At 36.9% G+C, this 72,089-nt stretch overlaps 1 protein-coding gene and 1 pseudogene across 1 annotated transcript; one reads left to right on the forward strand and one right to left on the reverse strand.

Moving 5' to 3' along the window:
• The first annotated feature begins 4,323 nt into the window (after window positions 1–4,323).
• Window positions 4,324–41,895, forward strand: MMP20 (matrix metallopeptidase 20). The gene is made up of 10 exons (XM_039881933.1): window positions 4,324–4,449; window positions 10,983–11,230; window positions 15,243–15,391; window positions 17,137–17,262; window positions 18,061–18,222; window positions 20,419–20,560; window positions 28,310–28,446; window positions 29,040–29,196; window positions 40,283–40,386; window positions 41,430–41,895. Exons 1-10 carry the CDS (start codon window positions 4,324–4,326, stop codon window positions 41,528–41,530), a joined length of 1,452 nt encoding a protein of 483 aa, XP_039737867.1. The 3' UTR covers window positions 41,531–41,895.
• Window positions 41,896–52,995: 11,100 nt separating this feature from the next.
• Window positions 52,996–53,114, reverse strand: LOC120618139 (uncharacterized; annotated as a pseudogene).
• Window positions 53,115–72,089: the final 18,975 nt, after the last annotated feature.

A 72,089-nucleotide genomic window follows, 5' to 3' on the forward strand; every position in this document is an offset into this window, starting at 1 on the left:
GACAGCAAACACAAAAACAATATATAGTATGTCAATGTGTACATTTAATGATGTTAATTTTTTTTCTCACAACTGTTATTTTAATACATAGTCAATTCAATAAGCAATGATATCTTAGAAGTAAGAAAATGTCACATATTCATTTTTTATTAATCCATCACAATATCTCTGGAAAAATTTTGCAAATCATTTTTGCAAAAGCAATTATGCAATCTCTCATTTATGAACTGGACTGAGCACTAAGCAACCATTAGCTATTTTAATGGTTAATTAAAACAGCTTTCTGACATAAGTTATCTCACAGAATATCATGATATTATATCCTATGTAACAAAGCAGCAGATAATTTAAGAGGTTTCACAGATTGCAGTCCACATTTTCTGGGTTTGGTTTTGATTTATTCTTTGGTTGCCCAGCATCAATTTCCTCTCTGAGAGACGTTCCGGTTATAAATATTATTGGTGCTCTCTATGGAATGTGTCTTGCTTTCTAGTATGGAGGCCAAGTTGGGGAGGTCCTCCTGCTTCTTGCCTCTGGACTTCAGGGTCAAGGCACATGACCCAGGCCCAACCAAGAGACTCTCCCAGAAGTTAAATGCTGAAGGAGTGAGACAAAGATAGAAATAAGAGCCTAATAGTGGCCTGGATGATCCAGCTGCAATATTATCCAGTGGTAAGAGACAAAGACCCCTGCAATAGATCATTGGCTTTGGTTTCTACTGCCCTTCATCCTGCTGCTTTTCCTGGCCTGGTGCTCCAGCATTTCTGGCAATTCTCTGAGCTAACTGATATTGTTAAACAAACCGAATAAATATAAAAACGTGTGTTCTCTTAAATTAGCCAGAACTGGATTTTATAGCCTGAAACTTAAGAACACTGACTGGTAACACATCTAGAAAGTGGTCAGTGTTTGATTCTAGGTCTGTATAGATATAAAGCCCATGCCCTTTGTAAGTAAGACAGCTAGACTGTCATTTATTTATTCAACAATTATTCATCCATCCATCACATGCACAGCAGGTACCATCTCAGAAACTAAATGTTGAAGATTTACTAAAACTCTGATGGAGTTTTAATTCTTAAATTCGGCTAGGATCTAGCAAGAAGTTCTCTGCAGTGAACTTGATTCTATCATTTAAAACACTTAACCCTGTATTAGTGGTACATGGAAACTTGGGTTCTGTTTAAAGTTTCTAAAAAGTCTTCAGGATCCTCAAAATATCACCCCTGCTAAGAGGCTACCAATTTTCTGTTTCATGTATATTATTTTTATCATCTAGTTTTTCTACAGATACTGTGCTTTCTACAGTTCTCTGCAGTAGTCTTTCATTTCATTTCCTTTTAGTCATTTACCTGCTTTGATAGGATCTTTTTAGGTTGAAATGATTTGGATTTAAAATTATATTTGATACAAGAATGATAGAAAGAAAGTAAACTTTGCTCCCCTGTGAAGAGGGAAAAAATCAGGAAAAGGAAACATCTAGTAAGAAGTTACCGGTTTCAGTTTGTCATTCTTTTTGGAAAGGTCAAGGATGTCACCTAGCACTGGCCTCGAGGTAAAATTTATTTAACCTAAGTGACTTATGAGAACATAAATTGCTATTCCTCTTCAGTTTTTGCATTTTATTGAAGTGTCATGTTTAGGAATATTGGGATCGATTGCATTCATGTATTAGAAAAATGAATACTGGAACCTTCTAGAAATATCTATATCATATCATACAGGCAGTTATTTACCTCAATTTGCTTCCAAAAAAATGGAATTAAACATACTCTTTAGAGTTCTAGAGGTGAGAATATCTTCTCTCTATTGATCCCAGGGTTTCTTCGTGCCATTTTTCAATTGGAACAATCGTTTGAGAAGAAAACAAGGGAACAAGATGATGAAGTGGAGAAGAGTTTCAAGGACTTGGTCTTTGTTCTCCAATTTTGGCAGCTGCTGTGAAGGAATAGTATTAGCGCGGCAAAGAACAGGAAAGCGTATAAATGCAAATTTTGAAAGATTATTATAATATTCTTTTCCTTTACTCAGACCAACAAGTGACCATGAGTATGTGTTTATATATTCATTCATTCATTTATAAAACAAATTTGAGGGTGGCTCCATAGTATAGTGGTTAGCACATCTGCTTTACACGCAGAAGATCCTGGGTTTGCGCCCCAGGTGGAGCCACAGACCATATCCCGGGTGCGCCAGGCCCCGGAGGGCACCAGGCCCTGGGTGCACACCGTGAGTGCATGGGAGGAGACAACCCATCTTCAGAGATCCAGTTCTTTAGGGGAAATTCACCCCTCTCTTCCATCCATAGGTCAGGGGTAGAAGAGGGGGGTGAATTAAAGGGGGGGGAAATTTGACCATGACTTTTGTATCACAGTCTTCAAGGAGCATACAATTTAGTGAGTCAGAGGAGTCTGCTAGAGCTCTGGTTTTCTTTCTTCTTTCTCCTGAGAACCATGTGTTGTGTGTCTCAGAGTACATGACAGAGATGATGTTTACATGGGTGACAAACTTGAGTACCTGGGATTGTTCACTAGACCCCACACATCAGCTCTAACTCCATCATTTTCTCTTCCATTCAGGAAAGTATGTCAGAATGCAACAGTGAGAGAAAAGAGTGGGAGTGAGAGATCACTAGGAAATAACCTTGAATTGAGTCTAAATGCGAAGGTAAGTCATTCACATACTTTCATGGCTTAACAAGTATTAGTAATAAATTATTTGTAACAGACTTCACAAATGACTTTCAAATACCAGGTATGTCACCACTAAAACACACTGCTCTGGAAGGCAAGGCCAGTATTTAATACTTTCTGTGACTAGGATGTTCTCGTCACTTTTTTATACATGTTTTTATTTCATACCAGACCCTTAAGTCTTATTTACTCTACTAATCCAGTGGTTTTTTAATTTGGGCATGCATCAGAATTACCTGGAGGGCTTGTTAAAACAGAGACGGCTGGGCCCCATTCCCAGAGTTTCTGATTTAGTGAGTCTTAGCAGGGACTGAGAATTTGCATTTCCAGTGTTTCCAGGTAATAGTGATGCAGCAGGTCCAGTAATCACACTTGGAAAGTCATTAATGGAGTCATCCATTCATCCATTCAAAAAATGTTTATTAAAAGCCTACCAGGTGCCTGACACCAAAGTAAAAAGATAAATTGGAACATTATTTTATAAGAGCTAATGTCTACTGAGTACTCCTCTAAGGGCTCTGTTATGACCTGATTTACTCCTTTATGACAATCCTACAAAGTAGGTATTTTTTCCGCTAGTTTAGAGATGAGAACACCAAAACTGAGATTAACCTACTCAAAGTCATAAGGACAGGTGTCTGAACTAGGATTTGAACCTGTGTCTATTGAATGCCAAGTGGTACCAGCAGACACCAAGCTATATGCTATGCTATCCCTGTAATACTGAAGAGCTTACATAGCATGTTGTTATCAGTCTTCTGCAGATTAAAAAAAATTGATGTTCAGAGAAGTTAAATAACTTGCCCAAAGTCACACAGCTGGGAAATATCTTAAAAAAAAATAAAATAAAATAAAAAATGTAATCTTGGTCTGATGCCAAAGTGCTTTTCCCACCATAAACACCATTTCTCCATGCTATCTCTAGATCACGATCAATCTTAATCACAGCCAGGGAAACGAATATAATCCCAGTTAACTAGAGTGAGCAGAGAATGGGTAGTGCCTTCTAATGTCTTGGTTAACTAAAATATATCTCTTGTGCTAATTTTCTAACAGTTATCAGTTCATTTTCCACCCTAAGTCAGCACAATATAATGTAATGTTTTCTCAATGATACAGTATCTTACATACCTCAGAACCATCATTATAAACAGCATTCGTTACTGGGAAACATCAAGGTGGATACAGAAGACACAGATGATTGGATTGAATGTGTAGGGATCCCAGAATTACTGAGGACAAATTAAATTATATTCTAATCATTTACCTTTTCTGTAATCAGAATGGGAAAAGGCCTCCAAAATGTTTCAGTTGAGTTGGGTTCATATTAATCAAGTTTACCCCAGTTTGTGTAAGTAGCTGACAAACTTCATTAAAAGTGACTGTTTTTCTCTTTTTGTGACTTGGTAAATCACAAAGAATGAAGCTTTCCCTGATTCCTGTGTACCACTGTGTTACCCCATCATCAGGGAGAAAAATGAGCTGTATAATTACCATTTGAGACATGAATCATCCTTGCTCTGAGGGTCCAGACCTGTTTGACTCTATAAAAGCAACTGAAGGTCGAAGTGCCAACGTGCATTGTCTGCTGTCCCCCAAGCTAATATAATTACCAAGCTACCGTGAGGAGATGAAGGTGCTCCCCGCATCTGGCCTCGCTCTCCTCCTCGTCACGGCTTTGAACTTTTCCACTGCAGCCCCCTCCCTATTTGCAGCCACCCCCAGGACCTCAAGGAACAACTACCACCTCTTACAGGTTTGTGACTCTTTGCAAGATTCCCTCTTCCTCCTCCTGCCCTGGAAAAACCAAAAGGGTATAATGAGAAAATAAGGAAAAATCTATTATTGTTTTAAAATCACCTTATACGTCCTTTGAAGTCTAATAGATACTGTCTTCTGTGCAGCTAAGACTGATGTCTAACGCACATTAGGTGTACGTGTCTCATGACTGAATAAATAAGTGAACAACTATTTATCTAGGTATCTTGCTTTTTACGGAAGTTGAGGTGGCTTGCAAAAAAATATATGCAATACAAAAAGATCAAAGCAGTATCTGAGGACTAATATAGGAGAAAGATAAGGGTAGAAAAATAAAAAATGAGGTGTAAGATTCACACACTAGAGATGGGTTGTAAATATAGTGCTAAACTTCCTAGCAGACCTCTTGTACTCACGAAAAACTTGTTCAAAATCTAAAATGAACCAAGTTTTTCCAGGGTGCCTAACTGCTTTTCATCTGAGAGTCTTTCCTCTCTAAAGTATATTCCCCACGTACTTTATTTATTTAAACTTTCTGTCTTTTCGCTTTTTAAAATCTCTCCCAACTGAGTGTTGGAAAGGATCTGATACAAATAATTCATACTAGAATTTTTGCAAAGAATATGTGTGACTCTAAGTGATTCAATGTATATTTGCTTCTAAGCATTTTTTGCATTTACTAGGTAAGTGTCAATCTTTAACCTAAAGAAATGAGTCTCTAATGATTGAACCTCCAACGTTAGTGAAAGGTATGTGGATGAAATGTTTTTCCACGAGGGCTTCTATTTCAAGAATGACAGCATATCTGCGACTATTAGCCCTGCCTCTGAGGTGCTTTCCTACCTGCCAGGCTACACCTGTGTACTGCTTCCTCAGGTGCACTTCAGAGCTGTTTTTCTCTCCTACATACCCGCACCAGCGTGTCCCTACAGTTGTTTACACTGTTCATCCATTCTAATTGGTCAGTCCCGCTGCCATACCAATAAATATTTTCAGTATCAGCCCTGCATATAAATAGTACACTGGATGCCAAATACAGGCCTGTTGAATTGAACTTCCTTTGACTTGAGCCCACTTTTAGATGAATTAAATTCAAAATAACATATCTCAGAACATTGAGGTCTCTTTTCAAATTATATTTCACTGCTGCCACCTAGCTTTGGGTTTCTTCTCCCCAGATGTAATTTTCTGTCCCAGCTTCATGTCATTCTGATTCAAAAACTATGGAGTTCTGTGACCTTCTGAGCCAGAACTGATCTGAGGTGGCTGAAGACTGACCTTCTAATCCAGGTTCAGACAAACCACGGCCATCGGCAATACCAGCCATGCCTGTTCGGTTGCATACCATCTATTACTGCTTTTGTATTGCAATGGAGTATGGCAAAACCGAAAATATTGACTATTTGCTCTTTACAGAAAAAAATTAACTGACACTTGAGCAGTATATGCAGGAATAAGGCCAGAAAGATGTGAGAAAAGCCATCCTTGCTATGAGTATTTAGAAAGAATTAGGTAGCCTTGGAATGTTGGGGATCCTTACTAATCCCTTAAGTCAGCTCTTCTCAGTCTCCCTTATGACATATTCTCAGAAAGACCTTTGACAAAGGACCAAGGAAACTTGTCAACACCTTGCCACCTGGCAAACTGCACCTTCTCCTGCCTGCCACAGCCCAGTTATCAGCCCTGGGCAGGAATATGTATCGCTCTTTAGCAGGCAGGAATGATCTGGGCAGACCTCTAAAGTGGGTCCCAGTGACTAGAAAAAAATTAATGTTTTTTCTAGTCACTGGGACCCACCTTATAATTTATAGAAGCACATAACAACTTTGGCAGCCTTAGAATACAACGAATGAAACGACATGAAAATAGGTAGTTTGAGTTCAGTCATTCAACAATTATTTATCTACTGCTTACTGCGTGCTATGTGCCAGGGTCTGTTCTAAGTACTGGATAAACATCAGTGAACAAAACAAGTCAAGTCTCTGTTCTTATGGCACTTACCTGGGGATGACAGAGGAGGTGGGAAGGTCCTGGGAAGAGATAAACAAGCGGTCAGTCAACAAGTGTCCAAGATTATTTCAAAAAGTGCTGTGAGATTGGAAAAATAACTAGGATAATAGAAAATGACTGGGACAGTAGGGTGGGGGAGCATTTTCACCTCAGTAATCCAGAAAGCCTTCTCCGAAGAAATGACATTCGAGGTGAACCTGAACTACATGAAAGAGCCAGTCATGTAAAGATCCAGAGACAGAACAGTCTGGGCAGAAAAACAGCAAACACAGCAGCTTGTGGATGAAGGCGTTTGAATGTGAGCATCAGGCTAATGTGGCAAGAGCTGAGAGACCACAGGAAGAGGGTACTGGCTGAGGCCCAGAGACACGCAAGGCCGGCAGATCATCTGCGGCCTGGAAGCCCATGCCAGTACAAGCGGCTTCCACACTGCTCTCTTCTTTCTAGATCACTCGCTGAGAGAGAACAAATGGCTTCTTGTGCCTGGAAACACCAGACAGGCAATGTTTCCATGTACCATATGCTTCTTCCCAAGCCAATGAACACAATAATTTACACTCTAAAAGACGAACAGTTTTTTTTAGTTGATCTATTTAATACCCACTTATATCCTTTAAATTCTAATTTGCTGATGAACATAAAAGCTTCAAAATAATGGAATGATAAAATGTTTACTTAGTCTCCTAATCTAGAGTTCTATTCTATGAGTTTCTTTGTTTTTTAAAAATTAATAATAACAATACAGCATTTAAAACAAGTTATTAAATTGCCCTTAAAAATAATATAAATTTTCTTATTATTAACTTATGAAGAAAATAAATAATAAAACTCTTTCAAATACGATCTGTTAAATTCAGGTGTTTTTACTACCATTTTACTTTCTGTGCATAAAGATATTTTTAAGTCGTTATTATATTTGGTTCCTACCTTTTGTACTGATTATCATGTCATAGAAAATTTTGATTTTTATACTATTTTCATAAACATCATTTTAAAAAGTTACAAATATTCCAGAATATGAGTGAGTTGTAATTTATTTAATGATTTCTTTTGTTAGACACATGATCTTCATTTGAACATTACTGTGAATGTCTTCATACATCAGCCTAATCTAAAGGGTTATTTTTTCAGGATAGATTTCCAGAAGTGGAATTAATGAGTAAAAGGATATACATTTTAAAGTATTTTAATACATTTAAAAGCATTTTCACAGTGAAGACCTCATTGGATTCTCACACTGCCGTGGTCAGTAAGACAGATACTAACCCCATTTTATAAATGAGAAAACTGAAACCAAAAGAAATGAAAGAAATTGCCCTAAACTTGTTAGAACCTAGGATTACCACACAGTTCTCACAACTCCTTTTCTGTGACTTAGCCAAAATAGAAAGAAATGTTCTCTATCAAACTTTGGAAGAGAAGTAAAGGGAAGACCACCTGACATCCAACCCTAAAATCCTGTTATTTTAACAGTCGGGGAGAGAGAAGAGTGAGGGGCAAATGGAAAAATTCTGGCGAGTCCTGGAATCTTTGACCCAGTGCCACAATCAGGTTTGAGCCAACAGCAGGCAAATGTTAGTATTAACACAAACACAATAATTGAACATTTTGTCTCTGAAAAGCATGCTAAAACTTTGTCAATAATTTTGGCAAGAAAGTTCCAGAATGATTTGGGCTCTCAGTACCGCAGAACATCTGATAATTCCTCATAGAAGCATACTTTCATATTTGGTCTAAAGAAAAAGAGCTCAAATATTAATTGAACATCTATTCTGCACCTGGAACATGTCAGGCACAAGGCCCATATCCAGGAAGGAGTCATGGTCCCCAACGGGAAGGAGATTGCAGCCAAGCAAGCCAGAGTTATGAGAAAGTGATGGACATCAGGGCAATGTGACAGGCATTTGCTGGTATAAGAACCACATCCTGTGGGAGCACCGCAGTGACCAATATTTGTTCTCTTTTTTAAGCAGGGATAGTTTCTAATTTTTTTTATCTTATTAAAAGGCACTGTTTTCATCCTATCTCTTATTACTGGCCTTAAACCTTGTGAGCTATAGATCTAGCACCTTGTGCAGATTTTAAAGGAAAAATGTTTTATTGTAAAAATTGTATATATTCAGAGTAGAAAAATTATAAAACATATATAACTAAAAAAGAGATATTCTCAGTTCCATCACTAAGACATAAACACTGGAACTCCTCAGTCTGTATCCTTCAAAACACTTTTCTATGACTGAAGCCAGAACTAGGGTGAGGGAGAGGTGAACACTGTCTTTATTTAAAATTTTGATATTTTGTGCATCGTGAATTTTTTGCATTAATTTTAATCCTTTAAATATTGCATTAAAATGTTATATTTCTTGATTACTGAGTTTTTGGTGACTCCCCCACTTCCTCACCCTAGTCCCAGATTATGACTATCCGTGTGTGTATATCCACAGGCACACACTTTTGTTGACAAACATGGCTTATTCTATAATAGTAGTTGTAAACCTGCTTTCCACTTAATATACCATGAGCATCCTCCCTCATATGACTATATTGTGTGAAACCAAAATCAGAATATAGAGTGCAACATACGACCTAACAAGGGAACAAAATATTTGAAATCAAAACTGTCTCAGAAAATAAGGAGTATCTGGTCTTCTGTGCAGAGCTTACCTCTGAAGAGCAGAATTCAGATTTACTGCAAGCATCACATTATCGCAACATCAACCTGAGCAAACAGGAATGGCTCAGACGTCATCTTGCAAAAAAGATCACAAACATAAAATGCTTATTTAAGATGGCCTAACCAGAGATAGACAGGGAACTAAACAGCCACACTTTTGTTTCAGAGTGCCTCATCCAGGCTTCGGGACCTGGCCCTCCATGCTGCCTCCCTTTTTCCCTCCTTTAGGTTCTCATCTCATTAAGATTTGTACAAAAAATTATTGTCAGGGAAATGAGATTCTCTCACAAGCAGGGTAGGGAGCAAGGATTGGTTGACACCACAAAAAGGAAGCAGAGCACCTTGTCCAAATGAGTGAGCAAGTCTTACACCTTTTTATTTTTTTCCTTAACAATTACAGTCCATGTTCATAGCAGAAAATTTTGGAAAAGATATAAAATAAATAAAATATAGGTAAAGATCAAAAATAAATTGTTGCCCATAACCCAGAGGTAAACAAGATTAATATGCAGACATATTTCCTTCCATTGTTACTCATGTTTACTATATATGACATATATTATCCATATATCAATTAGTATCTTAATTTTAATATTAATATACAAATTAACATTATTAGATTAATACAGATATATGATGAATGTAATATAAATACACATGTATTTGGTTTATTTTATTTATGAAATGATTCTAATCTGTATAAAGTTTTCTCTGCTTTTCTCAGTATATTGCCATTATATTGAGTGCATTATTCCATGACATTAAATATTTTTTAAAAATGTGATCTTAGTAGAGGCTTAGTATTAATTCACATGAATATATAATAATATATCTAACAAATTCTCTATTAGATATTAAGATTGCTGCCAATATATTTATATAGAAAAATATTTATATATAACATAAATTTAAAATAGACAATTTATACAGTATATAAATAAATATATCATTTTAATATGATATATAAATTATTTTATATACAATAAATATACCCTATATAAATATAAGTTTATATATATGTGTATATATATATAAATCTTTAGCTGCTCTTTGTTTATTTTCCTGAAACAAATTGGGTGAGTGAAATTTCTGGACCCGCAGCAGGCTCTGACTCTGCATTTGCAACACCCTGCCTCACTCACTTCATTTAAGCCGTCACAGAAAAGTGCTTCGAATGATATATTAGAGGTTTTAAGCTTTAATGTGCAAATGAAATTTTATAATGTGTGATTCATTTTACTTGACTCAAGGGACAAAGAGCTTGTCCCAGGAAACCAGCCCCATGAAAACAAGTTTAACCCCACATACTGAACACACCTGAACTGATTAAAAGCCTCAGTTGGGAAACAGATTGACCCTCTGCCTTTGTATAAGATGAGAGGCTGGAATATAAAGCCTCTGAGAGTTAAAAACACTGATTTTGCACAATGTTATAATGAAAATATGATACCAACAACTGCTTACCAGAGAAATAGAATCATTTGTTTTGCAAATTGGATACAACTATCAAAGACGAAAAATTATCCACGGGGAAAATGTTCATTTTCCATCAATTTTCTCTCTTAAAATATCCTTTTATTGTAGGAAAACTATAAAATGCCCGTGAGCAAAATAAATAAATAAAGGAATCTAAGCTCTCCACTACTAAAAGCTAATTATTGTTAATAATTTGGCATACCGTTTATCTTTTTAAGCTTTATCTATGCAAATATATTTTCCAAAAATGGGGATATGCTCTACACACTATTTTCTTTATACATCAGGAAAGTATTGTCCCTGTTTAACCTGAGCTTGAGTATTTCCCAGAGACTATGCTATAGATGTGTCAGCCTGCCTCTCCGTTGCAGGCGTACCTTGACAAGTATTACACAAAGAAAGGAGGGCATCAGATTGGCGAGGTGGTTGCACGAGGAAGCAATTCCATGGTAAAGAAGATTAAGGAGCTGCAAGCGTTCTTTGGCCTCCGGGTCACCGGAAAGTTAGACCAGACCACAATGGATGTGATCAAAAGACCTCGCTGTGGAGTTCCTGATGTGGCGAACTACCGCCTCTTCCCAGGTGAACCCAAATGGAAAAAAAATACTTTGACATACAGGTAATGAGATCGGAGTCTTTCCAAATTCAGAGAGAAATACTCTCTCTTTCTTTCCTTTTTTTCTTTTAAAAATACCTTCTTTCTGATCTGTATAAATAACGTGATTCATCACAACCATTAAAAAAAAAAGAACTTTTAGGTCCAATCTTTAAACAATGACAATGAAGAATTCACTAGAAAATATGACCTCAGGATTACTGTAATGGCCGACCATCTTAGGCGTTACAATTTTACCAGACAACACACTTATCTTTAAAGAAAAATAATCTAGTCTAGGGTTAATAATCTGATAGAACCAACCAGTTCTCTTAAAACAACCCCGTTCAATCAGAAGGGTATGCTAAAACTCACCTATCAATAAAATGTTTTCACAGATTTAGAAAATCATTTACTGATGACTTCTAGTGTCTACTATAGCCATACAATATTGGAGGTAAATTGGAGGCGTTCAGTTTGGGAGATAAATTGTCCTTTCTCGGTAGGCCCTTAGCCCCAGGCTTCCCCATTCTCCACATTATGCTCCCCTCCACCTCTACCTCCAAGCTTTAGCACGCCCTCCCTGGTCATCTTCTGGCTCCTCCTGCCCTAAACAAGGATTCTGTGTAACGCACGGGGACACCCCCAACCAGATCCTATATCCTCTGTGGGCTCTAGGTCCTCGCACGGGAATGCCTGCCCAGCAGCCTGGAGCAAGGTCGGCTGGACAGTGCATGGTGCCCGCCCCTCCTCCCAAAGGTGGGGTTGGAGGCAAGCACGCGGCGCGTGGACGTGTGGGCCTCGCTCATGTAGTACGGAGAGGAGGCATCGGAGAAGAAAGGCAGCCTCCATTTGTAGTTTTGCCCCAGGCCTCGCAAACGTAGGGGTTTTCCAAGTCGAAAAACAGACCAAGCAAATAGCGACAAGGAGTGGAACGGTGTGCAGGCTGCCGTGCCGAGGGCAGTGCCTGCGGTGGAGTAGAAGGTGCAGGAAGGGGAATGGCGGGAAGCAAGGCTGGAGAGGCTGCCGGGAAGGCAGCTAGGATGTGAGGCTAAGCAGTTTAGTCTTTATTCCTAGGGCAATGGCGAGCCAGGCCAGGGTAAGCAACAGATTTGGTTTTTTGGATGAGCACATCTGGTCGATATCTGTGAATGCAAAAAGGATGGACTGTTAAATAGTCCCAGAAGCGATGTGCTGGTCCTGGCTACTAACAGCTCACAAGAGCCAATCCTTAAATGTCTTCAATTTTGCAGACGGTTGTTAAGTTTCCAAGAATTTTGTGAGCTGGTTGCTAAACAAAGCCATTATTAAAAATTAAATTATATAAACTTACAATTAATTATATTAAAAAACGAAGGTAATCAAGACCACTTTTCTATTATTTTACTATATTTAATCTATGTTCACAAAGACATTTACATCTATTTTATTTGTATGGTGAAATTGTGCTGTTGCTCAATTCTTCCCAATTTCGTGCTCAGTAGTGGCAAGTTGGTAGCTTGGGAGTGTTTACAATATGGAAATCGGCAAACCCTACAAATCAAGAATTTTCGTCATAGATCCGGTTGTTAAACTGTGCCAGTACGCCGGTTAGTCCCTGTGATCCAATGAGACCCAAACCAGGCTACTTGTTAGTTGCTATGAGCTTTTGAGCCCATAAGGTGGCGCAGGGAACATAATTATTAAGCTTCAGCAAAAGAATTCCACAAAAATCAAAGCATTTGTTCCTTTTATGGAAAAACAATCTATAAGGAGCTGAACACACAATGATTATGAGATGATTCAGGGTAAAACTGGAAATTTTTATATAAACCCACGGAGTCTTTTCCATAATTTTCTTAAAATAAACTGTGTCACAAAAGTTTGGTCTGAGTATGCACTGCAAAGACAAGTTGTATAGATCAGGAAATTTGGGACTGGAAGACATAATATTCTTGTAAGAAGTTGGGCGGCCGCAAAACTGCCTCAACACACTCACACTGCCCATCCATTTTTGCTCCTGAACAACTTCCCTACCCACTCAGGAGAGTCTAGATCCCAGAATAACTTCTTAAAACAGAGGATTTAAAAAGACATAATATATCATGGTGCTTATGTACATCATAGATAGAACTGGGCTCAAATCCTAATCATAAAATGTTGATCATTATTATTAACTCTTAAAGTGTCGTGAGGATTAGGTGGTATATAACATTAAAAAGTGCTTAGAGCAGAGTCTAGGCCTTAGTATGTGTTCAAAGAATCGTAGCTATTATGACTATTATCATTCTCTAGACTCTGGGTCATGACTTTTCTCCATGTTCTTTTCTGCTGCTCTTCTTTTCTCTGTCTCTGTCTTCTTCCACCCAACACAGCATCAGCTCGAAGATATGGCTGATTTGTTTAGAATGTGAGGGAATTTCAAGGTACTTGCTACACAGAATCATGATAAATCACAGATTCATGTTATGCAGTGGGCTTGGCATATTTTGAAAGTATTAACTGGTCCCTTTAAGGGTCCTTCTGGTTTCCCGCTTCAACACTGAGGCTCCTTCCTCTCAGTCCCAACCCCTGGAGTTAATAATCTTCCTTCCCAACCCAGCACTGAGTTGAGCTATTTACCATCCTCTCTGTGGGACATGGTCCCTTCCTTTTGGGCCCCTAGGATTACCTCTGTTGGTTTCTGGTTTAGACCGTACCACCTGCATCAGAATAACCCCAGGGTATCTGTTAAAATGCAGATTTCTAGATCACACCTGTGTATTTTTAAATCTCTCTAGGTAGCTAACCACAGGTCCTAAAATTTGAGAACCACAGAGTATAAAATCACTAGCTTTTATTCATTAATTCATCCATTTATCAAGTATATTTGTTAAGTACCTACTATGTACAAGACACTGGACTAGGAGCTAGAGAAAGAAAATAGGCTCCGTCCTGTCTCAGGGTTGGCTCTCACAGACCTAGCTTTTCACTCTGTATCCATTATCCATCCCATCACAGCCCAAGGTCCCAGGTGGAAGAAAGTTCCTCTCTCCAGCCCTTCCTTCACATGCTGCCAGAAACGCCCCAGCCCTAGACTCCAGAGAAGCATGTCTTAGAGAACCACCAACAGTCTCTCTTTACCTGCTCTTTGTCCGAAAAAGAAACAAAACAAAACAAAAAAATGAAACAAACCAACAGAAAAACCTTTATATTTTCTGCCTGCAGATGTCGTTGTCACTCCAGGACTTGATGACTCAAGCCTTTTTCAGACCAAATGAGCCTCATTGTTTAGAGCTAACAGTTCCTCTTTAAGAATGTACTATTTTAAGGAAAACATTCCCCCAAGGCCCTGGAGAAATCCCGATGGTCTTTGCATAAGAATTTGCAAAACCACAAAACTCCGCATTTTTATTTTTTACAATTGAAAATTTTCAGTCCCTTATGAAGAAAAAGTGATCCCTTCTCAAAACCACATTCGGGAAAATGAACTTCTTGGAACTTGTAATATTACTCAAGGTATTATTCTTTAAAATTAGCAATAACCTGATAACAATGAAAGCTCAACTGTTTCAGCACCAGATTATCTCAGCTCTTTCATTTCTCTACTTTATTTTTTTTATTGTTTAACATGTTTCAGTAATTTAACAAATATGAAAGCAAAATGAGAATTATTATTTGGGAAAAAATATGAATTATAAATTCACATCAATATTTTCATTTTTTATTTATTTTATTTTTTATTAAATTTATTGGAGCAATGTCAGTTAATAAAATCATACAGGTTTCAAGTATAAAATCCATTTGCATTTTGTGTTCACTACCCAAAGTCAAATCTCCTCTATCACCATGTATTTGACCCATTTACCCTTACTACCTACCTCTCCCCTCCCCTTTCTCTCTGGTAACCACTAAATTATTGTCTGTGTCTACGAGTTTTGTTTGTTTGTCTTGTTTGTTTGTTGCTTTCAGTTTTATGTCTCAATATTTTCATTTTTCAATACAAACGAAATAATTCTTGGCTTTTTCACCTAGGAGCATTTACTGAAAGAAAAACATGTCCCTTCTATTTTCACAGAATATCCAAATACACATCTTCCATGACTTCTGCTGATGTGGACAAAGCGATAGAGATGGCCTTGCGGGCCTGGAGTAGCGCCGTCCCTCTGAACTTTGTGAGAATAAATTCAGGAGAAGCAGATATTATGATATCTTTTGAAACAGGAGGTACTGTAGTGCTTCTTGGATTTTGTCTTCTGATCCAGAGGAGAAATGTCCTAATACTTTTTCTACTACAATATTTAATCTAAGTGATCAGCACAATACTTCTTCACACAGTGGTGTGATAGGAGGCAGAGTCCAAGTTCATGGCGAAGTCATGATCTTCATCTGGCCAGAAAATAGAACCAGAGGAATTCTCAGCATTTCTTGTCATCATTAGACTGAGCTGTACGTTGGACTCAGCTTTTATCATGGTTTTGCCACATTAGCGACAAATTCTGTCAGATTTAGCTTTCCCACTGGTTGGGAGGCCAGAGGACCTAGCCATTTCCATGATGATATTCATTGTTATATACCTCCTTCAGTATTAGCCAAGAATCTCCCACCTTGAAATAAATTCCACGGCAGCCTTGACAGCTTTCCTCCTGCCCCAATGGGTGGGAGAGTGGTGTTGCTGTCTCACCTCCACTTGCAGACTACTTTGGGAATGACCAGGCCTGCCTCCAACTTGCTCACTTCTCCATTCCTCACCCACCCTGGTAAGGAGGAGAGGCATAACTTTGCATAGGGATTGATGGAGCGCTCTGAGCCCTTTTCAGAGAAGCATATCTAGTTAGAAGACAAAGGAAAGGTCATGAAATTACTTTCTTTTCTTAGCTTCTGAATAGTCAAGGTAAGTGAGTTCTACTGCCTCTTCCTCTCCAAGGATAACATTTCCAGGTGTTTCTATTGTTTCAAGTCTTGACTTAATTTTAATCTGAAGCTAGGAGGGAGAAAATCAAGCAAGTCCTGAGTGTGAACCCTTTAGAGATGGCCCATAGTGGATCCTGCTTCTCCCAGAGAATCAGGTCACCTGCAGTAAAATGGCAAGACTGTGTGGCTCATAGCAGCTTTGCGGGCCATGGAGTTAACATCTGGCTCTCTCTTGATCTTTCACACTTGTACCCTATCCTATAAAACACAAGCTAACCAGGGATGTGATGCTGTTTAACCAGGTGCCACACTGCAACTAAACCTAGAAAATGACACACCAGAACTTGTTTTTTTGGTTCGTAATAAAACAGTGTATCCTCACTAATATCCCTCATTTTACTCTTCTTCCTTTTCTATTAAATTTGTAACAAACTGTTAATTAAATGTCAATAATAAAACAAAAATATATAAAGTTTTAAAAGTTAAGATTTTATAAACACCTTTATTACTTTCATGAGTTTTACACATGAAAGTATATCAGAATTACAAAGAACTTTGTTTGACACTCCTTAAATTGTATTATATTGTACTGTGCTGTAGAAACACAAAGCACACACTTATTCAGTTTACTATTACTGCCTTAGCTGAATCAAATGTTGAGAGCTTCACTCTGCCAACATGTTCACATTCAAGTCAGTGGACGAGGTTGCTATTGAATGACCATCTGTGTTTTCTTCTTTTGTAATCTACAGCATGGGCACAATTCGCAGTATGCCACATGTCAGTTAACAGATATCACAAGAAAAACAATACCAGAACAGTTTTTTAATTTTTAATGCTTACAATCTTTAAAATACAAAATAGCCCTTTTAATTTTCCAATGGACAGATTAGTCATTAACATTGAACTTCTTATTATAAAAAAATGAATATTGAAAATCTCTCTGTATGAGAAGTGTCAGTGCTATTCAAAAAGTTTTCCATTCCCTGTAATGTTATGCACCCATCCAAACTGTTAGAGAGACTAAATACTATTGGCATCTCTCCCCACTTATTTAGATCACGGGGATTCCTACCCATTCGATGGGCCTCGAGGGACTTTAGCTCATGCATTTGCACCTGGAGAAGGCCTGGGAGGAGACACACATTTCGACAATGCTGAGAAGTGGACTATGGGAAAGAATGGTATATATGCACAATTCACCATAACCTGGAAAATATTGTACCTTCTTCTGGGCCTCCATCATGAAACCTTGAGGTTCAACGTCCCAAGCCACCCTTTAACTAGGGGGGCTGGCTAGGAAAAACAAGTAAGCCAAAAATCCAAAAGGGAACACCATAAGGGAAAAGACCCACCCTTGGTCTCATGCTGTAGACTTGTCTGATCTCTGGTTCATAATCTCAAAAAGCAGCTATCCCCTCCTCGACACACCGCTCATTTTTTTTCAATGACATAGTATTTATTGTTTCTTACTTATACATTCAAAATGACCTGAAGGAATTGCTTCTCTCCCAAGAAGTGTGATGGGGGTGGGTATAAAAGTTCCAGAATATCATGCCTGTCATCTGAAAATCTTCAGTGTGAAATGTGTGTGAATAAAAAGGAGTAGGCTGTAATAGCAGAGAACTAGTAAAGTACTTGTGGCCTAAATCTATATATTGTTGCCACTATTATCATTTTGCCACTATTAGCTCTAGTTAGATCCCTTTTTCATCAATCTGCCAAGCATCAGTGACAAGGAACAAAATGAGCTGATTTCCATTTCCTTTCTTCCAAACCTCAAACCTCCTAGCTAAAGGGGAAAGAACTAGACTAAAGTTAGCAAACTAAGTGACAGAATAACCTACCAACCTTTGAATAGTCCAGTTATGAAAAGAAAATTAGTTAACTGTGATTTGGGCATAAATTCTCCTGTAAATATGGAAGATATTGAAAATAAAACCCTGTGTTGATGCTGCCTTTTTCTCTCTCATATTGTCTAGGCTTCAATTTATTCACTGTCGCTGCTCATGAATTTGGCCACGCACTGGGCCTGGCCCATTCCACAGACTCCTCGGCACTGATGTACCCAACTTATAAGTACCAGAATCCCTATGGATTCCGCCTCCCCAAGGATGATGTGAAAGGGATCCAGGCATTATACGGTACAATCGCTACACTTCTTTGATGACTAACTCTGAAATTAACAGGCATTCAGTCTCCAACTTAGAGAAAGTATACTTTGCCAGGAGTTAACCTGCGGAGGTAAAGATGAAGCTAGAGACAGCAGCCCCAACTGTGTCCTCTTGTGAAGAGCTTATTTACCAGATATGAATATTGCTTTTTTCTAAGATGTGCAATTAAATTTTACGTCCTTATTCTAGAGTATATTGGTCCCTTGACAGCGATAGAAAATATAATCATTTGTCTGTTTTTTAAGTGTATAGGTCAGGATTTAGACATTGAGAGAGAATGAATATATTTTATTGTTCATATATATGGTGCTTACCCATTTGTAGATAAGTGACCTTATTTTCCTAAAAACAGCAATTATGATAATAACTACACCACTCAGTTGTATAGACAATCTGCAATTTACAACAATGTCATGAGTCATCCCACACCATCCTCATGACCAGCCTGTGGGATGTGAAATGTTTTCCTCATTTGACAGCTGAGAAAGCTGAGACTCAAAGACAGTAAGTATCCCAAAATATTCAAAATTATCTCATGTTAACATTCTTTCACAGGTGGTAAAGGATTATTAGAAACTCTATATCAAATCTTCCTTAACAGAAAGACAAATACGTTAATTCATGAGAAGCAATCTTGATACATTCTTAGACTTGACACTTTTTTTTAATGGATAAAAGGCAGAAAAATCTAGAAACTGATTTTCCCTTCAGACTCAGAGGCTGGTATTCAGCCTTTACTTTTGGAGCCTCTCCTCATTTTCTCAGCCTAGAAAAGGGCCTAGGGGCCCAGACCCCCCACGCCTTTCTACACGTCGGCCAGCCCATCTGGCTGTTTAGAAATGAGCACACACATGTGTAAACAGTCGTATTTCATCTGAGACATAAAAGACAAATTTTTTTCAAAGAAGTGTTTGGCCAGCTCTATCCACTTCAGAGAGGAGGTAGGTGATAGTTCTGCTCCTCCTTTGAGAAACAGTAAAAAGTACTGTCAATGTCTCCATTTTGGAAACTTGGCTCCAGAGTACCCAGTGGCAGGGCTCCAATGGAAAGCAATTCTCTTGGGTCACCAAGAAGGACTGAGCCCAAATACTTGCCTGCTGTTTATAGATCCTTCTGTATTGGAAACTCACCACCATTCTCATGGCTGCAGTCACTCAGTCAGGAGCTGAAGCATATCTTTTGACATGGCCATTTTTGCACAGGTGAACAAAATGTAAATACTTAGTTTTATATTGCCGGGGAGCATGCCCATCACCCACCATTGACCACCTTGACACTTCTGACCCTTAGCAGAGTGCTTGGCACCTAGTAAGTGTTGAAAAAAAGGTAGCACATTTCTGATCTGACCATTTTCCAGTTTCTGATCTTTTCCCAAAGCCTCACTCCACCTCACTCCGCCTCACAAGACTTAACCAAGAGCGGGGCCCTGCCAGGGGCAATGGCTCAGGCAGCTGCAGATCATTTTTCTGTAGCTGGCAGATGGTCCTCAGGAGTGCAGAATGGGAGACGAAAACTCACCAGCCACTCTCCCAAGAAGCAGGCCCCTGTTTTACGAGAGGATTCACCAGAAGATATCTTTAAATAGTAAACACCTTCAGTGTACTTCAATACCACAAGAATTCTCTGACTTTCCTGAGTTCCTAATAAAAGGTTTATGCACAGTGCAGGATGCCCAAAAGTGGATGAAAATAATGCAAAAACACATAAGAAAGTTATAATCTTATTGAGAACATAGAACTTAGTTACAAAGAAACCATAAGTGGCAACTTTTAAAATACATTTCTAATTTGGAATGCCTATCACTACCAAAGAAGTTATGTGTAATAAAAAACAAATAGCTACCATTCTTTGAACATTTACTATATGCCAAACACTCTACGAAGTGCTTTTAGTAGAGTGAATTCTCACAAAAACCTGAGGTAGGTACTATTATTGCCCCTCCTATTTTGCTAATGAGGAAACCGAGGCTTCAAGAGGTTAAATTATTTGCCTGTTTATCACACAACTCAGCAACTAGTGAAGCTGGAATTCAAACCAAGGTCTGCCAGCCATCGACAACCATGCTCTTTATCGCCTTGTCAAATGAGGCGAAAGTGGGTTTCTGGAGCAGAAGTGTGCACACTCGCGATTCCTGGCAACATTTGACCACGTCACTTTGAATCCTAGGACCTCGGAAAACATTCCCGGGAAAACCCACTGTGCCCCACACCCCACCTCATAGTCCTTCCATCCCCGACCTCTGTGACTCCAGCTCGTCCTTTGATGCAGTGACAATGCTGGGGAAGGAGCTCTTATTCTTCAAGGACCGGTAAGCCCAAGCCGAGCTTTAGACAACAAAGTTGTCCTAGAAGTGTGACGAAATGATTTATAAACCTTTTTCATTCAACAGTGTCTCATCTTTCCATGTCAAAGAATTTTAATTTTCGTCTTCATTTTATATAAGTATATATATTCCAATGAATAGATATATCATTACCCAATTAGCCAAACCCATCCTATGAACATCTAGATTATTTCTCACTTTTAAAAATTAGGAACAGCTTAAACTGAATCTTTAACAATGGATGGGCATCCACTTTTCAAAAGCAAATTAGAACAGAGCCCAGAAACCCAGGTTTTAGCATCAGACTAAGATGATTTAAATTCTGACTATGCTTCTTACTAATCAGGTGACCTTGGGCAAGCAATGTGCCAAAAACATAGCGAATGATCAATAAATATTTAGGAGTAGGAATCATAAAATACGTACAATGGATTGAGGCTTAGAAACTTGGTATATTCATTATTATTTACTTTTGTTGATTCTTTTATTAACACTTATTATTGATTCTTTTTTATTAACACCTATTATTGATTATTACCAAAAGTAAACTGAAATGGAATTAATGAACATTGGCCCGGGAGCAATTGGCAAGGCACAGAGCAAGAGAAGCCTGGAACACCATGCTACGTAATGCTGGTTTCATCTAAAGGATAAGGCTGTCAGATTTTACATTGCCCACATATGTGCATACAGCTCTGGTTGAATGATAAAGAAATGAGATGCTAACCACGGTGGTTGTGATAGGGGCAAAGGAGACAATGCAGTCAAAGATATTACTCCCTTCCATGCAATTATAATTGTTTTCTTTGAAAAACAAAAAGGAAAAAGATGTTTAAAAACCCTCTACCTATCAAACTATGAACATTTAGTAATTACTTACTGTTAAGTAAATATATCTTTTGACAAAGTCTTGACTGCTGAGGGTAGCAACAAACTAGAAAAGGAGGCATAGATGCAAGAGACATTTAGAAATGAGTGGTTAAGAAGAGATACAGAAAAACAGATGGCTGACTAACATGTATCTGCTTAGTCATCACCTTCTCATTTTCTCTTCTGTCAGATTTGATGACCTACTGTGGTAGGGCAGGTAATCCCAAAGAACTAGAAAGAGCTAGAAGGAGGACAGGGGGTCAGGAGTGGTCCCCTTCCAGCACTGGATTTGCCACTAACTCTCCATAGGAACTTGAATCTCTCTTTCTCCATTTTAAGATGAGGTGTTGTATGATATTAATAGTGACTTCAGTGTGCTCAGTTCTTACCACCTGCACACTTTGTTATCAAATCCTTACAACTACACTGTGAGGTATGAATTATTATTCTCTCTTTATAAGATCCAGAAAGGATAAGCAACTTGTTCAAGAGCACATTGCTAGTGAGGGGTGGAACTGGGACCCTCACCTACATTATCACATGGCAGGACCTGTGCTCCTAACTCCCTGCTCCTGTGCCTCCAGAGCTAGAATCCCATGACCCTATAGCTCTGATCCCCTCCCAGCTGTCACCAAAAGTCCCAAAGTGCTTGCTAAGCCTGGACAAAGAACAAAGAATTCTTTCAAGTCACAGCTACAATGGCAACCTGGGGGCCATTATGAAAGAGCTCCCAGTCTGTTCTCTCCCACCCACAAGACTGGAATTCCCCATCACCAACAACAGTCTGTTGAGACATTTCAAACTGTGGATGTAATAACCACATGGTTTGTTTCCAAAGCAAAATGGAATGCAGTACCTTTTACAGTCACCATGAGATTGTTACATATTCTCCATATTGTACAAAGGCACATCAGTACATTAAAATGTTCTCTTTGAAGAGAAATAAACTTCAGCTACAATAAATTGAAAGTCACATATATATATTTAATTCACATATATTTATTCTTTATAATAGATGACAAAATATTGAGACTATCTCAGATTTCCTCAGGCATTTAGGGAAGAGAATAGGGAAATGACCGAATTACAGTCATACCAAAATTATATCTGCATCTCTCAGATTACTCTGGGTTTTACACAGTATCATTTAAAGGTAAAATCAAGAATATCAAAATCAGCTATAGGCCTTAGAAGAAAAATAACATTTTACAAATGGCGTAGTAAAAAGTTTGATCACGTCTAACTTCTTCATTTTAGAGACAAGAAATCTAGGTCTCTCAGCCCAGCAAACCCTCCACTGCAACCCGGGTCTTCTGACTCCCAGTCCTGAGTCGATTCTGTCACTCACATAGAAAACTTTCTGACTATGCCCCAAGAGGAGCACTAAATTTTCACTTGAGTGAACTTATGCCTTTCGACTGGTATGCATCTGAGTTAGTTAAAAAAAAAAAAAAGCACTCAGGCTGCCCTTGGCCTGCAGGTCCTATTAATAGCCACAAGGAGGAGGATGTTCTTAGACTATTGAAGTTTCCCGTAAATGTTTGATAGGCAACTCCAAATTCTGTTTTATTTTCAAAATAGGATTCTCTTTTTTTAGATAAAGCTGTCAATCACTACTTTCACACTTTGAAAGATGTTATGTATCTTAGAGAGCAAACAAAGACATTTTTGAGGGTATGCAAGCAGGAACTGAAGAGAAAGGTGAATGGAAAAGGCATTCTGAAGGAGTCACCAGCAGGACTTGGACACTAATTTGGTGAGGAGAACAATGGAAAAGAAAGAGTCAAAAGTAGTAGCAGCATCCACGTAGATAGGAAAATCAGGATTTGTGGGGCACATGAAGCAAAACTCAATGTTAGGTGTGTCAAATTTCAGGTGGTGAAGATTCTTGTGAGGTTTTACAGGAATAAGCTAGTACTCAGAGGAGAGGTCATAGTTAAAGGCTTCATAGGGTATGGGATCTCCCACATGGAGGAGACAGGTAAAGATGTGAAAATAAACTCTAATAATAATGATAACTGACAGTTCGTGATCATTTATAGTGCTAAGCATTTAATAGACACTTATTCATTTAATTCACACTTATTATCATGGCTGGAATTGTAACCTAAGTCTACTTGACTCAGAGACAGGTAGAGCCCCAAATAAATTAGAGAAAAGAGGCTTTTTTTTTTTTTAGGTGAATTACAGTGGAAATGCTGCTAGAAGTCAACAGAAAACTGAAGAAAAGGGACTGACTGGCCAGGATAATTAAGGAATGTAGTTTCAGTGGAGTAGTGAGGAAGGAAGCCAGTACATATGGAATGAAAGAACAATTTGTGGGGAGCACATGGAGATGGTAGATCCAAATCATTCTGTTGAGAATCTTGTTGATAACGAAGGAGGGTAAGTCAAGATAATAGCTGGAAGAGGCATCAGGGTCAACTGTGGGAAGGAAGGACAGTAAACTCAGTAACCACTACTATGAGACAGTATGTTTGGAATCTAGCATTTCCCATAGTTCCATGGGCTTGAGGGAAGCCAGCACAACTGAAGCAGAAGTCTTCCTCCTTCACAGTCTGGAGATATGTCTTTTCTATAAGGCTGCATCATTGAAAGTCAACAAATGGCATTATATTTACTTAGGCAGATTCTATTATGTATTAAGAATTTAGACAAAGAGGCAGAGAAGGTGCACTAAAAACTCTGACTCATTTCTTCTGAACTTCCCCCTGGCTGAGGATGAGGACCTTCACGTCTTCACAGGTTATGGCTTATTATCTCCTCAGAGGGTTACAAATGCTGAATTTAAGGGTACTATGCTTTGACTATTTTTGACTGTCTCACCATGAGTTTTTAATTTTATAAGCTATATTTTGCTTGGACTCAGTGAGTTGGTTGATTTCTTGGCCTCTAAAGTATTCTGATATAAGCAATTCTGGTTAGTGAACCCCTCAAAATGAATGGCTTCTCAGCTAATGATGTAACAGTTTATACTTCAAAGTTTCTAGTGACAGAAATATTTTATGTCAGGGAGACAAATTTAGAAGAAAACTTAGCTATTTGATAATACTCTAAGTTTAAGTTTTACATATCATCAATTAATAAATTTGTAGAGCGAAACATGTCTTTTTCAAGTATCTAAAAAAATTGTAAAATTAGTCAAGAGTTTATAAAATGCTTTCATATGTAATATCTCAATTGATCCTTTGAAGTATTAGCGGAAACATTATTAATGTTCTCCGTCTTATTTGACAGAAGGAAATTGAGTCTCAGAAAAAGTAAGCGACTCACATGAGGTCACATATCCAATGATAAACAAGGTTTCAAGCACCCTTTGCTTCTCTTACTGCACCACATTGACCAATCTCAGGGGAGAGGAGCAGCAGTTCAATTGTGAGCATCAATAAGATAGGAAGAAGAAAAATACCTCTTTCCCATCAAAGTAGGAAGACAGAGAAGAACAAAGTCAAGGAGAGGAAAGGGTTGAAAAGGATGGAAAATCGTGCTGAATTATCTTGATAGTCCAGCAAACAGGAGGTGAAGGCATCTCCTGAAAATGAACGACTGATGGGATCAGCTTAGGAAAGTGGAGAGTCACGATAGTTGGGTATTAGAAAAAAAGAAAAAAAAAGTTTAACATAGATCAAGTCCCAGGATGTACCAGGCACTATGCTAAAAGATGAGTAAAACATGACCCTGCCCCCAAGAAGTTCACAGGACCGACAAAGAGCTGCAAGAAACCAGGCGAAGGTTACCAGTGACCTAATCTCAAACTTAATGAATCAGTCACTGTTCTTTAGTAAAAGGGAATGAAAATTCCAGAGAATATGAAAATCAATGATCAAATAAGTTCCACTCAACCCTCTGGCACCCATTTATTTTGCCAACAAATATTTACTGAGCCCTGACTATGTACCAGGCACAGTGCTGGCTCCTGGGTACACAAAGATAACAGTGCAGCTACATATCTAATCAGCAGGTCTATAATATCAATAAAGTCCATTGTTTTGCCTTCTTTATCAAAGATCAGATTACAGACCATTGATATGATCTGTTTGTCTGTTTCTATTACTGGTTACAATACATCCTGCAGCTATTCTTTTCTAACAAGCTCATAGATATTTTTTTTTTTTTGGCTTATGTTTTAAATCCATTTACAGATGTATTATAAGGTTACTTACTGTATTCTTTTTTATTAATTTTAATTCATTTATTATTGTAATCTATAGCTCTAAGATTGTAAATCCTCTAAGTATGTGTTCTGTTGCTTTATTACCCACCAGACATAGTTTTTCTTCATTAGTTACTGAAAATTTTCATGATTATAGATTCCTTTTAGAATTTGTGATACTTTATATAAATGATGGGTAGAGTTTATTTCTACCTTATGCGTTCAGTGTATACATTATATTATATTCTAACAACAGTATTTAAACCAGGGTTTCTCAACTTTGGCACCACTGACATTTTGCCTAGATAATTCTTCGTTGTGCAGGCTGTCCTGTGCATTGTAGGATGTTTAGCAACAGCCATAGCCTCTACGCATTAGACTCAGTCCTAGTTGTGACATCAAAATTGTCACTAGCGTTGCCTAATGTCCTCTAGGCACAAAATCATTTTTGATTTAGAATGACTAGTCTACCTCTATTTAATCCTCACAATACCCACGGCATCCTAAATTTGGGTTTATTTAGTAAGGAATTTAAGATTCTACTACCAGTAAAAAGTTCCAAATGTATCTTTTCAGTTTGCCTGCACCCTTAATCACTATGCTTTACTACCTTCCATATTGAATCATTCGAGACATCAATGTCTTGTAATTTCAAATAAAAAATAGGGTTCAGTTTTGCCTAGAGTCACTTGTTGATTTTTAATGAGAAATGAAAGGAAACACATCCCAGCTTCAGGTGCCTGGGAGAAAGTCAGCTGTACCTCATCAGAGACATAATTCAGACAGAGCCCAGTTAAGTGAGGATGTATCTGCTCCCCCTCCAGCCTGCTTTCCCTACTTCCTCATCCCCACCATTATAATCTCCAGAAATGCACACTTCATGTCTTAGTAGGTATCTAGCACAGTGACTTGAACGGAATCAGCATTTCAGAACTACATATTGAATTAAATTAATTGGAAAACACTTACTTTTCACAATCCTATTCAAGTTCCCAATTAGTCCATTGTTTTTGCCTCCCTTATCAAAGATCAAATTATGGACTATTGACATGATCTGTTTATCTATTTTTATTATTGGATTCTTCTGGATACCCAAACCTGTGCTCATTTTGTGGTGGAGAAAAAGGAGCAGAGGAAAGCTGTCCCTCTTGCCTTCAGAAAAAGCTAGGTTTGACTAGACAAGTTATAAACAAAGAAAAACCAAAGATCACAAGGCTGAGAATGAGCAAGTAGTAAGATAGGGTATGTAATGAAAATCAAGACAACTGAAGTCTAATTCAGGTCTATCTCCTCTTAACAACCAGATGAAATATGGGCCCATAATCCTTTCTTGTTCTCAGTTTTTCATCTGGTAATACATGTGTTCTAGGTAAGGCTGTGATGTGTAGGGCCTGGGGCCAGGCAGTATACCCTAAATTGACTCTTGCCAATTGTGTGTGGTGTATGGTGGGTGTCCAATGAATGGGTAGTTAAGGCCAAGGCAAATAATAATTTTTATAATTATAAAATATAATATTTATAATGCACTTTCATATATATTGTCTCCGTTGATCTTCATAATGGTCTCATGAGATAGGCCAGGTATTATTATTTGCATTTAAGAGATGATAAAAATGAGGCTTAGAGATGCTGGTCAGTTGGAACTCTAGCCTACCTCTAAGTGAAATGGGGTACCACTGTGTGTTCCCAGAACATCATGAATTTAACTCTTTTAGAACTGATGATCACTCTGAATTAAAATTGCCTCATTACTTATCTGTCTCTACTACTAGATTGTAAGCTTCTTGATGGCAAGGCCTGGATCTTGTTCAATGTTTCATTCTTGATGTTCCATAAATATTTATTAAAATAACTGAATAGGAAAACTCAACATAAGATTTGAGGAATTCCTACACTAACTACATGGAAAGTTAAATGTCAAAACTTTATTACATTTTCTCTGTCCACGAATAATTTTCTGTATTGATTCTACCTTCCATGGAGTCAAGTAAACTATTCATATTTTATAAAATTATTTTTAGCTGCAAAAATCAAAATGGACCATATTTACATTGAAAGTTTCAGCCCACAACCATCGCGTATACTGCCATAATTTTATGGAAATAATGTTGGAAAAGTAGATGCATGAGTTGCTGAACCTTAAGTTAATTTGTGTGTTACCAGATTTTCTGTTAATTAGCTATCAAGTTAAAAAATACAAACACTTTCAATAGATAAGTATATATGCAACATGATAATTTATAATTGTCAACGTTTTTACTGTTTTTACTGGGAATAATCAGCATCTCCCAACCACAAAGTTTGTATAATATTCATAATGTTTACCTGGATCATATTTATCTTTGTGAGATTTTAATTTTTTAAAAATCAGACTAGAGAAGGGAAAGCTGTGCACCTTCAAATGATATTTCAAATAGGAAGGTGCACAGCTTGAATGTGTAAATCACTGATGTCATTTCCTTGCTCTATCCATCAATATTTTCACCATCCTTAAATAAATGAAGCAAAAGGGATTGTAAAGATGCTTAAAAAATAAAAAAGGAGAAGAAACTGTTTACTAAGCTCAAAAATCTGCGTTGTTAAAAACAAGACAAGTGCAAGAGGCGTTTAGAAATGGCCTCTAAAGTGTGGCTTGCAGTACATTTCAGTCCAAGTTCAATTTAAGATCTAAATCAACCCTTGATCTTGATTTGTTTTGGATTGCCCAATAGGATTTTCTGGCGTCGGCAGGTTCACTTGATGGCAGGGATCCGGCCCAGCACCATTACAAGCTCCTTCCCCCAGCTTATGTCCAATGTGGATGCAGCTTACGAAGTGGCTGAGAGGGGCACCGCTTACTTCTTTAAAGGTACCCTAGAGATCCACAGAAAAGAAAATGGCAGGGTGCAGAGCCCAGGGTACTTGAAACATCTGGCACTGTCAGTGTCTCTTCAGTGATCGTGGAGTGTGCTTTGGTCACCTCCTCCTCAGGTTAGATATGAAATGCCACCCCACTATATTGTAACAATGACAGAATTGATAATGACTATCTCAATCATGGCTTTCTCAGATCCAAACCTTTACCCTCGAGAGGCTCCACACTGAGACAGTGCCCAGGGAGCTAGAAACAAGGACCTCTATCAGAGTGACATGGCATATATCCTGAGAGCCTCTAATTAACGAAAGCCCACATGGAACCCAGTGTGAGGAAAACAATATCCTTGCTTCTATGCCAGAGTGTTTTATTTTGTTTTGTTTTATTTGTGGTGGAGAGATGCCTTTGGGGCAAATTTTAAGTCTTTTGCTGAATTGAATAGCTAGAGGCTTATATCTCTTGTTGGGTTATAGCCATGGCAAATATCCCAGAAACTAGCCCCATTTATGATCCTTCACAGAAATGCACACGAGTGAAGTGCATTGCCAAGTGGTACAGTTTTTGTAAACTTTAACTTCTGTTTTCAGGCCCCCACTACTGGATAACAAGAGGATTCCAAATTCAAGGTCCTCCGCGGACTATTTATGACTTTGGGTTCCCAAGGTATGTGCAGCGAATAGATGCTGCCGTCTATCTCAGGGATGCGCAGAAGACCCTTTTCTTTGTGGGAGATGAATATTACAGGTATGGATTTTCTTCTTTTGATTGTCCAGATGTATTCAATGAGAAAGAAAAAAACCTTTTGCAGAAATGAATGCAAGGCAAGTTTGCAATAGGCCTAGTGACTCTTCTTGGCCACTGGGGTGCCATTTACTGATGGTCGACACTATCTTCAAAGATATGGAACCATCCAAATGATAAGCGAAACATTAATTCAATGATCCTATTCTTTGGTCTCTAGGACACCAAACATCCTGATCTTTCAATGCACTCATTAATTGGACCCCCAGTGACCTAAAAGAGTGGATGCAGCATCCCCAAATACACTGGGAATGCCTGAGGGGAGAACTGGTTCCCTGTTATGTGAGTACCAATGCATTCCAGAATACGCTGTGATTTTGTGCAAAATGAACGTGTCATGACTGTGGGGATCTTTAGAGGAAAGTTCTGCTAAAAGGAAAAGGCCTTGTTGCTAAGTTTTTCTATCCTACCTAGAACATGAAGATTCTTCTTATCCAAAGTACTTCATGGATAATTTACATGCCTGTCTTGCAGAAGGTTATCATAAGCAGATCTGAATAAGGTGTCATATGTCATTCAATCACAGCACACAAGGTCACACCTCATTGCACCTATTGGGTTTCTATCTTTAATTGATTCATGTTGAAGGATGACTGCAGCTCTTTTCCAAGCTCTGCCTCTGCACGCCTCCTCTTGATTCTCGATCCTCACTTTGGCATTGCTTGTTTTTCTGAACTTCAAAAGAGAGAAGCAAAAGCAGATTCTAAGCAGGCGACTATGCTAAATAACAGGCTTACAATAGGGTTTAGTTGGAAGCAGGAGAGCACCTAACTTTGGTCTAAGGGTTTTTATTTTCTTTTATATCACCTACTTTTAATAACCATTTCTGCAGCATAAAAGAAATTTATAAATAAATATTTGTCATCATCTTCTGCCTGACTGATATTATCTTCCCCAATTTGGAGCTGAGAAAGTAATGAAAGTGGAGCATAGATATATTTCATGAAAAGGAACATTTATTTTATAAAATTGAATGCCCAACAAATGTGAACCCTGCTGACTGACTCTTCTGGGCCACTGAGAGCCCTGAAAGCATTGCTCAAAGTATCCTGTGATATTATGAGTTGTCACTTCCAGTGTGATTAACCCACTAAGCCAGCTATTTTTCTTTCAGAACTTCCTATTCTAAAGTGATAGTAATTTATTAAGCCCCTAATAGCTGCCAGGCAGATTCTCCAAAATCTTTCTTTAAGGTAAAGTAACTGTAATCGCAGTGCTGACATATAAGGAGATATTCAGAAACCCGATTCCCATTGCAAATTTTTAGACAATGAGATCAAGAGATACATGTATGAGCATACATGTGGGAGTGTAAGGGAATTTATGTTATGATTATTCGGTTAATTTTTCAAAGCTTCTTCAAGCCTGATTCTCATTGGGGGGAATTATCCATTCTCCCTACATTATTTCTCTTCTCCATTTATTGCCTGGTCTTTGGACTAATCCACCACTCACCAGCACCCGAAGGAAAGCACACACCTCCAGCCAGGTGGGATTGTGGCTTAACAGCCAACACAAGAAGCTTGGTGAAAGGCTTAAAATCCTCTGTAAATTTAAGCATGAGGAGGGAGAGGGTCTCTGATTTTAATGATTCCTGATGCTTCCTGCGGAAAAGATGCTGAACTTTTCCAACTGGGCCTCTGAGAGTATCTATTAAGGAAAAATCTTTAGTAATCTAGGTAAAACAGATTCATTAAAAAGTTGGTCTAGGGTACTAACTCAAATGTTAAAGAGTTCATTTTGCTGGTGAGGGAAGGAACTGATAGGCACTTTTAACATTAACCTTCCTAAGTTATTGAGAGTGTGAAGTGATGTAATGTGTGTAGACACCTAGCACAGTGCCTGGCTCATAGTGCATACTCAGAAAGAGTAACTGTTCCGTTGTAGTAGGAACTTGTAAAGTAATTAATAAATAATTGCTTTATAACTTGTGATAATTAACAAATGATTGTTTAAACCTCAATATTCCTCTGAGGGGCCATCCAGTCAAAGAGTTTGTTTTTAAATACTAAAGGGCTCTGATCGCCCTGAAATTACTGCTTTTGGCAAAGCATAGTCAATCCTTTCAACAATGGGAGTCCCCTACTTTACACACTTCAACACACACTGGTTTATGCACTAAGGAATAAGACAAACAGCCCCAAACCTACAGCTCAAAAGTTCAGAAAAAGCTATTGTAGCAGCTCTATTAACAGCCCCTCTGCCTGAATTCCACACACTGCATTTAGCAGGGCCTCACATTTATATCTTATTGTCGTGAGAAAGCTCTGTATCAGTTAGAAATTGCATTCAGCTGCTTGTAATAGACACCCAAAATATTATGACTTAAATATATAAAGGGTTTTATATATGTAAAATGTCTGAAGTTCAACAGATTTAGGGCTGATAAGGTAGCCCCATCCATGACCATTTGGAAGCCCAGTTCCTTCTAACATTTTATTCTGCTGTTCTTAACTCGTGGTTGCCATGAGATTCGAGGTGGCCAAAGGATCTTCAGTCATTACATCTTCAGTCTAAGCAGGAAGAGGGAAGAAGCTGGGAGGAAAAGGCAAAGCAAAGGAGACAAGTGAGGTTATATAGGTAAAACATATGGCCACATTCGAAAATACAGAAGGCCACAGCCTCACCTTATAGACCAAGAATTTACTATATTTACATCCATCAATGGTGTGTTAGGACTTATTCCTTTAGTCATTCCTCAGGTTCTTCTTTGGTCCTCATGTTAGTTCAGTCTGTGTCACAAATAAAGATCCAACCAAGGGAAGAAAAGTCTCTGGATAAGCTTGTTAGGGAAATTCTCCATGAACTCCTAGAGCTTGGGATCAGTTTTGGTGAATGAAGTTGCAATGAGAAAACTATTCAGCAACTTCCTCCACTGAGGATTGAGGGTTGGTTTGAAGCCAGGTTGGTTTCAACTCTAAGAATGAGAACCCACATGTGAGTACACTAGTAACTTACAGTGGGGCAGCCCCAGAGAACTACAAAGTGAAATCCAAAAGGGCGCTTAACCATGCTGAGGCCATTACATGTTACGAAATGACATACTGGTTAAACTCTACCACATGTCCAGTTACTTTTATTCCTTCCTTTCCTCTTTCTAGCAAGCCCCGATGATTCAGCAAGTTTTTCTTTCTATACATTACTTCTATCTCCTATGGCTAATTTATCCTGTAGATATTCTCCTTCGCCTACTGATAGCAGAGCAGAGGATACACCAAGCATTTTCTGGGGGTGCCATCAACTCCATCATTCTTTGAGATGGCCAATGTTTTCTGAATTTCATGTTAAGTGATTTGAAAATCTACAAGTCCCAGCCTTTTCCACCCCTAGGTCACTCTTTCTATACACACAAACCTGAGGCACAATTGATGCAAAGTATCCCAATCTCCCACATTTTCTCTTTACTGAATGTCCCAGGAATACTGGAAATGGGTCTGTTTATTTGAGGATTTTATTGTTAGTCATCATAGAGAAATAAATAATAAGTAATAAAAATAAGAACAATGAGTAGAATTCAAAATCTTGTTTTTAATCATAAATTTTAAAAAATACATTACTAAACTACCACATTCAACCTACATATATTGGGCATACATATATGTCAGACTCTATTAGGAACTGACACCAAGGGAGGCACAGAGTTCGCTGTTTAGCAGTGTGGGCAGGAGTAAAAGAGAATGAAGCTCAACTCTAACAGCAATCATCTGGCAACCTGGATCACCTTTCTGTCTGTTTCATTACCTTCCAAATGGAGGTAGAAAAAGTATCTACTTCGTAGAGCTGTGAGAATGAAAGAAAAATGTGAAATGCCTGTCGTATAATAAATTCTTAATTCCTGTTGGGTGCTATTTATGCCCTCAGCAAGTCTTACAATTGAGAGTAGGTACATGGATAAATAATTAAGAGCAATTTAAGTGCCGTGATAAAAGACTGCGCAGGGATCGGTGGGGCAAAACAAAGAGGAAATTGCTAGGAAAGAATTCTTAAAGGAAGAAATAACTGAGCTTCATCTTGAGAGTTGAGTAGGAGTTTCCCAGTCAGGAGGGGAGAAGGGTGAGACTGGCTTCCAGGCAGAGAGAGTAATTGAAGCAAAGGCACTGAGGTGTGAAATAGCCTGTGTGTATGGGAAAAACCTGTAGAAGTTCACTATGACTAGAACACAGGCAATGAGAGATGTGGCCCAAGGATAAGCAGGGTATAGATCATGGAGGATCTATGCTTTTCTAGGAAGATCAATGTTCATTGAATAGAAAAAAGAGATATCACTAAAAGTCTTAAATAAGGAAAGAACCCAATAAGATTTCTGTTATAAAAATATCATTTGGGCAGCAGTGTGACTACATTAGAGGGGACGAGATTGGGAGTCAGCAAACCGGTTAGGCCAAAAGGCAGTGAGAAACATTTTCAAAGTGTTCAAAGAAAAGCTGTTTTTCAAGAATGAAGGCAAAATAAAGACATTCTCAGATAAACGAACAAACAAACAAAAAAAGATCAAAGAATTTATTGCTAGTACATGTGGCTTACAAGAAATACTAAAAGAAGTTTTTCAGGCTGAATACAAATATCACCAGGCAGTAACTTAAATCCACATTAAAAAAACAAAAACAAAAACAGAGTACCAGTAAATGTAATCATGTAATTATAAAAGGTAGTATAAGTAAATATATATTTCTTTTATTTTCTTCTCTTAACTGATTTTAAATTAACTGTATAAAACAATATGTATATAATTATATCATTGGGCCTATAAAATAAATAAATATATTTGTCAATAACAGCATAAAGGAGTTGGGTGGGAAAAAACTGTATTAGCCTAAGGAAATGATACCAGATAGTAACTCAAATTAACATAAACAAAAGAGAACCAGAAATGGTAAGTAAGAGGTTAATATAACAAATGCTATAAATATATACTTGCTCTTTTTTCTTCTCTCAGCTTCTTTAGAACACATTAAATTATATAAAATGGCAATTATAATAATATATTTTGGGAGTTTAACACATAGATGTAATATGTATGACAATAATACCACAAAAGAGAGGGGTAAGGAAAAAAATTATATAGGAATAATATTTTAACATCCCTCTAGAATTAAGTTAGTGTAAATCTGAAGCAGGTTATGATAAATTATGATGGATGTGGTATGCCCTATAGCAACCACTAAGGAAATAACTTTAAAAAATAGAGTGAAAAAATTATGAAAGAAGTTAAAATGGTGCATTAAAATTTTTTTCACTAACGCAAAAGAAAGCACTAAAGAGCAATAGAGGAACAAAAAGACATGTGAAACAGAAAACAAAAAGTAAAATGGCAAATATAAATCCAATTATATTAATAATGTTAAAATGTAAATAGATCAAAAATCTAATCAAATGGCAGAGATTATCACCATAGAAAAAAAAAGAAGATCCAACTCTATGCTATCTATAAGAGACATATTTTAGATTCAAAGATACAAATAGATAGAAAGCAAAAAGATGAAATATTTACACATATATATTTCCACTCTGGAGACTTCTTTTCAACATTGTACTGGAGGTTGTAACCATAGTAATTAAGCAATAATTAATGAAATAAATGGCATCCATATTGGGAAAAAAAGTAAAACTATCTTTATTTGCATGTCACATGATATTTTATATAGAAAAGCCTTAGTAATCCTTTTTAAAAAACCATTAGAACAAATATATGAGTTCAGCAAGTTTACAGAGTGAATATAATATGCAAAAATCAATTGTATTTTTATCCTTAGAAGAATATGAAATTCCTTAATGACGAATATGAAAATGAAGTTAAGGAAACAATTCCATTACAACAGCATCAAAAAGAAAAATAGATATAATTTTAACCAAAGAAGTTGAAAACTTATAGTCTGAAAGTTACAAAACATCACTTAAAGAAATTAAACAAGATCTAAGTGAAAAGATAGCTCATGTTCATGTATTGGAAGCCTCAATATTTTTAAGATGGCAATGCTCCCCAAATTGATTTATAGACCCAACACAATCTCTATTGAAATACCACTGACTTCCTTGTAAAAACCATCAAGCTGATCTTAAAATTCATATGGAAACTGATAGGATCCAGAATAGACATAATATCTTGAAAAAGAACAAAGTTGGAAGACTCAGACTTCCTAATATCAAAACTTACTACAAAGCAACAGTAATCAAGACAATGTGATATCGACATAAGGATAGACTTATAGATCAATGAAATAAAATTGACAGTCCAGAAACAAACCCATATATCTATAGTCAGTTGATTTTTGACAAGGATATTATGGTCATCTGATGAGAAAAGAATAAAATTATGAAGTAAAGCAGAATTAAAGGATTAAACAAGCATTTCATTTTGTACATGTGAAATTAAACATGCTGGTAGGACCCAAGGATGAAAATGTCCAGAAGAAAGTTGGACATTTAAGTCTTAAACTCAGAGAATTTGGCTTTTGTCATATAACCAGGTACTAACTGAGGCTGTTGATATTCTTCCGTGTTGTTACAAATTCTTTATTCCAAAATCTTCTCACAGTCATTTTCCTCATGGGGTCCTGGTTTCTGGATTCTTGCCTGGGATTGTACAGGGCAGCTTCTAACTCTTTGCTCTTCCCTTCATTCTGACCACTGTTCTCTCTGCCCTTCTCTGTCACAAAAGCACCTTCCTCCATAAAAGTCATGTGATTCCTGGCTAGAAGTGGATTATTAACATCAAAGAAGATTCCAGATTTCTATTTCACTAGAAAAATCTCCATGAAGAAACTTCCTGAAAACCTACATTTTAGATACCTAATCAATGAATTCCTCATTTTTGTCATCCTTCCTCATTTTTTAAAAGCTTTATTTAACAGACTCAACTCCTCATTCAGTACTTCAAATGAGGCAAAATAGAGTCAGTTTACCATTGACATACGATAGAATTCATTACAATCAAAACTCCAGAAACCTTACAAATCTAAGCTCTGAGCATAAAATTAAACAGCATTCAGACATTTTACCAAAAGAGTCTCAAGTCCTTAGATTTTCAAGGTGGAGAGTAAGATAATATACCTAAAAAACCACATTAGATATTCATGGCACTATAATATTGTTAGTAAACTTTAACTTCCAGTAATGGTTTATTTAATATCTATACCTATTAATCAATATTAAACAATGAAACAAATGCCCATAAAAGAAATAAACTTAGTTATAAGTCAGTCATTTTTAGTTGGTATTTAGGTTTCACAAATAAGACCTCAGTGATGAGAAAATATAAACAATGATTTTAGCAGGTACCTAGTATATAGTAGATTCACAATAAAAATTCATTTCTTTCCTTAATATTAAATTTGGCTAATATTTATTGATTGTTCATTATGTGTTAGGAACCACGCTGAGTATTTTCTTATATTCTTTCATTTTACCTTCTACCTTCTCAACAATCTTGAGAAGCAAGTACTGCTATCTTGATTTAACAATTAAAAACATCGCATTAGAGAGATTAAGTGATTTAGATCAAGCTCGCAGCTTAAAAATAGTCTATCTGAGGTTGTTTTTCTTGTCTTCTGAATCCAAATCTAGAATTTCTTTCTGTTCACCATATATAGTCATTCTTCATGCACTTCACTATTTATTTTTTTACTGTCAATTAAAATACCCACACTTATGATACTCATCCTGTCATATAATTTCCTTTTCTTTTACCTTCATCAAAATCCTCAACATACCAGTAGACCTTCTTATTGGTATGTTAATCCCTTCCTTGCTAAATTCTCTGGACTACCTCCAATATTCTCTAGTCCTCCTTTCTCCACCTCTTCTCAACCTTCCCTGCCACTGCAAAATGTTATCCTGATAAGTGTGTTTAAAGATTAGGTAAAGATTAAACTTCTTGATGATTTAAGAACCCATATTGAATCACCAAGTCCACTTAACCTCATCCTAGCCAATCAGAGTCAATGGTTCTTGGGGCCAAAATAAACTACAAAGTCTTATGGCTTGGGCCTGCCCTGAGTGTCTACATGTGCCAGGCACCTCTGTGTATGTGTGTGTGTGTGTGTGTATAAATTGTCTCTCCACTATTTTCTCTGAGCACTTTTCCCTGATCACAGAGCCAGCAAAATAACGGAGTCAGAATTCAAACCCAGAGCCATCTAACTGTACATGTGCTCTTTGCTCCATAGCAGAAATCTTCAAAAATTTGTCCACAAACCAAGGGCTAGCTCATCACAAAATAAGACCAGCACAATATTGTACTTTTCAGGGAGTGGGGCTGTGTCAGTGGAAAGAACTATCTTTTATTCTGAGATTATGTTGTTTCAGCCTTTTTGGTTTTAAAGTTTCTTGTCTTTGTGAAATGACAAAATTAGGCGATAACTGTTTTTTGATAGTTTAATTATAATGTTCTTGCTTGGTAAAATGAAAAGTAGGTAACCCAATGTTAGTTAGTAAGCCATGTCTATATAATGTTTACATAAAAGGTTCAAATGAAATATTGTCATCGGCTAACCCCAAAATGGTGATTTGTGTGTCAGACTGATAGTTTGAAATAGCATTTATTGGAAGCAATACTCTTTTGAAAGCAATTACAAGATATATGAGGCGAGGGGGCAGAGAGCGGCTGACAGAATGGGAGAGCGACTGTTAATATGTAAGTGGTAGAAGAGATGGAGGAAAGAAACAGTAATTTTGCAGTTTTGCCAGACTTTGCCTAGGTTTTTATAAATGTGACTGAGAATTAAAATTCTTTTGAAATTTTATTTATATATAATATTATTACTTCCATTATGTTCTGAATAGATATACATAAGATTTTAGATGTCACCACCACCTACCTCAGAAAACTAAGCAGACAGATAAAAAGAGAAAATTTTCTTTTTCAGATTTTTTTATTAAATTAATAGTCATCATTTTCTGTTAAAATTTATTTTTGTGTTATTTAAACAGTTTCTCTATTCTCAGGAAATATCTTTGCTCTGTCCTTTCTTACTTTCCAGACTTCTCCATCTAATTTAAGTATCATACAAGCAAACTCCTACTTGTAATAGGTTTCCCTACAAATATTCTTTAGTCAGTCACTTGTTTGGAACTGAGAACATATTTTGCCATAAAGCAATATAAGTGGTGATGAAGTTCTCAAAATCACTCGTAAATGTCTGTTTAAATACAAAAAAAAAAAAAAAGGTAAGGAGCTCTAATTATATAGCTCAACTTCAAATCCTCTATTCAGAGGGACAAAAGAGAGTAAAGACATGAAAGGCATTCCACAGTTTTCCCTGAGCATCAGGTCAACATGAGGCAAAGAATTCAAAATAGGTTGTTTTCTCTGGTATTCTGGTATTCTCCTTCTGCGACTCTTCCTGGATCTCCAGACACGCCAAACGCCTCTTAGTGGCTTTGTCTTTTCTTTTGCATCCTGCTCCCCCAAAATTTTAGGCCTTAGGGTTATTTTCTCACTCCCTCTGACCAAAGCTTCCATTTCCTCAGTACAATTATCTCAGGGAAATAAGAGAAGAAAACAACCTAGTGAACAGATTAACATGTGAACAACCTGTACTTCCATTTTTAATAAAGGACCCCAGATTTCATAGTCTAGAACAAAGTGAACAAAACAAATCTAGGCCATGAGGGAGCCGGTGTGCCTCGGCTGTTCCCCTTTTTCTCCATTTTTTTCCTAACTGCACTCCTGATACCTTGCAATTACTCCTTCTGATAGTGTATGGATGCCCTGTCCCTACACTGTTCTGGCACTTCTGGTGATGATGGAATACAGTAAATGGTTTCCATTTTTATTCGTGCTACAGTAACTCATAGCTCCAATTTCCCCCTTGATTTGCTGGAAGGTTCCAGTGCTTCTCTTGGAAAGGGAGTTTGGGAAAGTTAGCTTCCACTCCTCTCCACAAAGCTCAACCCTCAAGTCAGTTTCAGGCTGATGAGTTTCAGCTCGACTTCTTTCCCAATGTTTAACTCCTGCTCGGTATCATAAGAGATCTGTCCCCTGGCCTGTGTCATTATAGCCACATGAGAGGCACATTTCAGGAGAAAATGGGTGTGATCTGTTGCCACAGGAAACTGCCCAGTGGCCCAGATACAAGGACAAATTGTCTGACCTTTGGATGGGAAAGGAGTTGGGTATCTACCCTGGGAATATCATCATTGGGAGCTCTGTGTTGATGTAGAAGGGACTTTCTTACACTTTAAATGAAGTCTTCTTGAAGAGGTGAAAGTCTTCTCTGCCTTCATGCTGAACTCATACAAATCATGCTGATTCATACAAGTCAGTCTTTCTTACAAAGGGGTAACTTTGATCACAAAAAGATGTATTAACCAGCCTTTGGAGTTAATGCTGAATGGTGGTTGCTGATCCAGAAAAAGCTACCTAATCTATTGGATCAGTCATATAATCTTTCCAGGAAACAAAAGCAATTTTGTTCAATTAAAATGACTTGAAAAGCAAAAGCTCAGTTGTTCCAGATTTTCTTGCTTCTTATCTTAATCTATTGATCGTTCACACCTTTGTTCATTCATTGTGCATTATTTGTTCAATCCCACCTCTATGGGTACATAGCAAGAAGCCCATGAGTAAAAACCCCTATGAAGGACTTTCACCTGTTCAGTGAGCCAAGAAATTTATTCATGGGGTGGGTTGCGGGGCAGAGAGGGAGAGAGAGATGGAGAGAGAATAATTACAACAGTAAATAAAGCACTAAATATATATGTAGAGTTTCTTTTGAATGGCAATATGTTTTTTTTTTTAATTATGAGAACATGTTTCTATAATATATAGAATAATTAATTCTAAGTAATCTATCTGATGATTTTTTAAAGAGACTGTTTAGAGCAAGCTAGTAGTCCCAGAATCTCTGGAACCTGGGAGAGTAGTGATAGAGAGTGCGTGTGTGCGTGTGTGTGTGTGTGTGCATGTGCGTGTGCGTGTGCATGAAGTAAGTCATATAACCCTGGCTAAATATACCTGACCAGCATGGTATGATCTACGATCAATAAAAACCCACTATTAATATTATTTACGAAATAATACTTCTTCCAGCTATGATGAACGAAAAAGGAAAATGGAAAAAGACTACCCAAAGAATACTGAAGAGGAATTTTCAGGAGTAAATGGCCAAATAGATGCTGCTGTTGAATTAAATGGTGGGTGTTTATATCAAAAATTTTCTTTGTGGAAATTGTAACAAGAAATCTGGGCTCTGTTTCAACATAACAGAAAATTGATTTTGATTTCCAAATGAGAGGCCTTTGTTCTTATTTTTGGTCCTGAGTCCCTTATAAATTTAGCTAACCGGATTAACCACTAGAAAGAGTAACTGTAAAAGGTCTGTGATTGTGGTTCTCTCTTTGCAAATGGAAAATTTTAAAGTGTAGCTTCAATCCATTAGTCAGCTACATTATAATGTCTATCTGGTCAAAATTACCATTCTCATCTTTATAATGCGCATACATACTCTCAACATTTCCAGTGCCTTTCCCCACTCTATCACTGAACTCTTGAAATTCAACACATAGCTGACTTGAATTGAATTGAGTGGGTTGAATACATTTAATTAAATCTTTTGAATTAGTCATTCATTTTTCTGGAGTATATAGCACAGCTGGATACTTCAGAAATGCAAAGACAGTTCCAGATACGATCTCTGCTCTTGCAGAATGGTTAATATCTTTGGGAAATGCCCCTCCATCCAACACAGATGACATTACTAGAAAACAAGAAAATCTATAATTTGGTATTGAATTGTGGGGTAGTCTTCACAATAACAGCAAGAGATGATCTGAGAAAGTAAATATCAGAACCAGCATTTGTAGTTGGAAATTTCATGATGGGACTTCTGCTGGGTTTTGAAGAAGTTCAACTAGGGAAAGAAGAGGGTAGGGGACTTTCTGGAGGGGAACAGCCTGAGCAGAAGCATCAAGTATGATTGAGCTTGACCTATTGGATCACCCCAAGGAGAAGGCCGGACCCTATCTGGAAAAGAAGGAAAGATGAGAGATGATTGAAAAGTTAGAGGTATCAGCTTCTAGGCCTCAGTGGGAACTGTGCCGTGGACTTACTAGCTGCCACCTGACACATTCTCAAATCCCCTTTAGTGCCACTTCCAGAAAATTACAGTTGCAAATCTTTCCATTTACAAATTTGCAAGTCATTTTCAATAACCGCATTTCAACTTTGTCTTTTTTAGGCTACATTTACTTCTTTTCGGGACCGAAAACATACAAGTATGATACAGAGAAGGAAGATGTGGTTAGTGTGCTGAAATCTAGTTCATGGATTGGTTGCTAAATAGAAAGGTCTAGTCTTTCCTAAGGAATGAAGATGACTGCAAGCAGCTGGCAACTGGATTCTAAGGACTAAAGCAGAATGTAGGGTAGGGATTCTTCCCATGCCTTCAATTCAAAGCACAATTTAGAGTTCATTCAAAATAATTATGCTTCTAAATTTTTTCATAGTTTGAATCCAAATGAGAAATTTCTACATGGTCAACTTCGTACAAAATCAGAATCAACAGTGTACTCTTCAGTTAGACATCCATTATTTTTTTCTTACCTAATATACTGAAGCAAATTAATGTCTGGTTTTTATTTCCAAGAAGCCTAATTGTGAATTCCCTGACATGTATTATAATTCTTTTAATAAGAAATGTTATTACCATGCAAATTATAATTATTCTTTATAAATAATGGCTTTTGTGGCCTTAATATTTGTTATAATGAATATAAATTTATCCTTCTATATTCAAACATATCACAAACAAAATACTGTGTAAGTTTTGTTCCTGATTATTTGTTCATTTGTTTAACTCTATCTGTACTCACTGGTCTTTGAAGTAGTTTACAGCAGGAAAACCTACTCAAATGAATTAAATGAATTTTCGTACTAGGCAAGAGATAGGCATGTTGCAACAGGAAAACTTTTAACAAAAGCCAGTTAAGATATTGTATAAGAACAGTTCTTCATTCCTTTTTTCAGTTAATATTTACTATCTTCTATCACATTTTGTTTGGCAACAAATTTTAAAGACGTATAAAACACTCAAACCTTGAGATAGCATTGTGAGTGTACAGATCCAGAATAAATAACAGTAATATACTCTATTTCCTGCTTCCTAATAATAAAATACCCTCAATGAAACTATCTTTATCCCATTAAGTGAGTCTCTTCTGAATAGTTTTTCATTTGAGGGAGTTCATCTTTTGTATATTACACCATGCTAAACCTTTTTTTTCCTACCTACCATTAATACTAAAGTAAAATACAGCTGTCTGTCATTTTGATATTTTTAAAAATACCCTCTAGAATGTAAGGAGTCTAAAAGATTTTAGTGGTTGTAAAGTTAGATGATAAAATACATTTAACATACTTCATAGACTGCCTGGGACATCTACAGTGTTCAACAGATGTTAGCTATTATCATTACCATCACTTATTAAATTTGTTTCATACACTTGCTAAAAAGAGTCAGTATTAAAAAGGGATGGGGCAGTTACTCAAAGGTTACTCTAAGCTCTCCATTTGGTTTCTGTTACTGAAACTGGCTATTTACAGCCCACATGCTGAATCTTTGACTATTGAGGACAAAGTCTAGGATGCTAGTGTCAACTGCCTCTACAGGGAAAGAAAAGTCACTTTTACAAAAACAGTCAGCTGAGGTGAACTTATTAATATCAATAAACAAGGAGAGAAAGCAGTTTGGCAGTTCTCAAAAGGCTAAACCTAGAGTTACCATATATATAACCGAGCAATTTCACCCCTAAGTATATACCAATGAGAAATTAAAACATATGTCCACACAAAAACGTGCACGCAAATGTTTATAGCATTATTCATAATAGCCAAAAAGTGGAAACATGTTCATCAAATGATGAATGGATTTTTAAATGCAGTAAATTCATACAATGGAATATTATTCAGTAATAAAATAGAAGGACTAATATATGCTACAACATGGACCAGTTTGAAAACATTACACTAAGCCAGACACAAAAGGCTACATATTGTATGATTCTATTTATATGAAATGTTCAGAATAAGAAAATTCATAGAGACAGAAATCTGACTAGTGCTTGTTAGGAGCTAGGGGAGAGGAAATGGGAGCCGACTGCTAATGGGTATGGGATTTCCTTATGGGGTGGTGAAAATGTTCTAGAAGTGATGGTGATGGTTGCATAACTCTGTGAATATACTAAAAGCCATTAAATTGTACACTTTAAATGGATAAATTGTATGGTCCATGAATTATATCTCAATAAACCTGTGATACTAAAAAATAATAATAAGCAAGGAGATCAAGGTGGTGTGATGATCTGTGCAGGTCATGTAATCTGGCCGCTGTGACAGGGACCACATAGCAGTGAAGAGTCAGCTTGAAGACATCTGGTGCTCAGCACAGCCAGTCAGATGTCCTCCTTGTGTTCGGTGCTAGGCCAGGAACATGTAGACACTTCACTAAATAAATTAATGTTATTGAAAGCAAAACAGTTTGTGCTCTGAGGTCTGACTGACTGGATTCAAACTCCAGATCTGCTGTTTTTAGCTGTGTGATGTTGATCAAGTTCCCTAATTTCTGTTTCAGTTTCCTCCTTTGTAAAATTAGAACAGGAATAGTTCTAACCTCCTAGGGAAATTTAGAGGCTTAAATATATGAGTCAAAATATACGAATCTCTTAGATAGTCTCTGGTACCCTATAGTGGGCTCTATAATTGTTTTTTAAAGCAATTCAAGTTAATTTTGTTTTGAGATATTCTGAAGAATTTGTGTATGTCTCTTGAGATAGCTGAAAACATGATGATGACAAGACTTGATAACCAGTGGCCTGAAACTCTTCCAAATTTCAAATTAAATTAATAATTAATAATATACTGACTATGGTTAACTCCATTCCATAAACAAATAATTCTTACAAATCATCATTCCTTTATTGATTAAGAGAACTCCTGGCTCCCAGTTATAGTTGAACATATTTTGGAAAGATAATGTCTTGCTAAAGCACAAGAAATAGTGATGTGTTTGTGTCAAAACTCAGTCATTAATAAAAGTCTTACTTCATTTGAAGTAAGACTTTTGTGCACAAATAATTTATAACATATACTCCTCACTTGGCTTCAAGTGAGTGCAAAAATGTTTTGTTTAATAACAGTTTTGAACAAAGTATGGTTCAACTCTCCCTTTGGGATCAAGAGTAAGCAGAACAGAGTTTGCTATCTGATGACCTCTGTATATTGTCCTATTAACCTCTGTGATAACTATTTATCGGTGGCCCAGAAGCCCTTGGAAAGCACCAGAAAGGCGACTAAAGGTTGAAGGAATTTACATTTGTGGGGAGCTTCCTGAACAGCTCCACATTAAATTTTCTGTAGCTAAAACCAAGCTCACTTCCATTTAGCCTTGTGTGAAATGGCAGAGCCAACTTGTTGTTAGGTCTTCTGGTTTTTTTCAGATGTTTATTTGGAAATACTTTAGACTTCCATTTCACGTAGCAGATGGCAAACTTAACTATGCAGTTTTTTATTTGGAATTTTTTGTGATATATTTTACAATTATCACATGATCGATTATCATACAATCTTCAAGTGCTTTCATGTATATATTATCCCAGTGTTTTCTCTTTATTCTTATATTCAATCATTTCTTTCTACAGGTAAAAATATTGAAGGTTTTTTGAATATTCATAGTTAAATTACCCAATGAAGTGCCATTTGAGAAGAACTACGTAATCTTGGTCAACAGGTTGTAGTTTTGGACTCTCATAATGGAGCATAGGAAAGACTAGCCAAAGATTTTCTGCATTTCTCCCCTATAGGCCTGAGTAAAAGGAAGAAACAGCATGCTCTGATCATCTTTTATCTGCCGAGTCTGTCTGGTCCCATTCCCATCCTCAAGTGTTTTAGCAACATGGCCAGACTAAAGAGTGTCTTTTTACACTCAAAATGCTCCCACCACCTAGACTTGAAAGTTAAATAGAAGCAGAATTGGAAAGCCTGCTGGTAAATAAATTATAGTCATAAAATATATGATTCTGCAGTCCCAAAGAGGACTCTTTTTTAATGCACATATCCTCATTTTAACCTCTTCTCCATTAATCTCAATTTAACATCCTTTCATTTATTTCAAGATATTTTAAATGGTTGGGGATGAAATTAAACTCCTGTTGCACAATGCAGCATGTTCTGAGAAGAGTAGGAGTGATCAGAAGAGAAAAGGACTAGAAGAAGTTGCAAAAGAGCAGTTGAGAAATCTAACATTTAAACCCATTTTTGATTATTTGCAGTGGGAAAAACATGTCTGTATAAACAGTAATTTGTTTATGGTTGGAAAATCCCAGGCCTTTAATGCAACGATAAATAACGTAAGTTTCTGAAGTTGGGTGGTAAATGTTTGTACAGCTGCCGCTGTAAAGGATGGGACGTCAAGAGTCCTATCTGAGCACATTCCATATGAATCGCAGACCACCCAATGATTGTAGTGTCGATACTAAATTTTAGACGTATATCCATAAATGAATTGGCAATTTCTGGAAGTTGATAATATTATCAGCCATTTTTTGAAAGACTTCATCTCTGCCCTAAAATAGTTTCGCATCCACAAATAATCAATTCAACCCTTTTTGAAGGATCTAGGTACCCCACCCTATCCACCTTCAGTATTCATTTTTAATTCATTAAAAAATATTTATTAAGCATTTACTTTATGTTGGCATCAACCTAGGCTCAGCTGCCTGGTGTAAACTTCTGCCCTCAGGGAGCTTACATTCTAGTGGGAGAGACTAATATTCAATATTCAAATGAATAAATAGATCTAGATATAATGAAAGACATTGAAAATCCTTTGAAAAAAATAAAGCAGGGCAGTAAAAGGGTATTGGGGTGCCATTTTAGAAAAGCATGTTTGGGGAAAGAACATACTGAGTCAGGGATATTTTTGCAGAGATGTGGATAAAGGGAAGGAAGGAGCCATGGGGGTCTCAACATTTTAGGTAGAGGAAACAATAAGTGCTTGAGATGGGAAAGGATTGGACATAACTGAGAAATAGCAAGAAGACCAAGATGACTGGATGCAGTGAGGGAAAAGAAAAGTAGAAAGAAGTGAGGTCAGAGAGGAAGCCAGCAAAACTATGGAGAACCTTGTGCGCCACCTAAAGAGATCATATTTCATGCTAATTAGAAAGGTTTTGAGCAGGTACATGACAAGATCTCAGTTATGTTTCAAAGGGTCGCTCTGGAGACTGAGTGGCATACAGCTCGTAAAACAATTATGAGTGGGTGCAGGGACACCAGACAGTGGCATTTTCCAGGGTAGAGATGATGGCACTGACCAAGGAAGTAGCCATGAGGATGCTAAGAATGGTCAGATTGAAGAGAATTTTCCAGGTAAAGCCAACAGGATTTGTTCCTAAGTGTATGTGGGATTTAAGAGCAAGAGGGGAGTCAAGAATGACTCCAAGGTTTCTGGCCTAAACAAGTAGGAGAATGGTGGTGAAATGAGGGGGACTAGAGCAAGAGCAGGTTTATGAGGGCCGGAAGAGTGCAATTTTGAATTTGTTGGGTTTGAGTTGCCTGCCAGACATTTAAAGGGAGATGTCCAATTAGGTAGATAGATATAGAAGCTTGAGTTGAAGGAGTAATTTAGAGCTGGAGATAGAAGTTCTGGAGTCATAGTCTTTATATTGTTATTTGCAAACTTTTGAGTCCCTACCCCCACATACTACTGTGGAAACTAGAGCAAAAATGCATTCTAAAAGAATAAGAAGGCAGATAAATGTGATCTCAAGTTTTTTTTAAGCACCAACCAGTGCTCAGTCTACTAAGCCATTCTTCTCCCCTTCAAGAACATGTTTAATTTTAACAAGAGTTTTCAAGGTGTTCAGGGGTTTTTTTCTTGGTTCTTATATCTCTTGGTACAAAAATCATAAAACAGATCACAAAGAAAAACATAAAATCTTAAGCATTGCTCTTCTAGAAGAAAGTTATTGGTAACCCAGGAACTTATTAAATAGGGTAAAAGACTTTCAAGGTTTTTTTTAAATTCATTTTGTTCTTACAGTGAAAATTCCTGTGTAATTTCACCAAGCCTTACAGAGAAAGTGAAGAGCAAGGTCTTTACCACATTCTTCTGTCTTTGTGTGAAAACCAGAGTTTCTTTGTCTTTACCTCAGGTCAAGACCTTCCCCAGTACCTAAATCAATCTTCAAGACAACAGTTATGCCTGGAACTTCAGTCCAGTTGTCCAGTAGAGCTTATATCTAAAGGGCCAGTCTTACTCACCAGTGGACCAGTATTCCAAGGGCTAAGATGAATCCCAGATATGTACACGGTTTCCTATCTGACCCAGTATGTGTAACCAGGCTTCTGCCCTGCTTTCATTTCCCAGTAGACAGATTCCTAACCCTGCTTTGAACCCCAGATCACTTGGCTGGTGTCCCAGAATTATATTCAGCACTACAAGTTTTCAAGCATCATTGCATACCTAATCTGCTTTGAGACTACAATTAACCTGAGAGGTATCATTATGGCTTCCACAGTCACACAGATAAGACTAAAAATTTACATGAATGTGTACAGAGAAGAAAATCAATGCTAATTGCCAAGCAAGTGGCAGTGGCAGGGGCTGCACATGCTACAGGAACCCAAATAAAGAAAAACATGGCAAGAAAAAGAAAAGAGGAAAGGAGCCTTGGATTTTCCTTCCTACAAATGAACTTGAAGTTTAATTGTTATTTTCATAACATTAATACTCTAAGCGGTTAGAGTATTAAAATTTTCACCTTTCCATAAACACAACCAGATAATCTCTCTCTCTCCCTTTCTCTCTCCTACTACCCCTCCCTCTCTCCCTCCTTCTCTTTCTCTCTTTGCTAATTATAAGTTAGTCACAAAAATATTTGCATGAGTTTCAGCCAGTTCAAATTTAGTTTGAAAACCTGAAACCTAAATAGGTTACATGCAGACGATTGGAAGTTTTACTATTTTGGAAGCAGACTTCAAACTACTACACATAGTAAAGACTGTTCTGAAAAGTGTATCACATGAAAAACTCCAACAATCTGTTTCCAGATCTTTCGATATTTCCATATGTCCTCAACACATCAGCCCAAGGTTCTGTTTTTATTACTAATGGAACAGGGAATGAGGAATAATTTATTAATTCCTTTATTCCCCAATTCAGGATATTTATTTGTTTGTTTGTTTGTTTGTTTGTTTGTTTGTTTGTTTGTAGGGATAAAAGAACCAGCGGCTTTAATTATAAAGCCTTTTCAGAACCCAAAGACACTGGCACTAGGATACTTTTACATTCTTGGGAAGTCGGTCTAGGTTTATGGCCTTTGTTTATATACACTGTGTTTCCCAGGTTCCACTGCTGTGGGGATGAGCTGCCCGCTCTTATCTCAGGGTAATCTAGCCTAACTCACAGGTCACAACTAGTTCTGGGAGTTCATAGTCTCCCATGAATGTTCATGAATTATTGCTCTCAAATTATTTCCTCTGACAATTTCTGGAAGTATCTCAGACTGCTGTCAACATCAGTTGGCAAAGCCATTGCACTGTGCCCTTCCCTGTTCCCCATTCCAGATCTCATAGCTGGCTCACATCTTGATTTCATTCCATGCTGCAGCAAGGCTCCTGATGGGGAAAGCTATCTCTAGCTTCCTTAATTTCCTCCAGAAATGTTTTGTAGTTTTTTTGTGTTCAGGTCTTGTATGTATTTTACTAAATTTATCACTAAATATTTCATATATTTGCTCTTGTTTCAAATGGTATTGTTTTTTATTCTAATTTGTAATTATTCACTACTAGTATATAGAAATACAACTGATTTTTGTATATTGAACTTGGATTCTGTGGCATTGCTAAATTTACTTATTACTTCTGGTAGCTTTTTTTTTTTGGTAAATTTCTTAAGATTTTCTACATAGATATACCTATGTAGAGATAATTTCACTTTTTTCTTTCTAGTCCTGTTGCCTCGGACCTCCCCTGCAATGTTGACCAAAAGTAAGAAGCTCAGACATCCTTGCCTATAATTAGAGGGCAGGCAGCCAGTCTTTCACCATTAAATATGATGTTAACTATACATTATTTGTAGAAGCTCTTTGTCAAATTGGGGAATTTTTCTTCTATTACTATGATTGGGTGTTGAATTTTGTCAAATGATAGTCTGCATATTGAGATGACCAAATAGGTTTCTTTATAAAAAATTTTTTTGTTTTTCATTTATTTTTATTACAATGACATTGATTAAAGAAATCCAATAAGTTTCAAGTGTACAATTCAACAGTAAGTCAGATAGATAGATCAATCGATTGATCTAAATATATCTAGATCTAGATGTAGATCTAGATAGATATAGATGATATATAGATATAGATATAGATATAGATATAGACATAGATATAGATATAGATATAGATATAGATATAGATATAGATATAGATATAGATATAGATAGAGATAGAGATAGAGATAGAGATAGAGATAGAGATAGAGATAGATAGAGATATATCTGTGTGTTCACCGCCCATAGTTAGATTTCTGTCACCACATATTTGACCATTTTTACCCCCATCTACCCTCTGGTAACCACTAGTCCATGAGTCTCTGTTTAAAATTCTTTTATTTATTTTTATCATAAATAAAATGATTTTCAAATCTTAAACTGACCTTGCAAGCATTCCTGGAATAAACTCCACTTAGTCACAATGTATTAACTTCTTTATACCTTGCAGGGTTCATTCTGCTAATATTTTTCTTAAAATACTTGCATCTATGTTCATAAAGGATTTTAGCCTGAGGTTTTCTTTTCTTGTGTTTGTTTGATTTTGATATCAGGTTAATGCTGGTCTCATAAAATGAGTTGAGAATTATATCCTTCTCCTTTGTTATATGAAAGAGTTTGTCTATGATTGGCATTATTTTTTCCTTAAATATTTAATAGAATTTACCAGTGAAGCAGCCTAGGCTAGAGTTTTCTCTGTGGAAAAATTTTAATTACAAATTCAGTTAATTCATATGGGGCTATTCAGATTTTCTGTTTTCCCTGTGTCTGTCTTAGAAAGTATATCTTTCAAAGAAACTGTCCATTTCCAGCAAGTTTTTTAATCCACTGGCATAAATTTTTTAAGTAATATTTCCTTATGACCTATTTAATGCATGTAGTAAATATACAAGGTCTCTTTTTTTCATTCCAGAAATTGGTGAGTTGTATTTTCACTTCTTTTTTCTTAATCAGTCTAATTATTCATTTTTATTTATCTTTTCAAAGAAATTTTATTTTCATTGCTTTTTCTCAACTGTATGTCCATTTTCTATTTTATTGATTTTCCACTCTTATTTTCCTACTTCTACTTACTTTAGGTTTAATTTGCTTTTATTATTTCAAGCTTATATTAGTCATGCCCTTTTTCACATCCTCATTTTGCTTATTTGATCTCTTCTCTTTTTTTTCTCTTAATCAGTCTCCCCAGATATTTGTTTCCTTAGAAGCAACATGTTATTTGTTTCTTTCTTTGTATGTTTATTTTTCTATTTCTTTGATTTCTGCTTGATATCTATTATTTTCCTCTTTATTTGTTCTTAGGGTTTATTTTGTTGTTTTTGTTTTTACTTTTTAAATTGGACACATTAATTTTGAGTCATCTTTGTTTCCTAATATAAGCTCCTTAAGGCCATAAATTTTTCTGTTTTTATTCAATCCCCAAGTTTTGAAGTGCAGTGTTTCCATTATTGTCTAGAACTAATTATTTTAAAATTCACAATATACTTTTTTTTGACTCATGTGTAATATCTCCAAATGTCTGGCAATATTTTCAATTAATGTTTTTATTATTGACTTTTAACTTAATTGCCTTGGAGTTGGAGAATGCAGTCTGAATGATACACATTTTTAAAAATTTTCTGAGACTTTAACTTTTCTTTTGACTTAATACATGATCAAATTTTAGTAAATGCTCTGTATATTCAGATATAGGTCTTCAGTACGTGAACTTTCTTTTGGACATCTTCCTCTCCCCAGATGTCTCACTAATTTCCTCTATGAGCTCACATTATCAGTTTCTCTGGCTAGGAGAAGGATGAAGGCTCACATAGCCTATGCCTTCTTGCTGAGTTTAGGGACTGGGAAAGAACTGAGCACCTCAGGGCAGGGTGCTTGGTGACAAAGTCTGGACCCAACCCCTCATTTCTCATCCTCGCCAGTGGCTCTTCCCCTCAGGGACACCTCAGAAACTTAACATCAGGCTCTCAACATCTCTGGGACTTATGTAACCTTAAATTTATAAGATGTTTCTGAGTTAACAGTCTCTGTACAAAAAGGATTTTAAAAAAATTAATATACTTACCATATTAAAACTTCACTTTTCTTATTTTCTGTGAATTTTAGAAATATTAGAATTATGTAAGTGCTTATGTACTTCTATAAAAAAATCAGAAGTTTCTTTAATTTAAAAGACATTATATCTAATTTATTAATACCCTCCAGTATTAATACCTTCCAGAAGTTGGAGAGCATTTCTCATTCTCACAGACAAAGAATAAGGCCTTTTTCACTTACAGACATTAACACATACACGCATAAGTACATAGAGAAACCTTATGGCTTCAGCCTCACACTTCAGCCACGAGTCAAGAATAAATACAGAAATATAGAAACTAACTGATCTAGATCTCAAAGAGCTATTTTCCTTCCCACTGAACTGATTTGAGCTCACAAATAGATGAACAGACAGACAAACGAACAAAAAGACTAGCCAACCAGATTCTCACAAATAGATGAACAGACAGACAAACGAACAAAAAGACTAGCCAACCTGTTTCTCTGTCGCAACAGAAAATTCATCTCCATCATTTACAGAGATCACAAAGTGTTGCTCTATAAAACCAATTTCCCAAGTATTGATTCAACCAGTTGGGAATAAGTTATTGACTATGGGCAAACCAGAATGAAAACCAAATCTGTACAGAGAGAGAAAGGGAGGAAGGGAGAGAGAGAGAGAGAGAGAGAGAGAGAGAGAGAGAGAGAGAGAGAGAGAAACAGAGAATAAGCAAAAAGTAAAGTTCTATTGTTACTTGAAATCTATTTAGAAAGCCAAGGAAGGGCATGCCCAGGTTAAGCAACCATTAGTGAACTTCCGAAACTCAGTTTGCTTAATATTTTGTCAAGAGAGCTCACTCAGGCTTCTTAGTGGAACTTCCAGAACTGCTAGACTATGACTTCCTATAAAGTGAAATCATGACCCCCAAACAAACATAAAATGAATATGTGTCAAAGAATTTGTTTATGTAATTAATTAATGGAGTTACTCATGAGAGATTCTGAACAATATACAGATGCAATTAGGAATGATGAAATGATTTACTAATAAATGCAAAACTGATTAATTTCCTACAGGTACATAAAATATAAATTTTACATTTCAAAATTTTATCTCTGAGAGACAATGTGCCTCTACATTTCTATGGACAAGATTGTGTGTGTTACTGTGGACAGGAAAAAATTGCATTGTTATCAGTTTTCTATAACTTACTTTCTATCCTTACAGAGCCATAAAATAGCTTAGTCAATCACACACAGTCAAATAATCAAATAGAATCAAATAATTCCTGGAGGATTAGCTAGACAATAAGAATACTCCACCAAAAGAACACTCATGCTCTTTTAGTTTTTTTTTTTTTTTTTTTAGGCAAGGCAACCTTTGGTTGACCTCATAGATTGCAAGGATCTTGTCAGCTTACAATTCCTATTTTTTAATTTTTTATGCCTACAGCACCCGGTCTTCCTAGATGGTCTCCCATTCAAGTACCAACCAGGCCCAACCCTGCTTAGCATCCAAGATCAGACAGGATTGGGCTTGTTCAGGGTAGCATGGCCGTAGACCATGCTCTTTTATTTACCCATTTCCAAGTTTCATAATTTTTCTTGAAATTTAAAATAAATTTTAAAAATAAAATTTTCCATATTAATTTATTCAGTCCTATATAATTAATTCTTTTTTCAGCTGGATTGTAGCCCAGCAGTCTGCCTGTGTATATCCATTGGAGCTAAGAAAAACAAGCACTGGCACTAGAGTTAGCTATTATTTGAAAGTTCGTTCTAATATTAGTTTCTAATATTATGGTGGGACTTTGAGTTTAATTTTTTATTTCATTTGAAGTAATTTTTAAAAATAAAATCAACATACTTAAAGTTAAAATTAAATAAAAGACAGTCTTCTAAGTCAAAACATCACTTTCTTCTCCCATTTTGCCAGATGCTATTCTTCAGAAAGTTCATTATTAGGTAGAGCTACTGAGAGATAGATCATTTGAGAGAAGGGACATTTCCTGGACTGGGGCTTTTGAGAGCAGATGATGTGGTCTCTGGGAGCTCAACTTAGCAAACACAGTGCTTGGTATGTGGTAGCTGTTGCTCCTGCACGTACGGGGAAATGCAGGCAGGTCCAGAGCCTCCAGGCAAGGACTAGCAGCTATTCTATTATCTGTATTTACCCAGAAACCAGCCTTCAAACCCACACCTGATAAGAAATTAGATATATGTCTATTACTGAGGCAGTAGAATGCCAAAATAATTGGCAAAATGAATTTTTTTTTCACCAAGTATTTTTGGGTGCAACCAAAGTTTTATCAAAGGCATAAGAAACTCTTGGAATTTGAAGTTTTTACCCTTGATGAGTGAATAAATTAATAAACAAATAAACAGAGAAAACATTCTGGGGAGAAAGAGGCAGGTCACTCCACATTGTTAGGTGGCAAGTTCGATAAGCGAGGGAACTTACTTAGGCTTGTCCTGGGCAGCCACAAGAGGAGATTTCCACACATGCCCACCAGAATCTTAAAGTTTATAGAGAGGTCTTAACTGGGTCTGTCACGTTTTAGTACAGATGGTCTCAAAATCACTTTAGTTTCTCAGTGCTGCATCCTTGAAATGGCTCCTAGCTCAGGAGGTGGTGGCAGAATGTACACTCCGAGGACAGGAAAAGGGATGAGGAGCCTCTGACCGCTCAGGTCCAGGCCCCAAGTCAACCAGCAGTCACATCCTCTAGATGACTTCCTCCAACAATGGTCTAAACTAAGTCACCATTGTGTTAACGGAGAGAAACAATTGTTTATGTATCTTAGATGAATCTAGTGGACTTTTATATCTAGAGGAGAAGGAGGAGAAGAAGAAGAAGAAGAAGAAGAAGAAGAAGGGGAAGGAGGAGGAAGAGAAGCAATAGCATGTAACAAACTACTTGCTTCTCTTCAGAAGACATTATTACAGACATATTCAACAGATATAAAATTACTCTAAGAAATTGCTTATAGAAGTTTATGAATGCTTACTCTCAAGTTCTATTAGGTATGTCATCACAGCAAGCAGTTGCAGACAGGCGTTGCTCTGTGGACCATGTTTTAGGTAGCCCTGGTCCACAGGACATCACCATTCAAGATGGTGTGCCTTAAATTCAAACTTTGTATCATTTCAACGACATCATTCAACAAGTTTCCAAACTGAGGATGCCATAACTAAGAGTCATCTGTAAAGTGTTTCTGTAATATATATAAATATACATATATACAGATTACAGAGGAGATACAAAGAAAGAAGGAAAGAAGAAGGGAGGAAGAAGTACAATTGACTGACAATCTCATAATTGCACCAAAAATTATTTCAATAAGGCCTTATTCAGAAAACATTGCAAACAAGTATAAAAATTCTACTGAAGAAAGAATAAGAGAGAACACTGAGTTAAATTTTACCAAAGGAGAATTTAATGAGAGTTACTTTTTACACAAGTAAGAAGTTCTCAACAGTGAAATCGGTCAAGCATTTCGATGAAATACCTGTCATACCAAGAAACCCTGCCTAGTGGCCTAGCATCATGGGACTTACCCTTGTCTATTTGGAGAAATCAGCCAACTCCTGCCCAAGATTTAATTATTCTTCTCGTAACAGAGCCTAAAATTCCCAAATATGACCACGTGACTAACCTGACCATGCCAAGAACTTCAAGCCAGTAAAGCTCAGGAATTTAAGTATCACAGATCACCAAACCATATCACTATTAATAAAACAGTGCAGACAGTCCCCAGCTTATAACTGGGTTGTATTTCAAAACTTTACTGGTTAATTCTTTAGAACTCAAAACATATTTCTTTTGATGATGATCTTGTAAGCTAAAAAAAAGACCGGGGGCGGGTATAGATCTACCAGGAGAATTGTTGGGTCCTAATCTATACATATGTTCAGCTTTAATGTATACCACCAAATAGTCTTCAAAAGCAGTTGTCCTAATGTACGCTCAACCCAGCAGTGCATGTGTTCCAGTGAATGATCATTTTTATTGACCATTTGTTAGGTATCAGGCCTGTGTAAGTGCCTGGGCCTTGAGCTTCATAATCACAACTCAGTGAGGTGGGTATTACTGCTTTCTCCATTTTCAAGGTAAGTGAACTTGACCCAGTTATATTGTTAAAAGAGGCAGAGTCAGGATTGGAACCCATGTTCAATGCTCTTAGCCATTAAGCTTTCCCTGAGAAAGACTTTAGTGCACACAGAGCAAACACCTATGAAAAATAACCCTCATAATACACTAAAGGAAGAGCTGCATTTAATCCAGTGCATATAAATCAACTGTCAACCCTGCCTGCATAGGGATACCTGAGGGATGATGAGAGCAGAAGGGAGGCTTCCAGATGGAGTTAGCATGAGAAGAATCAGAGATTTGCAGGGAGAAGGGTGGTTTAGGTAAGGCTGGAAGGCGGACCACACACAAGTAAGAGCTCTTCTTGGCTTACTCTGCCCTCTACATTTGTAGCCTCATGCATAGGTGACATCCTTAGCAGTGAGTTGTCCGCCTTTCTGGAGCTCTCCCCAGAATAATAGACCCCAGGGCTCTGAATGAAAGACTGATTTTCACACATATTTCACCTTTTCCAGGGGAGAAAATTACTGTTATCTCTTCCTGGAACTCCACCCTTTATTCTTTGGTTCTGTTTGTTATTTCTGAGTAGGACTTTCTTCCTCTCTTCCTCATTCCCCTAGTGCTGGTTTATTCCCACCACTCAGGTGGGAATTCCCCTGACAATGCCGGCAGTCTCTTTGATGAGCCTCGCCTTGCAGACTTTAGGTAAACCCCCAGAGCCTCTGAGCCTCTGGCCGTCTGACCACCTTTCCACAGCCCACAAGTGTCTGTGCACAGATCATTGGTTTTTCTTTCTTCAAACCCTTGGATTTCCTTGAGGGAGGGCCTCTTAGATCTAAGTTGACCTGGCCTTACACTTCCCTGAGCCAGCTTAAAGTACTGCCTTTTAGCTCATGTATCTCCAAATTGGAAGTCACACTTTTCTCTAACATCCAAATACATAATGAGAGCCCCTGTTCTGTGCTGGGGCTCAAGTCATCACCCCTACCTCCTGTCCCTCGCCAAATACCACCACTCAAATCCTCTGGAATTTCCGTGCTAGGGGGATGCTTACATTCTCTGTCATCTCTTATTTGTCCCCATCATCTCTTCTCCAAGCTCCTTCTCTTATCATCATCGTGGATGTCTATATGCCTTGTCACCTTTTCTGGGCCTGCTGTCCTCTTTGGCACAGACACACCCCTCTTCCCTATGCCCCAGGTATTTACATTCACAATGTTGATGTGAATAGCAGATTTATTACAAGTTTAAAGAGATTAGAACACAAAAGAGGAAACAATTTACAAATGAATACCTAACTCTCTGGTAACATTCCCTGACCATTCTCATCCCATTATCCTTTTCTAGCTGTTTCTCCTCTCAGGCCCTAATCCCCCACAAATGCTGCAGCCTCTTCTCTCTCCGCTTGCCTATATTCTCCGTTTTCCTACTTCCCCAAATTTGGAGACCCTTGAGCACTTCCTTGGGACCACTAGGAAAAAAAAGGAAATTCCTGTTTCTTTATCACACAGATCGAATTAGCTTCCTTTGCCTCCATTTCCCACTTCCTGGGCCTTGAGTTTCATAATCAAAATACCATAAATGATATTCTCAAAACTGTCCATTCTAGGCTTCCAACTTTAGCAGTAGCCCAAATCTCTGAGTTGTTGTTGTTTTCTTAATATAAATAAATAAATATTAAAAAAAATAATTTAAAACACTTGGAAGTTTCCAGTTCAAGTTTTATTATTTTCTTGGTGAAAGCACCTGTGCTTTCCTCTTCCAGAAGTCGAAGGTGAGCAGTTAACAATCCAGTTTCCTCCTAACCTGATCAAACATCAGAGCTGGGGCTTTTTTGCTCCTCTTTTATGGGTAAAAATAATTCTCATGGACTTGGTCTCCTAGAGAAGAATCATGTCTCTGGCATCAGACAAAAGCTTAATTTAAGAATTGGCCATATCAAAAGATGCAAAAATTCTTCTCTTCTCCACTATTCCCTCTAGGAAAAGTGGAGCCAACACAGAGAAGCTGCAAAGAAATGGAGAGTCAAACTGTAACAAACTCTTGTCACATACAAAAGAATATTCCAAAGATCTGAAACATGTCTCTAACTTCAAGATGCATCATAGTTACAGATGAGATATTTAGGTTTTATTCACCATGGTCCTGGTGAAAGATGGAGGTGGGAGGACAGGTAGCAGTAGCTGCAGGAGGAGCTCACAGCTTTAGGCAGTCGTTCTGTTATCAGTGTGCTTTCTCCTACCTTTACCTTTCTGATGAGACACATTTTATAAGCCTCAGTTTTCCCATCTGTATAATTGGAATAATAATTACAAACCTATTATTGTGAGAATTCATTGAGATTATCTAGATAGAGCACTTAGCACAATGCCTAGCTCATAATAAATAATAAAAAAATAATTGATATAATAGTAAAATAATCATTATTTTTAGTTCTCTTTTTTTTGTATTTATTTTATTATGGCGACATTGGTTAACAAAATCTAGTAAGTTTCAGGTGTACAATTCAAGAGTAAAGCATATATATATTGCATCGTGTTCACCACCCATACTTAGTTCCCCTTTAAAGTCCTGAGGACATGTCTCATGTTGTAATGCTACCCATACTGGTACTCAGTGCTAGGTAACAAGAAATCTGAGTTCCAGTCCTGATCTCTGCAAATGAGCTCTGTGTTCTTGGATAACTTGCTTTAACTTTCCAGACTGACTAAATCACAGACTGCATTTTACTTATCATCATGCACCACCAATGCAAAACAATACCATTAATAAAATAGTCCTCCTCCAAAACTCTCATATCAGTCTATGTTCTAAACAAATGCTGAAGTTACTACTGGATTTTAATAATATATATATATACTTCGAATGAGTTCATTTTTACTATTTATTTTTAATAGATATTGTATTCCACATAGAAGTTAATTTAGAGAACTTCTAGCTAAACGGTTAGCCTTGCACACATACCTTTTGAAAGTAAGTTAGTAATGGTTAATGCTCACTCTGACATAATTTGTTTCTCCAGCCTCTGTAGTATGTCACATTCCTGCATTGAAACAATATGTTCAAAATAAACAATGGGAACATGGGATTATAAAAATGAGAAAACAATTCAAATTCCATAAATTCTGTTGTTCCCTATGACCACATGGAGTTTTAATTTGTATTTTTAATTTTTCACTGGTAGATGTTAAGCCCAATCCCAAAGAAACAAACATGAATAGCATTATGATTTCTTGAATTGATGTGAAATAATTTTTTTTTATGACTCTGACAAACTTATTTTAAAGTTAAAACTTTTCATAGTTATTTGTACCTGAGTTGCTCCACGTGAAAGAAACTTTTCAAAATTAAAATTAACAAAAAGTGTTCTTCAAGTTAATGACTAAGGATCACTTGATAAATTATAACATGACTATGCAAAGATCAATTATGATAGTGTTCAGGCTCAAAAACAAAAACTGTAATGTTATTTGTTACTATGATAGGTTATTATTAGTGTTTAAGGTTTTTTTTTTCTCTTTCAACATAAATGCAATTTTCCCTTTCGTATTTGAATACTTGTTTTATTTTTTATTTGTTTTCCTGGCATGATTATATATAAAATGGTCAAAACTGAAAATTTCACTTTCTGCATATCTTTTCCAGTTAACAATATTATTCATTTCATTTCCTGATTATGACCGAAAGTAATTTTGTCATATAGAGAAAGAGGGTATTAACAAATGACTCACTCCATGGGCCATATCCACTAAGTTTGTTCCTGCCTCTTTCACCCAGAGATAAAGGGACTGGGCTGGTTGCAGAGATGGAAAGGGGTGGTCCATGGGTGAAATCTAACTTAAAGGTGTAAATTTTTTTTAACTGCATGGTGTCAAGCCACATCATATTTTTGTTTGTTTGTTTGTTTGTTTGTTTGTTTATGTATTTATTTATTCATTCATTCATTTATTTACATTAGTTAAGACTTTAAAAATCAGGTCTTTCATGTAGTATTAAGATTTTCTGGCATCTCTGGAAAACTTAGACAATCAGGTAACAATCAGTTGCAGCTGAGCAGCAGTTGTCCTTTTTAGCCTGGCTATGGCTCTCCAGTCCACTGCAGTCACCCTTCTCCCTTAACACCACTCTAACCCTAAGGATGAGTTTTGGTTGCCAATGAGCACTGGTTGGCAATGAACTACAAGTTGAAATTGTCCTCATACAATATATTTTTTAAATATATGCTGCCTCTTAACTCGATGATCAGAGAGGCTAAGTCATTTTTCTCCCCAATTCTAGGTTAAGCATGCAGATCCTGGGTAAATTCCCTGAGCTTTTGCAATGTACCACTTGTTCGTGATATGGTGCACGTGTGTGTGTAAGGGAGAAAATGCAGCATAGAGGGTATCAATGCAAGGGAGCAGGAGGAATCCAAAGAAGACTCAGTTTCAGCATATTAAGAGGAATTTATTTTTAAGAGGAATAATTATTGGCTCAAGTTCTTGGCCATATTCCCTCTTTTCTTTCCTCAACAAGCATATGTCTATAGCTGCACTTACTGAGCACCTGTGAGGTACCAGGCACTACACACTATTATATTCATCCCTCCAATATCCCTGTCCTTAAATTCGCTCAACCCCATGGTTCCCAGACTTCATGCAGATGTACCTCAAGCAGCACAAGTGAACTCACAGGATAGTTTAAAGTTTCAAGTGCTTTGGACACTGCACAAACTAGTAGCTCCAGCTAGTTCATAGTTTCAATACTAGGTGGTATTACATTCGTTAGGTTGGCATCAAACTTTGCAAAACTGGGTTTGCCACAGTTGCTGTGATTAAAAAAAAAAATTACTGTATGAAAATCAGTGTGGATTGATTTTATTCCAAAAATCAAGAAGTTGTGTAATGTCCAACAGGTATATACATTCCATCGGTAAGTAATTGTGGTTATCTAAAAATGAAATAAAAATACAATTTTTTCTTTCAATTTATGCATATTCTTTTTTCACATAGTTTCTAAATTGTTGATTTAGACCTAATTACTTAATAAACAGGACTGTTGAACTTTTTTTTTCTTTTTCTTTTTTTTTTATTTTTTTATTTTTTTGCCTAGAGATACTGTGAAAAAATTACTAACACCAGGACACCAGAAACAAGAAAGTTTTAGAATCTCTATAGTAACTCATTTTAGAGGTGAGAAAACAGGCCCAGAAAAGTTAAGTAACCTGTCCAAGCTGATAAAATTGAAATTTGAATCTATGTGTATTTGATTTCAAAGTCTATATTGTTTCTACTGCCCTATATTGTTTTCTTCATGTCAGACAACAAACCAGCTCTGACAAAGGCAAGGTCAGACTTGGTCTCTGCCTCAAGGACTCATTCATAAATGTAGTCAAGTCTGTCATGGGTGCTATACTGACCCAGAAGGCATCATATTACCCACTCTCATTATTTATAACCCTCCAGAAACCTCCATTTTGTTTCCCCAATTGATGTTCTCTGTCTGACTCATGGTATACACCAAATTCAGTTCCCTAAGGAAAAAGACAATACTCTACACAAAATAACTCTGCTTGTGATGTATGGAGGCATGTTGTCAATTCAGGCCAGGCTCTGGTGAGGACTAGACATGGGTTGTAAGAAATCCAGTAATGAAGGGGGCCCCATTGAAAGAGAACTGGTGGAGCTTTATATTAACCAAGAAGAATCTTTCTGACTGTAAAAATGCATTGGGAAATTCTCAAATTAGAATGACCCAGATAACACATGATGTTAGAAGATATAGTAAATAAAAGTAGTCTTTCCTTCACCACAAATGAATGTAGCTTCTTCAAAACAAAGAAGTAGGCAAAAGAAAACCCTGATAGCAAAAATATTGAATTTATTACCAAAGGCCACACCTCCAAATAGTAGTGGCATGATGTCTTATTTAATCATGATTTACATCAAAAGTAAAAAATGCCAAAAATAATCAAATGCAAATTGTCAAAAAACACCAGCTATTAAATTTAAGGGAAGATAAGGTACTTTCACACATATTGCTATAGCCCCCAAGGCCTACGTACACCTCTATAGATACTTAGTAATTGTGAGTGGGGTGAATTAAACCAAATTATTGGACACTCAACTAAATACCGGGGTAAATTTGAAATTTCTACCATGAGCTAAAACAAAAGTCTCTATCTAACTAAGATATTTCTTTATAAAACAAACAACCAAAAAGAAACATCATTAACAAGTGAATTTTATGATATGTAAATTACATCTCAATAAAGCTGTTTTTAAAAAAAAAACACTATTGATATCTATAAGACTCTCTTAAAAACTGCATAAGTGATAGTTAAAAATTCTCTTCATCTTGTAGGAAATTAGTTATTTTCCATTCACATTTCTTATTACAGTTTTTAATTTCTCCAAGATATATAAATAACACATTATTCATAAGCATGCTTATAAACAATTCAGTAGTGCAAGAGAATTGAGAAGGCAGTTTGACTAAATAAGTATCAGACTGGGTTTAAAACCTAGTTCTACCACTTACTAACAAGTTACTTAAAACATTTGTGCCTCTCCTTCCTCATCTGTAAAATGGAGATGATGATGATGATGATGATGATGATGATGATGATGATGATAGCTATTTCATGAGTGCTTACCATGTGTCAAGGGCTGTTCTAATATGTTTACATGTATATCTCAATTAATCCGCACAACAATCTCATTACTTAAGTACCACTTTTATTTTTATTTTACAGACGAGGAAACTGAGGCACAGAGGACTTAAGTAACTTGTTTTAAGGTGGTAGTCACACAGCTAGTCTGTTTGTAAGCTAGAATATATAGTTCGAACTCTGGAACATCTTATAAGCTGGAAGAGCCTACACTCTTACCCAGTAGTATCTTCCTCATGTGGTTATGATAAGTAAATGAAATAAAACAGATAAAGCCTTAGAATAGGGCCTGGCACAGGCAATAAATGTTAGCTTTTATTAATTATTATAAAGTAAAAAGTGAAAATCTCTTTTTATCTGTAGTGTACTGCCCTCCCCTCCCCAGAAGAAATGACTATTACACATATATTTTCTATTTAAATATATATTTATTTATGTAAATGGAATAATACTAAACATATTGTTCAGCTGCTTGCTTTTAACTTATCTATATGTCTTTGAATTCTTAGAAACATTTATATGACAGTTCATAGAGATCATTTAATTTAAGGTAAAGACGATGGTTTAATTCGGTGGGGAGGATGAATTAGTTAATTAATGGTATTTGTACTACCAGGTACCTTTTCTTACATATGGTTCTGTTCACTGAATATTGGGTCCAATGGTCTCGGGCATACAAAATATCCTTTCCCAGGTGAAGAACAAGCTACTGCATCTTCCACCTCTTACGACTAAGAAATAAGCACAACAATTTAGATTTTTGGGATAGCAAGTATCATTCTGACCTATTTATTGCACGAATTACAAGGCTGCCAGATTTAAATAGGGGCCTGATCCAGAAAGGCAATTTTATTGTAGGCTCAAACCATAAGCAAGTCCCCAAAAGACAGTCACAAGGCAGACCCCCAAGATTCTAGGATTCCATAGCAGAGATCTACTCACTGCATGAAAAACACACATGATGGAAATGTTACACTCAGGATCAGACTCAACTGGTACAGAAAGCACATGTTACATGAGTAGGTGGCCCAATCTCCTATGTCACCCTCCTCTTTTGCACTGATGCCTCGATGCCTCTCCCCCACATCATTCTTACAGACTTGTGGTGTTCTCTATGACTAATGTAAGGGGAAAAGGTGAATTTTTTCCTCTCTTCCTAGGTTCTCCAGCTGGGGCCCATAAATTAGAGTGACAAAAGACAGTTTAAAAAGAGAAGAGCAAACAAGTTTATTAACAAAGGCTTCATGTGTATACATGGGAGCATGTGTATACATGGGAGCATTCAGTGTTGAGTAATTCAAAAGGGTAGTAAGAAATTGGCCTTATGTAACATCTTAACAAAAGAACAATAAATTTTTAAAGAAATGACCAGACAAAGGAAAAGGACTTTAAGTTTCTAAGGAAGGTAAATATATTGGGGAATTAATGGAAGCTAAAGACCCGTCAGTAAAGCTTGTTATGTAGATGCCTTCAGTGGCATCTCTGGACCAAGAAGGGTCTAGAGTTGTCTCTGGTGATTAACTTCTGTCCTTCCTGGTAGAAAGAGGAGGAGGGACACCTTTACAAATTTATAGCCTGCTTTTAGGCAAATAGGGGGAGGGCAAACAGCTTTTCTTGCCTATTTCTTCTCAATTGCCTTCAGCTCAAAATAATCTTCATATTAAAGTAGCCTTTTTATGGGTGGCATATTCTGCTCCTTTTCACTAACTTATGAGGAAAAAAATCATAAGCTCACTAAAAATAGGTTGCTATTGTACTATATCCTCACAAGGGGTAACGCTTCCAGTAAAAACAGCAGCAAGGGGCGATTCTTCCAGTAAGCAGAAAGTCTAGTAGTACATTTCATGTTGATGATGATGATGATGATAAGCAGGCTCAGCCTGGAGGGGGAAGTAACCGTAATTAAGAACACACATACATTCCTGGGTAATCGCAAGTCTCTTGACCGGTTCATCAGGGTCTGGAAGGAGCAAGATAGAAAGATTATAAGATCAAGGATAAAGATGTTGGGAGAAGTCACACCTGAATGAACTTATGCAAGTAAGCACAAAATGTGCGGATCTTCATGTTTCATGTCAATTCCCAAAGAGAACATCTGCTGAAGAGGCAGCACTAAACACCTGTGCGGATGGACTAATGCATCCAATAGAGGTTGGCCATGCTGTCCTCACCTACCTCATGAACGTAATGGGCCCATGAACAACATGGCATGGTACTGGGCATGGAAATTATTCATGACCCCAACTACAGTTGATCTCGCTGCTGCTGCTGCTGCTGCTGCTGCAGGTCTGACTTGTTGGTTTAAGTACTGAACCTGAGCCTTCAGTATGGTATCATTCCTCAAGGGGACCAACTGGTCCAACTTATGAGAAGTTGCTTAAAACAGATATCACAGACATAAGTCTGCTTTCATTGCCCTCAGCGCATCAGCCAGCACCACCAGGCTGTACTAAATGGTCCTGCTCTATATTCCTCAATATCTCAAGAAATATCTTTATCATTGTACAAGCCATATTGCATTCTAGTTTTGTGCATCTGTTTCAGTCAAGCTGCCAACTTCTTGAGGGCAGATTCTAAGTAGGAGTTCCCTAGCCCTACCACAGAGCCAGACCACATACCAAATGCCTTATATATTTGGTAAGTAAATGAAAGAATAAAAAACTCATGCAAACACACAAATGAGGGATAATAAGACCCATAACCAAGATAGTGAGAATGGGTTTGGAGAATTTCTATCCTTTGTCTCTCACTGTGTGCCCCTGTCACAGCCACCACACCATGATTAGGTAACTTTTCATAACCATACTGGGATCAGGGCAGAGAGAGAATCATACCAGACGGTAATTTAGTGGTGAAACTATTGTATTATCTATCCATTATTAACAACCATGATTATCACAATAACACCAAAACCTAGTATTAGAGATCTATCATGTGTCTCTCTAACCCTAGAACCTAGGACAGTGCCTGGCATGAGACAAATACAATATGTGTCTGTAGAATGAATGAATAAATATCTGAATTAATAAATGAGAGGGAGCATAGAATATTGAAAGGACTATGGGTTTAACAGAGAGGCAGGACTGGATTCAAATCCCAGCTCTACCACTTATTACCTATATAACTTTGAAGGTAAAATAGAGATAATAATACCTTCCTGAATTACTTGGTTGAAAGAGTCAGAAAACCAACCCAAACAATAACTATCAAAAACAAACAAACAAATATGTGGAGAATTCTATTGGCCTGCTTAATTGGGAAATCCAAGTAGTTGGAATCCCTTCAGCTCTGGTTGAAACCAAGAAATCAAATGCTATGATTGAAAATCTGAAGACCTCTGCTTAGTTTTATTCTAAGACAAGTTTTCTCCATGTGGTAGCAAGATAGCCACTAGATGCTCCAGGCTTCCATTGTTCTTATAGCTCACATTCCCCCCACAAAAAAAGAATAGGATTCTCTCTTAGCAATTACCTACATCAAACCCAGAAAAGGCTTCTTACTTGTACTTCTGGGGTCATCTGCCCACTCCTGGACTAATTGCATTAGCCCCTGGTGAGGGGTGTGGAGGCCAGTCAAACCACATGAAGAATTACTAAGGCTGAACAGGAGCAGTTCACAAAAGGAAAATTGCCAAGCAAAAAAAAGTAACATACTTACACTATGACTATCTTTCAGCACTGATATGATGATTAACAGCAAAATCACATGTAAAAATCACATGTAAAACACTTACTAAATAGTAATAGGTACTCAACACACAGTAGCTGTTATTAATAACAAACCTTTTAAGGGGAATATAATTACAAGAATTACATTCAATTAGAATTTTATCATCATTCAAATTTTAAAAAAAAATTTCTTTTTAAATGTTAGATTTTGTGTTTAATACTGCCCCGATTTAAAAACTGAAAATTATACTGGTATCACTGGAAACTAAGGAGGAGAACCTGGTAGTTACAAACTCTGACGGTTTAGAGTTAGGCCAATGTGCCTTATGAAAAAAGTCTCTGAGAAATTTGGTATTGTTATGAAATTGGCTCATATAGTTAGCTTTCCTCTTTTGCTTATTTGCTGATTAAAGAAAAAAAAAAAGGATACGAAATGCAATTTGGTATATAGGATCGGACCGTGGAACAGAAAAAGACATTAGTGCAAAAACTAGTGAAATCCAAAATGGCAAAACACTAAGGAAATTTTTGAGAAGACTTGATGACTTCAGATGGCAAGAAGAAAGAAAAAAACGAAGGAAAGCTGCTGACCAAGTAAAGTGGAAGGAGTAATACTCTACCCTCAATGGGGATTTAGCTCGTGAAAACTGGGAAAAAGAGAAATAGCCCTGGTCAACAGAAAACCTTCACCCTTTCCCAAACTGTCTTCGACAAAATCTGGTGTCTTGGAAATGCTTAAGTAGTAAAAGAGGATCCTTGCTCAAATAGGTTTGAGAAATCAAAAAAAAAAAAAATTCCGAAATCACAGATTCAGAATATACATTTGCATATTGAAGGCTCTAAGACTTCCTATGATAGCAAAACTGTTACATTGTTTTAACACATTATTTCCCAAAATTATTTTGCCATAGCATGTTTCCATGTAACATTTGTCAATGTCTTTTATCTGTATTTTTAAGAAATACTAATAGATAAGTTCATAAGTCTAGCAGTAGTCTATGGAAGCTGGGCAAACATGTAATTAAATAATCAGGTATAAAATAAAATATAAGATATCAAAGACATTTCCCTACCTATGGTGAGCTACTTTAGACAACAACTTTAGAACCCCCAAGGGTACCTGAATAAAGACCTTTGAAAAAGACAGAGTCAATAAAGAACTAGTGACAAAACTCTTTCCAGGTGATAAAGGTCCAAAGTAGGGAACATGCGATGGAGGCAGGAGCAGGGAGGAAGGTCTTTCTTTCATCAAAAATGACCCTTACTTATTCACTGATGTCTGGAATTTCCTGAAAAGGAAAGTGACTGTTCTCATAGACATGAGATTAAAATGCACTAACTTTGGGGCCACCGATGGAACTTAAAGATCACATTGATGACCTATATAAAATCCTAAAAGTTAATGAAGGAAAAACAAGCATTGGGGAGTTCAGAAATTGAAGACAATAGAGGTAGTGACAACAAACTGGAGGGGTAGGATAAGCCCCAAGTTGATCATGGAACTGGCTTCAATCTGAATCTTGACTTAAGCAAATTCCCTTAGCCCTAACCACATGGGAAAACAGTGAGAGCACCACCCTCTGTGAGCCACAGATCTGGTCTCAAAAGAATCAGAGAGTGTGGTCCACCCAGAACCCAGGCACTGCCCTATGAACAGAGTAACCAGAGGCAGGCTGATTCAGAGAGGTGGGTGTTGCCATACTTCCTCCTGCTGGGGTCATCCTAAGCCCTAAGATACTTGGCTTTCTTCAAAAATTATTGCCAATTTCAGTTTTGCAAACCACTTGAAGCTATGGATATAAAACACCACAATAAATAGCATGGTGTTTGGTAGCATGTCCCAATAACTATTCTGGCAATAAGTATCAATCTGATTAATTTCAATGTCAATCTAAACATGGAAGAAGAGGGGACAGAATAGGGCAAATATTCCCAGAGTAGTTCATTGAAAGCCAAAAATATTCCCACCAAAAATTATATTCAGAGTAAGTTTTGCCATTGCAATTATAGACACAATCTGTGGTAAATTACTTGCTTCTATTTTAATCATAAATATAAATATAGTCATAAATATGAATTATCTTTACAGACATTCTAAGTATAGTTTATGTTATATCTGATGTAGCTGAGGAGCTAAGTTCTTGTTTTACCTATCGGCATAGAGTTCCTTTAGAGAAATAATTGTCTTTATTCAGAAAAATACCTTGACGAGTCACTTGGTGATGGAAAGGGAGGCCCTGAAAGCTTGGGCTGTAAGGAGACAACCTGGAGATTACTAAGATGCCCCTAATTTTAAATAAATAATAACATAAAAGTTTAGGTTTGGAAGCCGGTAGGAATAGGAAAGGCCCAGCAACAGGGCAGGAAGCAGAAGATCTAGTTAGTGAGAGAGTTTTTTTTAAGAACAGGGAAGCTTATGGCTAAATTTTACATCATCCACTGTACAGCACTGGGCTTTAACTCTCCTTCCATTATCCCCTACTCTCCAGTCGAATCTATTATACAGAGCTACTGCTTGCAAGTTCATCCAGTGGAGATCAAGCATACAAAGTTATATCCTCCTTCAGGGTTGGGCTGGGACAAGGATAATCACTGCCTTTTCTGAGATATCACTTATAAATATTGGCACTGCTGGAAAAAAAGGTCTAGCTTTGTTTAAAAGTTTCCCTGCCCTTCCTCTTGCAAGCAGAGGAGATAGGTGTGGTTAAGCAAGGTTCAGATCTTTACATGTTAGGGTCTGAGGGGAAAGTAAGAAACAGACAAAGAGGAAGAGTAAATGGTTTTGTTTGCTTTCTCTCTCGGTAGTGGAGGAAGGAAGCATAAAGAATGGAACCTGAGCAAAGGCTCTAGTCATTCAGATCACCCTCTCTCTCACTTTCTCTCACTTCCCTTCTCTCTGGTTCCTCCTTCCTCCTCCACTTTTTCAATTCTAGAATTTTCCTTCCATTAGCTGATGCATGGGCTTCAGGGCAGTGGCAGCTGTACTGAGAGGCAACATTGCTGCAACAGCTCACATTCTACTTAGAACAGGCTTAGACGTCACTTTATCTGGTTGCTTCTCACACTGATGTAGTGGGAGGGTCCTTCATTTTATCAGTTACATTCTAAGGTATTCCACTGCTTTTCTTTCCTCCGTATAAACTCATTTTCACCTGAATGTGAAATGTTTCCATGCATTTAAAATTAAAGTTGTGTATTTGCCCTAACATCTGATTTACTCTATTTCGATTTTTTTTTTTTCTTCTGCGGATATATTCTGGTGTTCATACTATCCACCCAGAGATTTTATTGACAAACACCAAAAATGCTTTTCTTGTTTAAAAAGTCAGTAGCATCTATGATAAGACTTCTTTGGTTGGTTATTTAAATATTTACTTCTTTGTTTTCAGAAAACATTGACATTATCAGCATCAATAAGATCAATAAAATTATTGGAACGAAACCACTTAAACCTCCTGTTTTCTTTTATAGTTAATTATATGATCACCATGCTAGGCTTACAGAGGTAAAAGAAAAAGATTGCTACAATACATAAAAAATCCTAGCATATAATGACATTGACGATGATATTAGCTAGCACTTATAGAATTCTTACCATGTTTTAAAAACACTGCTAAGTCTTTTGTACACTTAATCTTCTCATTTAATCCTCACTATAACCTAAAAAGAAAGGTACTATCCCTGTTTTTCAGATAAGGAATCTGAATCACTGGGAGGTTAAGTATTTTGCCATTATGACAAAGAAGTAAACTGAACCGGCCGAATGACTCCCTTTAATATGATAACAAGTTAAGTCAGCCTGGTCAGATCACTAAAGCAGAAAATCACACTACAGTGAGGAAAATCAAAGGTATAAAAAGAAAATCTATCAAAAATAAAGCATGCAAATCAATGACCTTAATAGAAGAGCTAAAATCATAAATCTCTTAGAAAAAGACATAGGTATTAACCTTTGAACTTGGCAGTGGATTCTTAGATATAACACCAAAGGCATGAGCAACCAAAGAAAAAAGAAATTAGACTTCATTGAAATGAGAAACTTTTATGCATCAAAGGACAATATCAATAAAATTAAAAGATAACCTACAGAAAGGGAGAAAATATTTATAAATCATATATCTGATAAGGGTTTAATATCTAGAGTATTTATAAAAAACTCCTACAACAAAAAGACCCAATTAAAAATATGGGCAAAACACTTTAAATAAACATTTCTCCAAAGAAGGGTTACAAATGGACAACAGCACATGAAAAGATGCTCAACATCATTCATTAGTCATTAGAAATACAAATCAAAACCATAGTGAAATATCATTTCACACCTACTAAAATGGTTATAATTTTTTTTTTAATTTTTAACACGGAAAATAACAAATGTTGACAAGGATATGGAGAAATTTAAATCCTCATATATTGCTGGTAGGAATGTGAAATGGTATAGCCTCTGTAGAAAACAGTTTACAAGTTAAACCTAGAGTTACTATATAACCCAGCAATCCCACTCTTAGGTATACACCCAAAATAATTGAAAACAGACTCAAACAGATACTTATACATCAATGATCATTACACAATTATTCACAATCACCAAAAAAGAAAAACAACCCAAGTATCCACTGACAGATAAGTGGGTAAACAAAATGTAATATATCCTATACCATAAAAAAAAAGAAAGAAAGAAGCTCTAATACATGCTCCAACATGGATGAATCTTGAAAACATTATGCGAAGTAAAATAACTCACACTTGAAAGGACAACTATTATATGAATACACTTGTATGAAGTACCTAGAATAGTCAAATTCATAGAGATGAGATCTAGAATAGAGATTACCAAGGGCTAGAGGAAGGAGGAAAGAAAGAGTTACTGATTGATGGGTACAGAGTTTCTGTTTGGGATGATGAAAAAGTTCTGAAATAGACATTGGTGATGGTTGCACAACATTGAGAATGTACTTAATGAAACTGATCTGTACACTTCAAATGTTTAAAATGATAAATTTTATATTATGCATATTTTACCACAATAAAAAAACCTGATTTTCCTTCTTTAGAAATAAGTTCCTCACGACCTATACCTATAGGGCAGATAGCTCTCATGAGCTCCAGATCTGATTTTCTAGCTGAAAATATCCAAAATTGATATCCAAAACTGATGTCATTGTTTAATCACAACCAAATCCCTGTTTCCCTTGAAAATTTACTTCTCCTTTCTTCTCCCATAAGCCTTGTCCACTAAGTCCATTACACTTAGACCATATTTATTTCTCTTTCTCACTCATGCAAACAATCAGCTCCTAAGTTTTTGTTTTGTTTTGTTTTTATCAATCCTACCTTCTATATAGATCTTGAATTTCCTTCCTCTTTTCTACCCCTCCAGTCAGCCTTAATTTAGGGCCTCATCCTCCCTCTCTCACCTGTTTTTTCTTGCTCTTGATCTTTCTGCTTCTCTGATATCCCTCTACAGAGAGTCATCTGTCCTTCCACTATCCATCTTCAGAAAATAACAGCACTCGAAGGCAGCAGCCACTGACATTTTCTTACAACATTACAAATATGATGATGCTACCGTCTTCCTTTAAAATTCTTTGACACCCTTTAGGATAAAATCCGAATTCCCTGACATACCAGGCTGAGTCTTCATAATCTAACCCCAACCTGCTTTTCTAGCCACTCGCCCCACAGCAACACTGACTAATCATTCTTCTCTGTCCATGCTCTGCTCTTCTCTTCTCACCTACTCTTTTTATACTGGTGTGTCCCAAGGGAATTCCTAGTTACTCTCCAAAATCCAGCTACAATGTCGTCTCCTATATAAATCATTCCTCAATTCTCATAGAAAGGATTAACTGTTCCCTTCTTCCTGCTAGCATCGTGTATTACAAGCATTTGTCACATTGTTTTAAGAGTATCCCCCTATATCCCAGCTCCAGAGCATAAATTTCTAAAGACAGGAACTGGGACGTGATCTCTCCTGTTTTTTTTCTTTTTCACTAATTACAATTTAGATGAACAAAACAAGAGAAAACTTCTTTCTCCCTATCTAAAAGTGAATATTCAAAAGAGTTACTGAAATTTATTTAAAATATTTGTAATGTCTAGTGCTTTTGAATTACTAAAAATAAACGAAA

This window comes from Pteropus medius, unplaced genomic scaffold, assembly GCF_902729225.1.
Source record: "Pteropus medius unplaced genomic scaffold, Ma_sr-lr_union100, whole genome shotgun sequence".
Classification (NCBI taxonomy): Eukaryota; Metazoa; Chordata; class Mammalia; order Chiroptera; family Pteropodidae; genus Pteropus; species Pteropus medius.

Coding starts and splice junctions, on each gene's coding strand:
- MMP20 (XM_039881933.1), top strand. CDS start 4,324: ATGAAGGTGCTCCCCGCATCTGGCCTCGCTCTCCTCCTCGTCACGGCT. Junction 11,231..15,242: donor AAAAATACTTTGACATACAG/GTAATGAGATCG, acceptor CTATTTTCACAG/AATATCCAAATACACATCTT. Junction 29,197..40,282: donor GTGGGAGATGAATATTACAG/GTATGGATTTTC, acceptor TACTTCTTCCAG/CTATGATGAACGAAAAAGGA.